The sequence below is a fragment of the Ptychodera flava genome, unplaced genomic scaffold, assembly GCF_041260155.1.
Source record: "Ptychodera flava strain L36383 unplaced genomic scaffold, AS_Pfla_20210202 Scaffold_78__1_contigs__length_561843_pilon, whole genome shotgun sequence".
Lineage (NCBI taxonomy): Eukaryota > Metazoa > Hemichordata > Enteropneusta > Ptychoderidae > Ptychodera > Ptychodera flava.
In genome coordinates, this window is record NW_027248400.1 from 5,203 (window position 1) to 77,291 (window position 72,089).

At 38.0% G+C, this 72,089-nt stretch overlaps 3 protein-coding genes and 1 long non-coding RNA gene across 4 annotated transcripts; 3 read left to right on the top strand and 1 right to left on the bottom strand.

Moving 5' to 3' along the window:
- The first annotated feature begins 17,144 nt into the window (after positions 1 to 17,144).
- LOC139128920 (uncharacterized) lies at positions 17,145 to 22,750 on the top strand. The gene is made up of 5 exons (XM_070694617.1): positions 17,145 to 17,407; positions 19,866 to 20,191; positions 20,800 to 20,972; positions 21,858 to 22,030; positions 22,650 to 22,750. Exons 1-5 carry the CDS (start codon positions 17,237 to 17,239, stop codon positions 22,740 to 22,742), a joined length of 936 nt encoding a protein of 311 aa, XP_070550718.1. The 5' UTR covers positions 17,145 to 17,236; the 3' UTR covers positions 22,743 to 22,750.
- On the top strand, positions 22,740 to 25,671 carry LOC139128921 (uncharacterized). Its single transcript, XM_070694618.1, has 3 exons — positions 22,740 to 22,854; positions 24,257 to 24,349; positions 25,285 to 25,671. Exons 1-3 carry the CDS (start codon positions 22,837 to 22,839, stop codon positions 25,669 to 25,671), a joined length of 498 nt encoding a protein of 165 aa, XP_070550719.1. The 5' UTR covers positions 22,740 to 22,836.
- LOC139128923 (uncharacterized) lies at positions 25,615 to 28,477 on the top strand. The gene is made up of 4 exons (XM_070694619.1): positions 25,615 to 25,913; positions 26,514 to 26,709; positions 27,307 to 27,507; positions 28,275 to 28,477. The coding sequence occupies exons 1-4, from the start codon at positions 25,905 to 25,907 to the stop codon at positions 28,385 to 28,387; spliced, it is 519 nt and encodes a 172-aa protein (XP_070550720.1). The 5' UTR covers positions 25,615 to 25,904; the 3' UTR covers positions 28,388 to 28,477.
- Positions 28,478 to 48,446: 19,969 nt separating this feature from the next.
- Positions 48,447 to 51,200, bottom strand: LOC139128925 (uncharacterized). Its single transcript, XR_011551453.1, has 3 exons — positions 50,494 to 51,200; positions 49,532 to 49,745; positions 48,447 to 49,387 (listed from the first exon to the last, which is right to left on the bottom strand). It is a non-coding gene; the product is annotated as an uncharacterized lncRNA (long non-coding RNA).
- Positions 51,201 to 72,089: the final 20,889 nt, after the last annotated feature.

Genomic DNA, 72,089 nt, shown 5'->3' on the forward strand with positions numbered 1-72,089 from the left:
ACGGTACTGCATTACAAGCAGAAATTTCCACTATAAATGCTTAATTTTTGTAAATCTGGACAAATGTCAAAAAGTCAGCTGTTGTCTGAGTATTGATCGAACGTGTTTGGTTTGATCCAAGAATCTCCTTATTTTACCATGTTAAAAAGGGGCCCTTGTCATTCAATCATATGATGTCTGAAAATCTTAACAAACTAAAAAAAATATTGCTTTTTGTCATAGAATGCAAGTTTCAAAAACATGTGCTACACCTTGAATGAAACAGATAGTGTTTACCTCAAATAGATGGTTATAGCCACTGTTTATTATACCAGCATTCAAAAACTACCCTCAGTGTAAAATGACATGCATCATCAGCAGTTCCACAGTGCACCCATGACTTCTTATATTCCCATTGAAATAACCACAGACAGTAGGGGGAAGATTTTTATGCAGATTTCCTCCTTAAAACACTGTGTTACACGAATATATCTAATTAACATTAGAACTTTCATCCTGTGGCCCACATACTTCTACAATCGTTTGTGCTGTAAACACAAATTTGTGCACTTTCAGAGACATGTCATACTGGCATCTGCACAGTTGCATTATTATTGGACAATAGCATGGAGAAAATTGTGTTAGAGACAACTGAGCAATGGATATACCACTAGTTTTTGACCGCTTCACTCCAGATTAGCACTTGTCATTGTTTGCGAATATATATTGGAAACTGGTCAATATATTGCATTATATCATACCAGCATATTGATGGCACAAATGTAGCTATCAGATTGGTTGAGAATGAAAAGAACCATGGTATATACGTGATATATCATGTTTGGCACCTGCATGAGCTTTCGGCAAGAGCAAAAATCCTTTTCTGACATCAGTGCAAGAATTCCAATATACTGTTGTAATATAATAGCAATAAATCACATCTAGCAATAGTAAACCACTCATTTTGACCAGTTCACTTCTTGTATACAATGGCTCTTCCTTGTGCAAATAGGTTGTGAACTGATCAAAATCTCATGGTATGCCGTCACTAGGTGTGCTATCCCTATGTAAAATAATGGATGTACGTTCTTGTACAATTACGTTCCTGAATGTATATGGAACACCACATTAGATCTTTGGTATGTATACCGCTAGTGTGGTGTGCCATACATTCATAAACATAAATCTACAAGAACGTACATAAAGTATTTTACATAGTGTTTATTGCTTAAATATATCCATTGCTTGGTGTGGCATATCGCCTATGGGACAAAAGCTGACAACAACTCACCGGTAATATGCAATCGTATGCGGGCAAGCAAGCTTGTCATCTTATCCTCATTTAGTAGTCTTGGGATTGCTGTTTTCTTCTGATCCATTCCATCCTGAATTATACACATTATTTCATCAGGTTCAAATCTTGCCTGTTCTCGGGTTGCATGATACACCTTTCTCTCTGTCCTATATACAATATCAACATTCTCAATACTAATCTATGATACTTTACAAAATCAACCTTCTGGGTAACAATGATGCTTTTCACTGCTATCAAAAGACACAGGTACAACTGTGAATACCAAAGCCAATACACATGCATGTATGCGTGCAGGTACGGGGTTAAAAAAACAAAAACTATTTTGCAAATGCATAGTATGGCAATTTATTAGTTAGTGAGGTTGTAGGGAGGCCAGCAGGTCGCCCAGGACATGCTGAATTGACACTCAATCACCAGTGACTTAGTCATGTTCAAAATTGAAAAACATCGTTAACGGGTAAGAAAATTGTGGAAAAAAATACATGAGGCTAAAAATTAAAAATGCAGCTATTCTCTCATATGTTTTTTATTTCTTTATATGAACTACTTACTTTTTGAATAAACTGCAAAATTGAGCTAGAAACGGTACCGGGAATGGCGATCTGAAACATGGCAGCACCTAATATTTACATCGCTGATTTTGAAACGCATTTTTGAAGGTGAGCCAATCAAAACATCCCTTACATCGAATACTCATTTGAAAGCCCAGATTTCGCTCTTTCTCGCGATAAAAGGTTCTTCACCAACATAGGGCAGTGTATATGAACAAATCTGAGACAAAAAATTGAGAGCGATTTTTCCGAGACCTAACCCGACCAACTCTCAGTGAAACGTCCTCTAGTACGCAGTTTATCATTATTTCTTTTGAATTTTTGCTAGAAAAATGAGAAATTTTGAACAGCTCACGTATTTATTGACGGAGATATTGACCATGCTTCACAGTAAGTGAGGCTACCCACAATTCTCCATGATCCGTTCACACGGAGATCACTCATTGAACTGGAGCAAATTTCTTCTGTACACAGAACAGCTCGGTCCATATATCAAAATTCTGGGACCATAGTTTTGATAATCATAATTCTCTAATTTCTCACGGTGAATAATGAGAAGATCAATCCCTTTTGCGCAGAGGAGATAGCAATTTTGTGATTTTGTCGACATAGATTTTTGACAGCCGTACACAATATTTTCAAGGAAACTAAGGGAATAAGTTGCATCTGTGTTGGCAAAAGAAAGGGTATTGATTTTTTAAATGTTTGTAACAAAGGAAATTTGCATGTCTGACAGGTGGTATGATGAGACCATCTTAGTTGCTGATAACTTTACCATGACAAGTATGCAATTTTTAGCACCTCCAACATCGACTTCTCATTCAATTTACTCCTGAATTTTAAAGATGATCAATAATTTTGGAACATAGTTTTAACAATAATCCTTAATTAAATTCTAAGTTTCAAATTGTTCAGAAACTGATAAAATTGAAGAAGCCTTTACCAAATAATGTCAAAACTCCACATGGCCCCAGTGGTGATGTTTTGAAAGCCTTTATTTGGATAAAATACTTTTTGTAGGTAGTTTTAATGCAGTAGAGCTATTCAAAAGTGTCATCAGCTCAAAAAGACCTTCAATTTGATATATCACTTATGCCATTTGAGCTCAATATTTTCATTTTGTCATTTCTCGTTAAGTGTAGTTCATCCGTTGCCATGGATAAATCCAATATGGCCACCATCGTAATCGCGTAATTTTAGGATACATTTGTGTGTGCCATTGAAATCTATCTCCATGCCAAATTTGGTACAAAAAGATGTTTTATTAACAAAGTTACAGCAAATTTACTGTAAATTTGAGCTAAAACTCCTTCATTTTTGTCCCATTGTTCCCATTATATGTATTGTCTTTCTACAGAAAGAGTAAAAGTGAATGTCTTAAAAAGCTATAAAATTGTAACCGTTCATCCAATTTCGAAAATTAAAAAAATGTTTAGCTTCTCTCATTGAAATCTAAAAAACTACATTAATTAAAATGCAGATTGAACATTTCAAAATTTCAGTTGGCCTCCCTAGAGGTTGTTATGTTGGTTATGTTTGGCATTTGTTTTGGTCAATGGCATACCAGTATCACACTCACAGTCATTCAATCAACTTATTTCAAACAAGCTAGTGCATTATGACGACATATAATACTAGAGTCAAGATAGAGTATTGTCCAAGGATAGAACTCTGAACACTTTGTCTCTCTTCATGATTGATTTAGCTCACATGCTTACAATGTTATCCATGAAACAATGAATAACTTGAATGGTATACAGCAAATAACTACAGTACACATACATTCTCTAGGAAATTGAATTCTGAAGTGGACTTGAACTCATTTCTTAATATAACAAAATTTACTTCAGAGATGGACAAATTTGACAGGAAGAATAGTGGCATTTGGTTTATTATAGTATGATGCAAAATAGATCAAGAAGAGCAGTTCATAAACAAAAAAAGCAAAGTACTGAAATTATCAAATTTAGCAGCTTTCAACAATATAATGAATGAAGGGACCCCTATCATACTGGTCTCCCCTGTTTCAAATCTATGTGTCTGCATTAGTGACGTACCTGAGAATTTTCCATTGAATTTCAGTCCTGAAAACAGCATATATCATCATAAACATTGGAACCAATTAACAATATTCACAAGGCAGGACACATTTACAGCACATAATATTATCATTCCATTAAAATTATCATACACAAAATACTTACTCAACTTGGACAAAATGTTTTTTCAGCAATTCCGAAATGATTTCTTTTTCTTGTTTTGTCTTAGCTCGGTTTCGGTCTTCTTTCAACTGTGCACATATGCTACACTCAACAAATTCTGAAGTCTGTGAATGAATATGAACGAGTGAAAACAAGATGGAAAACTTCAATTAGTGCCGTCATATTGAGTAAATGCAGAAAAATACCCTGCTCTGATATGTTCATTCATATTTTTTGTGTTGTAAGACTGTGACCCATACATCATGGCAAGTTAACAACATCATGGAGGTAGTAGTGGCCAGACTAATGCAATTGCATTGTGATCACATTTTGAATACTTATACATCAATCAAAACTACGAGGCCTTCCCTTCCCTTCGAATGATTCAGAAGTTGTGTTTGTGGTGGGGGGGGGGGGGGGGACAATGCAGGCCTGCACCTGGCCCTGCAGTTGCTAGTTGCATTACCCTGGTAATTTATTCTAAGTCATTTTGCAAACCTGCTCTATATACAAAAGTATTCATATGCTAATTTAAGTTATCGCTATTTGTTCACTCCAGTTGATCTCCATTTCAGTTCACTATCATTACATAAATTTAGATTATAAAGTGACTACCAAAGCCCCAACTAAGTTGGTGCCAACACGTTTAGTAAGGTTTGAATAGTCTAATGCATCGATACCACAAATTTAATTGTAATTTTACGACAGAAGCCTTTTCATTGTACTTCCCTCCATATGATTTAGTTCAGGACATTAAAGTATAAGCACAAGTCATAACAATGTGCAGCGACTAGTATGCATAATTTGTTATTGTGTAAACACCAAAACAATGCGGAAATTGTTTGCAAGCGATCAAATAGAGCAGTCACTTGTTGAATTTCTGCATTTAAAACGAGACTGTCATCAGCAATAATTTAGCAATACATGTATGTTGTAAGACCGTGGCTCACCTTAGGAATCTTAAATTCGGGTAAATGCTCGGCCCAAATTGTAGTGAAATATTCATAGCTTATGTTGTCCTCTGGTTTTATGTTATAGTCCTCTTCAAACTCTTTGCACATTCTCTGATAGAACATTTTCTTTGATGATGTTTTCGGCAGGTGAACTTCAGTTTTGTGCGGCATCCAATCACCAATTCGCTCGAACAGGAAGCGCATCCACGTCAACGCCATTGTCGTTTTGCTCTTCATTTTTATCTGATCGGCATTACCGTGTACTACGTTGATAACACCATCCTTGTACATGCGTACACAATTTTCGTACCGCTTCTGACTGATGTTGTGCATTTCACGCCATGCCTTTACGCAAACAGGCTTGCCGAGAATGCGGAAATCAGTCTCCGTGTGCTTTCGTTTCCCTTTCATACTGAGAACGGAATGTTGTCTAATGTTGTCGAGGATATATTGTTTCTGTTTCACTTCATTGCCAATGTCCTTAAATGTGAGTTCTACATCTTTTAATTCAGCGGGAGAAAAATCTTGTATGCATACGTTTTTGCAACATGTGACCTGGTACAAAATGGAATAGTTTCTGAGTGGCTGTGATAGACGGCGTCTCTTTGTTTGCCGTACTCTCATACTATCGTCACATGAATTTGAACTTGATGCATACTCACTGGGGTTCTCACTGTCACAATGTGTAGATAGTTCATTAGTGTGGCTTGTTTCCGTTTCTTGGTGAGTAGACAGTGATGATGAATCGCTGGACTCTGTTGGTTGATGAGAGGAAAGTATCGATGTGTCATCAACAAGATGACCTCTGCCGAAAGGTGCCTCGCCGCTTGAAAGCGTGTCGCTGAATGGATACCCAGTTCTGCATATGTGTAACATATTGCGATTGGTTCTTCTTTGGCTATCGGTTAGGAAATTGTTGGTATGGTGGTACCTTCCTGGTTTCTTCACGCGTGTCTATATACAGGAGCTAGTCAGCCGCGATTTATTTTTGGCTGGTTTTGATCCCCGTTTGGATCTGTAGCATACGTACGCGTATACCAGCGTGAAGGTATAGGTGTATTTGTATTTGATATTGGATGAAATTTGCATAAAATTACCATAATGTCATGTATGTAAACAGCAGTCCCCGCTCGATGTGGCATGGGATGAGAACTAGTAGTACACTCAGTGTGACATTTTTCGGACAGGGTAGTGAATTTTGCCCAAAGTCGTTTCATTAATGACCAGCAATACGAAGTCTTATTACCATACCTTTCGAAACTTTATTGTCGTTATCCTCAAACTCATTTGACACGACGGGAGTGGTATTTCGGGGTCAAAGTTGCCAAAGTTTTGACCCTATGTTGAAGGCGTAATAATCGGACTGCAATCCCAAAAATCGGACGTCGTGTTTGGAATGTGATTAGGAGCTAAGATTGATAATTTGAAACTTCAAACCACCGATTATTAATTTCGATGTGTTTAGAAAACTGTATATAAGAATATTTCATGATAAGTAGTTATGTTTAATACATGGACGACTCAACTATATTTCGACGTGTATAGCGCTTAGATATCGGACACGGGCTGTCTCTCTGTGTGTTGCTTTCGGCACCTTGTATCGTACGGTGTGGCTAACTTCGCTAAGTTTGTTCAGCGAGTATTACTTATAATTGTTTCCATTGCATATTTTGTTTGTATTAGAATCGCACAGGCATTATTTAATAAAAATAGCGAGTATATTTCATCGTATGGAATTATTTACCTGTCAAGGTTTTACGCAGTAAGTCACTTACTACGTTTACACAATTATGCTAAATATTGTCTGTCCGAAAACTTGTACACTTCTTACGTTCATTAAATGTACTTTTTTTCTCGAAACAACTGCGCAGTTTTTGTTAAAACTACATGCAATCGTAGCGAACAACGGAAAGAATATTTTCAAAATCATTATTCTCCCCCACGTTCAAAATTAAATGCTAAATCAGGACTTTATTCAAAATTTCAGTTACTTTGACCTGACGGCAGTATGTTGACAGTATCACTGACGCGGTGTCAGACGACAATTTGTGACCGCCGCTCGTAGTGAACTCAATAGCTTCTACCAAAAAAACTATCGAAAACGGGACAACAGTGTCACCTGACTTAATATGAGGTCACATGACCTGTAAAACGCTATCGATACGGAGCGAAGTGGGTGTAACTAACAGCATGTCACTAAATGTCCGAAAACTGAGGTCGTCCGAAAACTGTCACACTGAGTGTACGGCCCCCGAGGGACCGTGAAAGGGCAGCGCAACATTGATCGCGTCTCGGCGGAAAAAGTAAAAGATCGCACTATAGACACACCTTAACATGAAAATTTATCGATGGTCGGTGCCACTGGCTTTCGAATAAATGCAAGCGAGCCGCCAAACCATCACTGATATATTGCATCAGTGACGGTTTGGCGGTTCGCCTTCTGATCGGAAGCCTGTGGTCGGTGCCAACTTTGAACAGAAACAATTTCGCCAAATTCATCACTTCGCCTGCGGTAGACAATCTTTCTTTGTCCGGATAACCCAGTAACACAGTGAACGATGTGATATGCGGGGGGGGGGGGGGGGTGGTTAGAAGATTTACTCTGAAGCATCTTCCTGGCTGCGTCATCTTGATTTATTTCTGTCAACCGCATCTCTTTTTCATTTCGTTTCTCAGAAGATTTTTTCGCCCTCATGCGCATGCTGAAATGCCAATATTTCCTGTTCTTTCTGTCACAATGATTTTCTTTATATGCCATGACAAAACGAATAGAGAAATTTAATGCTGCACCAAATTTACATGGAAGTACAGGATAACAGCATCTGCTCCAGAATGCTGGAAAGTTTGAAAGAAAAAAGAAGCATCTTTTTACACGGTACAGCAAATCACAGATGTGCAGACGAGAAATCATCGAGGTCTCAATCTTTAAAGAACCACTACCAATTTTAGTGATAACGTTTGTTCCAGGTATAGTACAGGGTGCTGACACAGGAAATTATGAATAAAGTTCCATTTTGAGTGCTCTTATACAGTCTAGTTTTTTTAACGGACCCGAATTGTGTTAAGACTGAAATGATTTCCTGTACGCAGCTACTACTTGTACATTGTCAACAGAGGCAAGTCACCCCACAAAGCCAAATTTCCATGTTTTTTTTTAAAGAAAGGCAAATTAAAAGCAAAATGCGGCGTCTGTCTATGTATATGCTACCGAATTTCCGTAGTATATATTTCAAAAGTTTATGTGATACATTTGTTCAGATTGAGGCTCATTTTGGAATGTAGCTCTGTTACCAGGTGTATGCATGCTTTGACAGACAAAATGGATAATAAATTATGGTTGTCATCACGACGTACATAAGAAGTGGCCGTGGTCAATTTTATGGCAAACTCTGGCATCCTTGTCCAACAATGATAGAAACTGGAAAAGAGTAAACATTCATTATTGGGGCGATTTCCTGAACCTCTTTCATGTAAAATATACTTTTGTTGAGAAGTCGTGATAAGCCTGGCACATCATTGTGAAGAACAACAACGTACACACCCGATACCCAGTGCCGGCTATGTCGGGGTCAAGCTGAATTTAGTATTCAAGGTATAACAGGTGCGAGCTCTTGGATGAGAAACTGTATAGCATATATGAAGGGAACATTATTTTTTACAGTGAGGGTCAGTGGAAATGGGGGGGGGGAGGTGACTTTACATTCAATTATTGAAGGAGGCGCGTCAATTTCTACAAAAGTTTCTATAGGCCTAGAGTTGTGGCAAGAACACAAGAGAATTGACTAAAAAGAATGAAAAAACAATGCAAACATGGCTTTATTCTGCCTGAACAGATGGCAACAAGCAGAAATAGCCCTTGCTTTCACAAAATAAAATTATCAAGCTGACCTGCAAAAGTAAGTTTCATGCCATGTTCACTTTATAAATGTTATAAGCAAGATTGGAACTAATTCATGATAATTGGATCTTCATATCTTTCAAATTTATCAAAATTGTTAAGCTCTATAGCTCAATGTTGCAATTTTACACATTACTATAAAAATAAATGTGTAACTTAAAAAGGAAAGCAGATGAGATTACATTTGCATATTAAATCGACACTTCTTCACCATCCAATTATCCAAAAATTAGTTCCAATCGCGTTTATAACACTTTGAATAAATAATAATCTGAATTCGAGAATATCCTGCAAACTAATCATCGATTGTTTTCCAAACATTGAGCGAGTTTGAGAGCTCAACTGTTGACGAAGCCGTAATTCTATAATTCTATGATAGTACAGTGTTACTTTTAATATGGCCCTGAGCCCTCGAAGCCATCTCGAAAGCTTATGGATCCCAACATGCTCTCTGAATAAGGTCACTGGTCATTCAAGCTCCAGCATATAGGCACGACATTACTTTGTCTGTGCACAAACGAACAGCATCGGATATACATATATCCTAGAAGTGCTAAATTAAGAAAATATCGACACCATCGATAACACTTATAACATATCAATTTGATTTCGCTAGATACACATGTCCCTTCTGACATATGAAAAAAATAAAATTCGATAGTAGGCATATCTGATACTATCTGGTATCGTCTGCTGTATTGGACTAAAGATCAATAACGCCTGTGAAACATACGATGCTCCGATAATGTCGATAGGGTACGATATATAGTATCGATAAGTTTACCGGTGTGTCATTACAGACTCATGTCACCTATGACATGGTATGTCTATGTCGCCTATAAAAATATTGGACACTATTTGATACTGTATGACATTGTTATATTGTATAGTCGTGTATTCATTATTTATATTACACAAACTGTAAGCTTCTATTTAGACTTTTGAACACAAGGTGCCTATCGGAAAGCCATACTTAAACACATAAACACGAATGATACCATCAATATACTTTCAATTATTGCAGTACAGTAAAGTTTTACATCCACCAAAGCAAAATTCAAAGTGTTGAACTAGGAAACAACGTCAAAAGCTCGATGTCGGATGCTTTAATTTTTTCTGTTTTTGTTTTGTTTTGTTTTGTTTTGTTTTGTTTTAGGGGTAACCCAACAAAAAAACTTTTCTATCCGACAGAAACAATATCAAGATATCCTACTTTGGTTTGGTCAAAAGTAAGTGTCCTATAATAATAAATTGCTATATAATCAGGTGTTGGCCAGTGAAATTGCAAAGCTGGCGAAGTCGTTTCTCTGGCTGTAAAATTTCAAAGTTGCAAACAATTAATGATTGAAAGGGAAAAAAGTTGACTCTGACTCTTAGTCTTTTAGGGTAATATAAGATTTTACAAATGACCCAAGTCCGTTACGCTGGACAAACACGCACAGCCTGCTAGAAAGTGATCATGCATATACTGGTTTGTGTTATGATGTGTATAGGTCGGATACTCTCTTGCCAATGAGACTCTCGTACCCAAAATCGCAATATTTAAAGTTTCATATACAGCATTTTTGCGTCATTGAAAATGGTTTGACCTTTCGTAGAGTTCGCATACTTTCAGTAATCGGTCGCACTGTATGAGCCATGAGCCAGCTATCTTTAATTGTTCGATATTGGCATGAGAAGGAAATCGGGGGGAAAGAAAGCAATCAAGGGACAAAGTCGCCCATTTTTTCATGAATTTTGTTTGATACGAGATACGATATATATTGTTTGATATGTTGAAAGATACTGAATGAATGGGTGACCATGCATATATTCGATACCAGTTTTAGACACGAGATATGAAACCAACGGGAGAATTAACATGCCATGGTCAGAATCTTTGGTATATCCGAGAGCTAATTCTTTTACCAGCCGTATAGAGAGTTAGGTACGGAATTGTGTCTTTTCCTCGAAGCCATTTCTAAACTACGTGTATTCCCTATGGGGGCTAAACTAGCTAAAAACGATATACACAAAACCCCGATAATTATCGCTTTCTGAATAGCGTTCTAAGTTTAGAAATTAGCTGTAGTTTAGAAAGTCGGGCCTCTGATGAAAAACTTTTTCCAATGATATATCGGATAAAAACGATAATTATCGCTTTCTAAATAGCGTTCTAAGTTTAGAAATTAGCTGTAGTTTAGAAAATCGGTCCTGAGGTTGAAATTTTTTTTCCAAGGATGGATATATCGGATAAAAACGATAATTATCGCATTTTAAATAGCGTTTTAAGTTTAGAAATTAGCTATAGATTAGAAAGTCGGGCCTGGAGCGGAAAAGGTTTTCCAAGGATATATTGGATAAAAACGATAATTATCGCTTTCTAAATAGCGTTCTAAATTTAGAAAATAGCTGTATAGTTTAGAAAGTCGGGCCTTAGGTTGAAATTTTTTTTCCAAGGATATATCGGATAAAAACGAAAATTATCGCTTTTTAAATAGCGTTCTAAGTTTAGAAATTAGCTGAAGTTTGGAAAGTCGGAGTTTGAGTAGAAAAAGTTTTCCATGGATATATCGGATAAGAACGTTGGTACACCATTTCTATTGTCATCTGTATATTCCCAAGTGTTTCAAGGGAAAAAGTGTGAGTTTGTAGGAGCAGTCTTCAGTTTTCCCCAGAAGTAAATCTTAAAAGCAAAAGCTTAAATGTGACTTGTCCAATAGACCGACGAGATAGTACTTCCCATAAGTGATGCAAATTAATGCATTGGCCTCATCAAAAGTGTTGCCGGCCAGGCTGCCATCTCCCAGCTGCGTGCTCACAGTGAAATGTGCAGTGCTTGAGGTGAAGTCCCGCAAACACTTTCAAGATTATGTCGGAAAAAAGGTTGATTCACAGTTTCTGTGGTCATCTGTAAATTCCCGAGTGTTTTAAATTAAAAGTGTGAGCATGTAGGAGCTTTCTTGTAGAGCCTGGAAAATACTATTTCCCCCGGAAGTAAGTTTTAACATCCAAAGCTCAAATGTGACTTGTCCAATAGACAAAAAAGGAACCATACTGCTTCACCAAGGTGTGTTCCATAACGATCGCGTCAATTTGTGCTGATAATAAAGTAGTGATTCAAGTTAATGCTAATGAGGCATTGATAAGGCTGTTAGCATTAATTTGCACTGCAATGGACGCGATCATCGTGTAACAAAGATAATCTGAACCACGTCTTGTCTGTCTAAACTTAGAACGCTATTTAGAAAGCGATAATTATCATTTTTATCCGATTATCTTTGGAAAAATGTTTCCACTCGAGGCCCGACTTTCTAAACTTCAGCTTTTTTCTAATTTAGAATGCTATTTAGAAAGCAATAATTATCGTTTTTATCCGATATATCCTCGAAAACATTTTTTCACTCGAGGCCCGACTTTCTAAACTTCAGCTAATTTCTAAACTTAGAACGTTATTTAGAAAGCGATAATTATCATTTCTTGCTAAACTTTCTAAGTTTAGATTTAGATTTTGACAATTCTAATTTAGCTTTCTAAACTTCTAGCTAAACTTCTAAAAACGGTAGAAACACAATTTCGCACCTTAATGCGTCTAGATGTATTGTAAATTGTTGCATTGTTGAATAATTGTTCCTCAGCCACTGATCATGCAAAAATTTAAAAAAATCAAATAAAATTATCATTGTCATTAAAAAATATCATTGTCGAATGTCATTTTCAGACGGTCTTAATGCAAAACAAAACTTCTCTCAGTTTGTACTAGTGCAGACAGCGATTTTTCAAAATTTTCTATGGGAGAGGGGACATCTCTTGCTCTCCCCTAAAAACTTTTGAACGTTTTCCCCCAAATATCTCCCCCTGTACTTTGACACTATCCCCTGAGAGATATTCTACAGCTTGTGAAAACCCTGAGTAATTACACCTTTTCGCTCCTTTCGCGGTAAAGTCAATAGAGACCCTTCGATACTTTGATATTGATGTTATATGTACAGTGACAGACCGGGAAATTTTTCGAACTTAAATGGTGTTTTCATTTGAATAATGTTGCAATATCACCAGTCCTGAGTATCACTGTAAGGAAATATTAGGAAGCTGTGATCAACATTCAACAATTAAGTTTCATGGGGTTTGGGTGGAAGGTGGGGGGAGGTTGCGCGATAAACTTAAAGATTTCAGTTTTTGATCAGACTTTGAACTTTTTATGTCGCCTCTTATTAAACCCATAGTTGTTATCATGAAAGCTCAACACCCAAACATGCAATGCAAGATATACATCGTCTAGAATCGAAAATAGAAATTAATGACACTATCGTGTAGTCAAAACTACTACGGTTGACTAGTAGCGACACCTATGCAAAAGTTACATGAAATTCACCCGGTGCCATGGCGACGTCCTTTATCTCGAATATGAACAGGAAAAATATCAGAGACTAATTGATAATATCGTTTTTGTCAGGTTGAGTTCACAATCTGACTCGCCGAGATTTCTGACAATGTCATCCAAACTATCCAATGCTGTTGAATGTATATGATACCAAAGACAAAAAGAAAGAAATGTGTGACGATACGTCTAGCTGTGTATTTTATGACAACATTAGCTTTTGCCGACAATGTCACTCGACAATAATAACTTTCGAGCGACGTCTTATTTCCGAGAGACCCAACATCATAGTTGTCGGTGTTCGTTGCAGCTTTTAGCTTGTATGGGACGAGTAAAATTAAATATCATGGATGCCTTTTCTTTTTATGTTATCATAATTATTCTCCTCTAAAAGCAATCCTGTGAGTTTCCTAATCGTGATGTGACAAAATCCATGTTTACATTCTCACGGAACAGGCAGTTACGAGACATGATCGGTGTCGGAGAAGAAACAATGGGGATTAGATCCATACAGGTGTAAATGACAGTGAGAGATTATAGCCGCTGTAGAAAACCGCGTACCCTGGCAGGTTTTTAAAATGTCAAAGTTCACTTGCAATTGGCAGTTGTTTGGCCTCTTCTTGACGAATATTTTCCGAAGCTTAAAAATTTCTAGCTAAGATTCTGAAAGCACCCTTGAATCATAAAATCACCGAGTGAGCCAAAAGTACTAGTTATAAAAATGTATTTTAGCTTGAATAGCTAGACAACATTAGCTCTGCTATCACACAGTCCCTCTATCCACTGTGGCTATCGATAACATCTGACAATGGAGGTAAGAAGAGATCTGAAGTATGGTACAAGTGTCACCTTGTTGAGAGTCAGCCAAAGCATCCACTTTCGTAAACCAAAACAATACTGGACGATCGATGTTATTGATAGTACTGGAGTATTTTTCGGTGGGAAACTACCACAATGAACCAAAATACTGTGTAGTTTGAAAAGAATTGACGGTGCTCCCTATAATATCAGCTAATTTCAACCAGCCAAACTTGTAATAAAGTATCGTCAGGCTTGACGTAGAAGTTACCACACTGTACTGTCTATAGTATAGTGTTATATATTGACAATTTTAAATAATTACTTGTGCTAGTTTTGACATTCGACAAAATAGTGAGTGACATTCACAAAAATTAGATGAAATAATTGTGGTACCTGTCACGCAGCCAAAAAGCAATAGAATTTAGTTAATTCCATCTTTTTCCTTACTTGTTCAAAGTGTGAAACTAATTACGCATTGCATTTATCATGAACACGAGACATTCGCAAAGCGAGAAATGTATGGTTTAGTGTCGATAGCAAAAATAACGAAACAATCATATGGTATAAAAATATGAAAGATCGATAGTAGCATTGCTCATGGCAAAGTTACACTAAATTCAGCCGGTGACATGATCTCAAATATCTCAAAAATGAACTGTCAAAATATCCAAGACCATCGTATACCATTGTTGACGTGAAGACTTCACGAAAGAGATTACCTAAAATGTTGCACAAATGGTTTAGTGACGTATAGTATTTAAGTTTGACGCACGGTCCCTCTTTTGTGGAGGGACCGTGTTTGACGATATTTTATTACGGCAGTGTCGCTCGTCAAAAATGATTTTCGAGCGACGTCTGATTTCCAGGAGACCAAATTAGTATCCCCGCATTCATCACAACGATCGAACCAGTGTATCATATTTAGCGTTTGCCCCAACATGCGCGTCATGATATATTTATATATATCTTTCTCTTGCTGGAGACCAGTAAATTAAATGTATGTCATAGATGCTTATTCGTTTTATGTGACAGAATCCATGTTTACATTCTCACGGGCAATCAGACAGGAAGTTACAAGACATGATTGGCATCAGAGAAGAAACAATAGGGCGTAAATCCATACAGGTGTAAATGAGAGCGAGAGATTATAGCAGCATGCGTACCCTGGCAGAGTTTTAAATGTCAAAGTTCATTGTCAATCGGTTGATGTTTGACCTGTGCATGGCGATTTCTACAACCTTTACCAAACATGAAAATTTACATCGATTCTGAAAGCACCTTTGAATCGTGAGATTACTGAGCTAGTCAAAGTTGTGATAATTTATCGCCTAACTTCGAAACCTAGGCGTTACAGTTGATACTATTCGACGGTATCGGACTTTTTATACCAGCCATTGTCTGGAAGCAGTGACATTTGTAATGAAATATCATCTAGCTTGAAAAGTCTGATAGACTAAGAGATTTCGAAAATTTCGATAATTAGATATATGTCTGCGTGCGACCACAAAATATCTTTCAGCTCGAAAAGCTCGGGAACCAACTAAACTTGCAAAAAATGCGATCTAGCTTGGAAATTACAGTATATCAAACTAGCCTGTCGATAGTATGATGGTATAGCGTTTGCTCTGAAAACTTAGATGGTACTGGACGCTATACTGCTATATATTCATTGAGATATATGTCTCATGGTATATATCCAACATCATGTAATATCAACTCTTCTCGCTTGTGGCCTGTAATGTAATCCTGTACCTGGGCCTAGACAGGGTTCGTGGTCTCCGTCATCAATCGGTCAAAATAAACTGACTTTGCCTAGCCCACAGCGTCTTAGTGTCACATATTGAGTTTGTGGTCTTTTCCCCTCTTTGAATTAGACTTAATCGTTGGAATTTTTTACTTGACAAGAGTAGTGTGATGTCAAACTACCGAGAGCAAAGGTTGAATTTGAATACATTTATTCGTTTTTCTTGCACCCGTACATGGTTTTCTTGCTGCAGGTATTTCTGGTGGTACGGGCTTTGCGCCACATAGGCCAGGTTTGTTTTACATCATTCTAGGAAGTACAAGTACGTTTACCGGAAACAGTGTTGGCAATGCTGGTTCTAATTATCATTAATGTTGACAAGACGAGACAACCATATCGTATTGTTGAGGTACCAGTACCTTCATGGCCTACTTCAGATTTTATTGCAGGTCGATATTCATTTCAACAAATATACAGATTCTATCTATTTCCTGATTTCCATGTTTTTTATATTTTTATTACTAGCCTTCCATATACAGTAGTCATGTGACAATTCCCAGAGAGCTGTCGATTCGAATGACATACCTTGGGATTTCAAATCCTGACATCAGGCAAGGCTTATACCGTGAATGTCATGATTTTCGAAAAAGTGAGACAATTACAAACCCTGTAAATAAATTCGGTACAAATTTTCTGATATGTTCTATTCCGGGCTTCTATTCAAGGGAACAAAATGATACGTTCTTGCGTTGACAAAAAACTTACTTAAAACCTACCAAACTCCGGTCATGTGATCTAGCGCATTGTGTAGATCTGACACGCGATCGACACGCTCGCACAGCCAGGGCCGGGTCTAACATCGACCGTACGTGTGTATGGCGTTGATTTGTCTTATTTATACTTGAAATGAATTTCAAATTGTCTACATAGGAACAAAGAAATACTTTTACCGAAATATTTAAAACAACATGATATTTTATTGTAATTTCATATTACACATTCCTGTTTGTAAAATGGCGATTAAGAGAGGTTTATGGCTGTATCTTCGACATCCACCTGCAAACCACAGTAATCATTGATATATGCTATCGGGAAAATGCGCCAGTATGCAAGCAGATTGGTTGGTCACTGTCACACACGGACAACAAGATATCCAGCAATTAGTCTTGCTCAACGATTACAAGACGATGAATTTTCGTTAACGAGGTGTTAATCATTCTTGCATATGTAGCGTCGACTCCAGGTAGAGGTATCAGACTGCATGACGCCTGTACCTCCCTAAATTTGCATGCGGCACTGATCAACAGTTGCTATAAAAGCGGAATATTTTGACTATGAGCACAATCTGGACCAAGGTCCTTCAACAAGTGCTTTGCGTGTCAGGTTCCTGTCGTTCTTTCTGCGTGCTCTAAGCTTAGACTAAGGCCGAACAAGATGACTCGTGCTCGTGGTTGGTGGTTCGAGAAGTCAGACGACTCAATCTTCATCATATTCGATTATCGAGAAAACCCGTCAAGGCTCCGAAAGAAAGGAGGCTCGAGCGCTGTATACAGCAGTGTAGCGAAATTCAAGGCATACTCTGGTATCGGCGATGACGCAATCAAGGTAAGTTTAGTACTTGTGTTTGTTTTTTGTTTCATGTTTTATCAGGCTTTCGTTTGGCAATGCACTGTGATGTGTTGTTGGATTATTCCCTTCATGATATCTGCAGTTTTCGAAGTGCGCTGTGTTTTAAAATAAATTAAAGTAAAGTATTTCAACGGCGCCGTCGCTGATCCAAAGGAAGAATCTTTGGAGATGTCTTCCCTAGGAGAAGACTGGAGGCAAAAAATAATAATGCGCAGGAGACCCAGGGCCCGATCCAGGTATCTATCCACAGTCACATGTGATCTATTCAGCTGTCGGACTATGCGCCCATAGACGTGTGTACATATGCCTGAGAAATCTTTTTCTCAGGCATATGTACACACGTCTAACGTCTATACGGAGAGCATAATGGACGCAGAGCGGAATACATCACAGGTGACTGTGATCTATCGGCGGCAACCGTGCGAATTGCGGACAGGCTAGGCTAAAGGCGTCTGACTTATCCGGAATAACAGCATCGAATTGTTGTCAACTATTCATACATGATATACCGTGAGGGAAAAAAGTAAAAGAAAACACCCGGGGCCAAGGATCACTGTTACACAGTAGCCTAGATTGGTTTGCGACAACTGGCCACGTACCGGTTTACGGTATATATTGAAGGTCATTTTATAGGTCACTCCCGTGAGCATTTGCCGTTGCCCAAAGCATCGTCTCGCAAGGCATGGTCGCAAGGTGTTCATTCAACCAGCTGTGTTGAAGATGCTTCAAAAGTAATTGGTAAGATTTTTGTATCATAGAAAAGCACTCGGAATTCAATCCACTATGTCAACCTTCCAGTCGTTTCGACTGATTTAAACACATTCGTTCAGACACGAAATATCCTCTTAACCGAACCCTGGCGGTGACGACGCTGTGCTATGGGTAGCTGCAGTACAGTAGCTCGAGGTTTTGCCTGGGTATTTGGGTCGGACGGCAAAACCAGAGCTACAGATCTGGTTTTGCCGTCCGACCCAAATACCCAGGCAAAACCTCGAGCTACTGTACTGCAGCTATGCTATGGGTTGCTGCGAATCCGTAGCCTTTGCCACTCGGTTGTAGCTTGGTCATTGGAGTGGCTACACTCCCAAAAGAAGGCACACAGTCCATGTAGCCGACAATGAGATGCAAATGATATGCGGTTAAGGTCTCCTCAACTAATTTTCAGCTGGTTGTTCACTTTCTACTATTTTTATAGTATTTTATACAAAGGCACAGACTTATTCTACCTGCAACTTAAAACTGATAGTGACTTTGTAGCTCATTCTTGACTATTTTTCATAGTTTTTGGTGGCCGGTAACAGACACTTCGTGTTCGTGTCGGCTACATGGACGATCTAAACAAAAGAACATGTCAAGGAGTGGCAGGGCTGTTTTCGCAGCAATGCTATGGCATGACCGTTGTTCGACCCACAATCATTGTCAAAGACCCTCGAGTTTTTCTGGAAGGTCTATACCACAGTTACTTGAAATAATAGTACTAGTTGGCTGCAAGTCCGTTCTGCGGTAGCTTCGCGGCCCGTGCATGGATGTGTGTAGATACACGTCTGTTGGTCTGACGTGTACACGCCATTACTACATTAAAAATCAGTCAATACGTTTTCTTTTGCCAACACAGATGCAACTTATTCCCTTAGTTTCCTTGAAAATATGGTGTATGGCTGTCAAAAATCTATGTCGACAAAATTACAAAATTGCTATCTCCTCCGCAGAAAAGGGGTTATTTGTCTCATTATTCACAGTGAGAAATCAGAAAATTATGATTATGAGAACTATGTTGCGGGAATTTTGAAATTTGGACAGAGTTCTTCTGTGTACGGAAGAAATTTGCTTCAGTGAGTGATCTCCGTGTGTACAGATCATGGAGAATTGTGGGTAGCCTCACTTACTGTGCATCAGCCAAGTCAGTTAAAGCGGTATTGAGCCAAATCATGACGTATTTTCACCTGGTTGGCTTGGTCTATATAGCATCTTTAGTCCCAAAAAATCAAGTTTACAGTATTTATGTTTTCAACCACCTTCAAATGTACAGTATTTTTTTAAAATACACAATATATGGAATATGTTGTGTTTCATTAATTTTAACCATCTTGAGGTGATGGTGAAATATGGACTTGGCAGGAATAGGGTTAGACTGGCTTTTCACACCTTATTGTTTCAATGATACAGTTTATGATTTAGGCAAAGTTTTCTCTGACAGTGGAGATGGACATTGCCGAAAAATGAAGCAACTTGTTAAGTATTTCACTCTTGCAGCAAAGTATTTCATCAATTAATGCAAACTAATCACTTTGAGTAAAGTGATGAGGTCTGAATAGTGAGAATATTCATGATGTTTGGACCATGGTTTGTTAGCATTGATTGATAAATCAGTATATAAGTATTCTGCATTTGCCAAATACATCAACCATAATGATAATATTTGGGTTTTTTTCAGGTTTACTTTACTGACAAAAATGATCATCCATACAAGCTCCTACGTTCTTCCTTTGTGTGGAACAAGAATGACATGTGTCGCCAATTCAGAGATCTTAGAAGTCCACAGGAGTTCTGTGATCATTTTAATTCAGTCTTGTCCGGTAAGGAAGACACATCTTCACCTGCATCAAGTGTGAGTAACCTGACCAACGATTCCAGTGAAGATGACTCCGAGTCAGAGGATGAATCAGAAACAACAGAAAATATTAGTCATAGTTCCAGTAATGGCATAGAGTCTACACCAGATGATGATGATGATGATGTGATGAGTCCCGCAGCTAGTATGTAAGTACATCGACATCTGAGAGACTAAAACACAATTGATGAAAACAAAACCCATGACAATTCATTGATGAATTCTTTGGACCATACATATCATGAGTTTAACCATTTGAACTTCTAAATTTGTGTAATTTGATTCATGGTCATTCTACCCTTGAACTAGTGACCTTCTGTTACACTCCCTTTGCAGTGGAATCAAATGAAACATGGTTCACATTTCACAGAACTATGAAATCACAAGTTTTCTCAGGTACCAAATAGAGAAACCGCACATGTATGAATGCAAACATTCCAGTCCTTTGTAACCAAGCCTACAAAGAGATCTAACACAATGAGATTCACCAAGCTACTTTGGTACATATGAAGCAGCAAAGAGAATACAAGTTGCAACCAACAAAATACAGCAAAAGCTAGAGTACATATAATGCTCAAAGTCATATAAGACTGCAGTGCATGTAATACGGGTAGTCTGTCCAAAGATTTGTAATAACATAAAGCATTAATGTGAAGGGTAATGGTCCAAATCTCTGGAGACCTATTGCTGACATTGAAACCAATATGTTACTTTGAGTTGAATACAACATTTCTTTTTATTTTGGTGAATTACACAGGTCAAATACTCCCTTATCAAGAAGCACAAAGAAGAGAAAATTGACAGATGCTGCAAAACAATTAGTGCTACCGACACTTTCAAAGAAAAAGAAGGCAGAAAAACTGAACAAAGAAATGAGTGAGGAGGAGCTATCGATGAAAGAAAGCATCAGGGACTGCCACATTGGAACTGGTAAGCTTGACAAAGATCTCTATGTTTCCCTTATCTGTCGGAAAGACAACACTCTTTGAGGAAATCTAGTCATTATCAATTAGTGCAAAGAGGAATAATTGAGGTATTTGAAATAAAGTGCAGATAAATACTAAACAACACTGACCTTTTTGGTTAAGTACAAGAAAAGAGAAGCTCATGAAAGACTCGCTCATTCTTCAATGCGGTATGAAGAACAAAATGTCTAAATTATATATGTGTGTGCAGCTGACAAACATCACTAGTGTCAGTATGAAGCTCCTGGTTAACCTTATAAAAAGCGTATGGTTTGAAAGTGTTTACTGTTGATTATTTTAATTCTAAGGATTGGTTTAATTGAGTAATTCTTGCTGATTTTTGACAAAGAAATAAACTTGAATTGGTTATTAATTTAAGCTTTAGTGCTCATCATAAGGGGATTTCAGTAGGTGACTAATCCTGAGCTTTTTGACAAGTGTATTCATACATGTATATTATTGTCTGCACAAAAAGCATTTACACAACCCAAGGATATTCACATAAAGTTATGTGTACTTGCCAATCCTAAGTTGTTTCTCAAGTGGCATGATTGATGGTAGGAACAGTTGGTTTAATAAGAATTCTGTGGGTTAACAGTCCATCCATAGTTGACACACTTTCACCATCAAAACATGAACCAAATATTAGTGATATATCAAACTGTGATGTTCTATCAAAGACAAGTGCCATGTACTAGCAGATGATAACTGAAGTCTTTCTGTGCACATCTTTGGTATGGTGTGTCAGACTTTGATGAAAATATTTACATAAAAAAATTATTAGAAAATCTTATTTGTATATTATCCTGCTGTCTTCCCAATGACAATGTTATGTTTGTCTTTTCTCAAGGACCGTTTTTAATTGATATCAGCGCACTGGAACTAGGGAAGCAAGCAAGGGCTCCTGATGACAAATGGGTTGACAAATTGGAAGCAGCTATGGAGGATTACCTTGATGAGGCATATCAACCATTAATTGTTGTGTTGAAAAATGAATCAAAGGAGAACTTTAGGGAGTCCAATGTGAGTATCTTGGAACTGAACTTTACCTATGTTTGCTTGGCATGCATTGTGTCCTAACACTTTCCAGGCTGAGAATGTATCTAAACAACATCTGGGTCAATATATGGAAGGGTAATGTAATGAAAATACATTTCAACTTCTCCCTGTGAAATGTACATGACTTGCATGTGAGACAGAAGCAGTGTCATGCAACTCAATGCCTGTGAAATGAATGCATGCAAAATGTGCTATACACATTTAGCTGTATTTACAATATTTTATCTTTTGACATACGGCCTCTACTTAGCAAACACATTCACATTTATTCTGTGCCTTATCCTTCACCTAGTGTTTGAATATCAAAACATGCATCAATGATGTTAAAATTTATTAAATATACCACAGACTTTTTGGTTGATTTCCCTGTACTGTTTGAATAGCAATAATCACAACATTTCTAGATAGGGGAGACTACTTCTTTAGTTAGCGTAACAATTTCATGGTGACTTCTGATATGAAAGAGAAAATGTGTGTAATGATGGCATTCACAAAGTAGAGCTTTTTGATGTATGTAAAGTGAACAGTTATTGCAATGTTTAACTTGTCCTGTTTCAAAAACCTGTTCTCATTATTATTCTAGGTTAACGGCTACACATATGAGGTTATTGGAGGGCAGCATTCTTTCCTTGCTGTTAAACGCCTGAGTGAAAAATATGGAAATCGAAAGAACTGAAAAGTAGACTCGCTGTTGTCTATGCAGGACTGAGCGATGACAGAGGAAGTGGTTGGCCCATAGACATAATGCAACTGTTGAATTCCATCATTCGATGACTTTCAAAGAGAAGGTAGGATGAGTATCTTACACATCTGATGTACTGCACTGTTCCAAGTATAACCTCAGAGACACAAAACTGCTTTTTAAAAATCTTTTACTCACAGGTTCTCCACAAGCGGATTTTTATGGGTGGCCACCCCTCCGTTTTTGGAGCAATTTATTCTTATGTTAATAACTGCACATAAGAATACATTTCACAACAAAAGAATATGCAAATTATGCACTGTTATGTTAATTGGCCATCCATCTGTTTTTCTAAGCTGTGGAGAACACTGACTCATGTAACCAGATCTCAGAAAACAACAACATAGATGGGAAATTCTTGTATAGTGATTGTTAAAATCTATAAAGATGAAAAAAAGTAATTGTTGGAAACAAAAAAATGTTTAGAGGATGAAATGCAACATTGTGAATAAGAATAGAAATGAAAAATGCATTGTGACCTAAGAGTACCGGTATGTCTGTTCCATTGCACAAAGGGACAACAGAGTTTCACAAAATGATAATAAGGGACCATAAATAGCGCAGATGTTCCATTATGTTACCTTCATCAAGTTCATGGGAACTTTAATTTCACATTTTTTCACACCAGTTTCTTTGGTCTGAAAAGAAATTTTACCAGTTGATTTATGTATGTGTGCAGCAAAAGTAGGGGCTTATGCCAAGATCTACTTCATTTTAAACCTTCCACACAAAATTAGTGCAGTGGCTTATACACGAGCAGGGATTATACTTGGACAAGACAGTATTCAACTGTAACCATGCTTTGAAAATTGTACAGATTTGTTCATCATAAGCTGTGTAAGTTATAAAAAATAGCCTTCGTTCCTCAATACATATACATTCCCATAAGGCTGAAGTGCCTTACTTTTGATTGTCAACAAATTGGATTTGAAATTACTTAGCAAGAACAGAGTGTTGGGTGTAAAGAGTATGCAATATCTAAACAAGAAAAAAATTGTTGATACTGATAGAACAAAATATCTTTAGTTAGAACGTCAGACATTTTGGAGATTATTGTAAGTTGAAATGTGCATTGAAGCCTTAAAGGTACCATCTAATTATACAACAGCATTGATGACAGTACAATTTACATAATACATCTCCTGTTGAACTCATATAATTTTTAAGTAAAACTGGAGACATTAAAGGAGAGTTTTGAGTTTCCAACAGTTGTACAACATTTTAAGTTTATTATTGCAAGTAAAAACAAGGTCGTCAAACAAATACTAGTTGTCTTTTGGTAAGAAATTTGACAGTTTTATTTGTAGGACACTTTTGTCTGATAGACTGAACAAAACTTAATGAGTAATTCAGGTAATTGATTGTGCTCAATGATTTTTGTAAAATATGTATCTAGTATGTATTTTGTTGGATAAGATGTAATATGCCCTCTTGTTTATGGTCATTAGGTTCAAATGTGCCGGGATAGATACGAAGAAATGCCAGACGTAGAAGCAAAAGAAGAACAGTGGGAGAAATCGTGTGCAATGATACTTAAGGAGGTAAGTTTACTAATGACTGTATCAGTTGATACATAAACATTGATGTTATATATTAAAAATGTAAGACTAAAAACCTACACTGTGTAGGTTTTCAGTCTTACATGGACAAGCTGTGTATTACCAGAACATCACATGATAATCTCCAGCTTTTGTAATATCATATAGGACTCAGCCCTTGGTGTCGCGCCAGGGGTTAAAATTTTAATTTTATTTGTATTGATTCATCATTAGTAATAGTAAAGGATAAAATAGAATTAATCATTACTTGCTTTAAATGCCAATCTACCTACCGATGACAACAGTTCAAACACATACACAATATCAGACTCCCTGCAGGTATAGATTTTGTGTTTAATGAGTAAAAATGTTGGACATAAATTGGCAATTTTTACCATCATACCTACCTATTGTGTTTAACAAGGGATGTACTGTGCCATCATTACCATTGAGTAACTGCACTGCCTAACTTCCACTTGCAAGCCAAAAACTGACATTGTGGCTGAAAACTGGCAATTTTTGCATCAAGTTATTTACACAGAGGATGCTCTCTTAAATTCAATCCCAACATTCTTTACTTATGTTCATAGGTACAGCAGTTTTCTCTCTTTTTCTGTTTTTCTTTAGGCGTGATAGTAACAATATTTTATATCATTGACAAGATGGATTATGATACTAACTGGCTAATAATAGAGATATATTTTATTAATGGCATGTTATAAAGTTATACTTTGCACACTTCATATTTGTTTATTCACAAGTACTCAAAAAGCATGGCAGCACCCATGAATTTAATTGTGTACACTTCCGGTTAATCGCATAATATATTGTGAACCTGCATACATATTGTCAGTAAGCCGCTGGCACAATTATCGATGATGTTAAGTGTCATGCTCATGAAATTGATATGTTAATTACTAATTATTTTCTTGACACAGAAAGCCGACTCCCTCTTCATGAAGATATGCTGTGCTGTTGCGAAAATGAGACATTTTTCATTGATGATGCAAGTGTTCGCAATGTATGAAGAAGGTCGAACAAGATCTCAGAATCTCAAGCCTGCTGAACTGAGAGGATTGAAGAGGCCAGAAATTCCGTTCAGAAAATTAGGTGACTTTCTTCGGCTTAACAATAACGATCAGAAATGGCTGTTAGAAGAAATAATTTCAACAGAAATTTCTGTTACAGAGCTAGTAAAGGAATCGGCAGTACTGAGGAAATTAGACCTGGTACAGAGATTTTTCGTCATGATTACTGGCTGTGTTGAAGGGGGCTGGGAAGAGGCAAGGCAAAGATTTCCAAACGAAACAACAAGAAAAAACTAGAACAGTTTGTAAACCTATCGTACAGTCGTGGTGTACCTGCACAGTTTGAATCATTTTGCCAAAGAGCAGTAATTCTAGAAAAAAACAAGGAAGATGCGAGTAAAACTGCCGTATTTGCAACTGATGGCGCCTATGGATTCACAATCCACAATGCAGATGTGCTCGATCTGAATGCCTCTTCACTAAAACAGCAGTGTCCAGGATTCCGAGGAATTGACCTAACATTGGTTAATATGCCTTCAGTAAGTGTACTCTTATCATTGTTACTAACACGACCAACCAAAGCTGCTTCTTTTAATGTGTTTTGGTCATAGCCACGGAAATCAATAAGTATGGAGGTCCTTGCTTACCAATAGTATTTCCCCCCTGACATAGTTTTTCGCTTCCAAATTCCACAAATACACATGGTATAATCATCTGTTGTATAGGCTGGGAAACTCTTTGCCATGACTTTTACATCATATGGAGTCATTCAGAAGTGATTTTTTCTTCAGAAAATTCAAATTAATTTACTTTTACTTACTGGCTACACTGAAAAGTGTTAAGTTGAGATCTCAGTTTTTTACTGTCTCAGCCATGACTCTCAACGGCTATCTGAATTTTATGATAAGTTGTTTCATTCAATGTCATGGTTATAAAATTGTTATTGTTCATGGTTCATTGCTTGTTGGAATCCTTACGCCACCTAGCATGTCACTTTATATCTTATACTCATAAACATACACTGGGACTGTTTAGTCATGTGTTTCAATTATGTTCATGACTTAAATCATACTGTCTATGCTTAAATCTACCAGGATGTCAAATAGTGAATTAAAGCTGTCTCCAATTTTATTTTCAAGGAATGGTCAGCAAGTGATATCCAAAGACTGATGATTACCATCAAGGCAATAAATGTCGACTGCCAACAAAGTGCATTTAACATAGCTGTCATCTGCAGAGCTTCAGAGATGGGAGAGATTATGCAGGCATTTAAAAGAGACAAAAACTTTGTCTCTGTGCAACCTGTGTTCTGTCATGTACAAACTTGTAGCTCAAGTAAGTGCAATCACTGTTTTTACCCTATTGTTCTTTCTTCCCCCTCCCTCTCGTACACATAAAATAGACCAAATGATGTAGTTTAACGACCAACACACACACCCTTGTTGGTGCTTATTGACAAGTTTGATGCATGTTTTTTGGAAATATGTCAATTTTGTGTAAATATCAGATGAAGATAGATTGCTAAATACATTTAGCAAATGAAATTTATTTAATTAACCCTTTTCCTGCCAGACGATATTACCCCATCAGCCAACTCAGGGAAAAGCGATGTTGAGCCACAACAATACGTATTTCCACCAATTTGGCTTGGTCTGTTCCAACAGCTTTAGTCCATACAAATAATGTTTTCAGTATCTGTGATTTCAAGGTCTTCAAAAGTTCAATTTTGTTGTTAAAATGCACCGAATGTTACATATTGTGCTTCACTAGTTTTAACGATCTAGACCTGATGGGGAAATATGAACTTGGCAGGAAAAGGGTAATGTATTCTTGGCACTCTTTGTAATCGATATTTACAAACATAAAGTGTAAAAATGTTGAAGTTAGATTTAGGCTTGTAAAATAATAGATATTATTATTTCTACATTTCAGCCCGCAGATTTGGACTGATAGAGGCCGTACAGTGTATGGTGGTGGCTATGTACTGCTCACAAGACAAGAATCCAATTCAACATCCAACTGAAGAACGACACAATATGTGGTCCTGTGACACTCCACAAAGAACGTATGACCATGTGATTCAAACTTTCAGCCACAGAGGGGGATGGATACTTCACATATTCAGTGGATCTGGTAAATAAATTACTTTTAGTTCCATTTTCGTGCTTTCAAAAAAGAAGCAGATGCCAATGCAATTGTAGGACAAGGCAGACTACAAGAATCACACACAATTTTATTTTCCTTACTGCATCTGCATGTGCTGAGAAAGGTCTCTTTTGCAATGCTTCAAGTGCTGCAATAATTCAACTAATCTTTCTTCCAAGAAAAAAATATAGTTTTGCGTACATTGATAATTTAGGAAATGTATGTTTTTAATTTGGTCAAAATTACTTGATGTAAGATTTATTCCTTCATATTACTGAAATACAATATAGTATTATTACCCAACAATCCAACATAACATCAAAGCACCAAAAGCTGCAACTTTTGACATTATTGCTAATGAGTGTGCACATAAATATTTTCGACCTCTGTTCATGCCTTAACACTTATTATAATTGTGAACAAATTCAATTTAAACAAGTGCAACTCTTGCCATGGGGGCTGATTAATGGAGTGCAGCACCCACGTAAAAATTATTTTGCTCACGTTTCGACATTCTGTCATGAGCAGAGGTTGATAATATCGGTATGTGTATGGATACCCAACAGTATGTCTATTTACATGCACTAATTGTACCTTGCATGCAACATTATGAAAATATTGTGAAAAGTTGCAGCTTATAGGACTTTTAATGAATTTGTTGATAAGACAATATGAATTCACTCATCTTTCCACAACACTTATCTTTTAATTTTCTTCAAATTTAATGGACTAATAAAAATTTGTTTCATTCACAGGTAATGGAATGATATCATCCTTGAAGAATGGCAGACACTGCATCGTCGCTGATCATTCATCGGACCAATTAGCTATCCTCTGTGACAATGTCTCACAGTTTGTGTGGTTCTGAAGAGCTATGAGAATCTTTGTGAAGCAAGGCAATCTCTGGGTATAGTATTATTGATAAGGGACTTTTAAAGGCAGACAATCCATGTAGCTTTGTTTTACTGCCACTTGTGTACCATCTTAACCAATGAGTCAGGGAATGTTTGAATGGCTTTCATTGGCTGACACTGTACACTACTTCATTTGATTTATCCAAATTTTCAATTTAAGGCAAATTAATTTATGTTTAATTTTTAATTTGGCCTTTAAAATGAGTAAATTATTAAAAGAGTCAATCCTCGGCACCAAAAGATACATCAGCACTAAAAGGACAAATACAACAAAAAAATGTACACAAAGATTGAAAAAATGAAAATTCCTCAAAACAGCATAGCAGAGTTTGACTTTTACAAAGGAGCCACTAGTGTCATAGGGTGATGGTCATTTTACATATGCCCTGACTAAAGAATTCAAATCGATTACTGACAATTGTACCAATTAGCTTTCAACAAGTGAATTAGAATTGGACCAATGCCATAGATTAGTGTGTCAACCAGTGAAGGACAAATGAAATATGCCCTGACTTCTGAATTAGAATTGGGCCAATGTCAAAGCCAGCCAAAGAAAGGTCATTTTAAATTTGCCCTGACTTTAAAACAAGAACCAGACTAATGTCCTAGTTTGGAGTGTCTACAAGTGGAGGTCATTTTCAAGATGCCCTGACTTCAGAATTGCAATTATACCAATGTCAAAGTTAATTGTGTCAATCGGTGAAGGTCATGTTTGATATGCCCTGACTTTAGAATTAGAATTTGGCCAAAGCTAGACTGTGAAGGACATTCTAAATTTGCCCTGACTTTAAAATTACAATTAGACCAATGTCCTTGTTTGGAGTGTCTACCAGTGGAGGTCATTTTCAAGATGCCTTGACTTCAAGTATAGACTTCTGACCAATGTTAGTTAAAAGTTTCTACCAGTGGAGGTCATTTTAAATGTGCCCTGACGTAAGAATTGCAATTGGACCAATGTCAAAATTTGATGTGTCAACAGTAAAGGACATTTGAAATATGCCCTGACTTTAGATTTGCAATTGGACCAGCCAGTGGAGGTCATTTTCAAGATGCCCTGAATTCAGGTAGACTTTTAACCAATGTCACAGATCAGTTTGTCAACCAGTGAGGGTCATTTGAAATGTGCCCTGACTTAATTGGACCAATGTCAAAGCCAGCCAATGGAGGTTGTTTTAAAGATACCCTGACTTTAAAATTACAATTACTGTACACCAATATCCCAGCTAGGAGTGTCTACAAGTAAAGGTCATTTTAAATATGCCCTGACTTTACAATTGCAATTGGACCAATGTCAAAAGACCAATGTCAATTTAGCATGTCAACCAGTGAAGGACATTTTTTATTATCCCCGACTTCATGATTACAATTGGACCAATTTCAAAGTTTAGTGTGTCTACCAGTAAATGTCATTTTAAATATGCCTGACTTTAGAATTGCAATTTTACTTGCGTCAAAGTTTATTGTGTCAACCAGTGAAGGTCATTTAAAATTGACCCTGACTTCAGATACAGACGTCTGACCAATGTCATAGTTTAGATTGTCTTCCAGTGATGGTCATTTTAAATATGCCCTGACTTTAGAATTGCAATTTTACTTGTGTCAAAGTTTATTGTGTCAACCAGTGAAGGTCATTTAAAATTGACCCTGACTTCAGATACAGACGTCTGACCAATGTCATAGTTTAGATTGTCTTCCAGTGACGGTCATTTTAAATATGCCCTGACTTTAGAATTGCAATTTTACTTGTGTTAAATTTTATTGTGTCAACCAGTGAAGGTCATTTTAAATTGACCCTGACTTCAGATACAGATGTCTGACCAATGTCCTAGTTTAGATTGTCTTCCAGTGATGGTCATTTTAAATATGCCCTGACTTTAGAATTGCAATTGGACCAATGTCAAAGTTTATTGTGTCAACCAGTGAAGGTCATTTTAAATTGACCCTGACTTCAGATACAGATGTCTGACCAATGTCCTAGTCTAGATTGTCTTCCAGTGTCGGTCATTTTAAATATGCCCTGACTTTAGAATTGCAATTTTACTTGTGTCAAAGTTTATTGTGTCAACCAGTGAAGGTCATTTTAAATTGACCCTGACTTCAGATACAGATGTCTGACCAATGTCCTAGTTTAGATTGTCTTCCAGTGATGGTCATTTTAAATATGCCCTGACTTTAGAATTGCAATTGGACCAATGTCAAAGTTTATTGTTTCAACCAGTGAAGGTCATTTTAAATTGACCCTGACTTCAGATACAGATGTCTGACCAATGTCCTAATTTAGATTGTCTTCCAGTGATGGTCATTTGAAATATGCCCTGACTTTAGAATTGCAATTGGACCAATGTCAAAGTTTATTGTGTCAACCAGTGAAGGTCATTTTAAATTGACCCTGACTTCAGATACAGATGTCTGACCAATGTCCTAATTTAGATTGTCTTCCAGTGACGGTCATTTTAAATATGCCCTGACTTTAGAATTGCAATTGGACCAATGTCAAAGTTTATTGTTTCAACCAGTGAAGGTCATTTTAAATTGACCCTGACTTCAGATACAGATGTCTGACCAATGTCCTAGTTTAGATTGTCTTCCAGTGACGGTCATTTTAAATATGCCCTGACTTTAGAATTACAATTTTACTTGTGTCAAAGTTTATTGTGTCAACCAGTGAAGGTCATTTTAAATTGACCCTGACTTCAGATACAGATGTCTGACCAATGTCCTAGTTTAGATTGTCTTCCAGTGACGGTCATTTTAAATATGCCCTGACTTTAGAATTACAATTTTACTTGTGTCAAAGTTTATTGTGTCAACCAGTGAAGGTCATTTTAAATTGACCCTGACTTCAGATACAGATGTATGACCAATGTCCTAGTTTAGATTGTCTTCCAGTGACGGTCATTTTAAATATGCCCTGACTTTAGAATTACAATTTTACTTGTGTCAAAGTTTATTGTGTCAACCAGTGATGGTCATTTTAAATTGACCCTGACTTCAGATACAAATGTCTGACCAATGTTGTAGTTTAGATTGTCTTCCAGTGATGGCCATTTCAAATATGCCCTGACTTTAGAATTGAAATTGGACCAATGTCAAAGTTTATTGTTTCAACCAGTGAAGGTCATTTTAAATTGACCCTGACTTCAGATACAGATGTCTGACCAATGTCCTAGTCTAGATTGTCTAGCAGTGAGGGTCATTTTAAATATGCCCTGCCTTCAGAATAAGAATTTCAAAGCCAGCCAGTAAAGGACATTCTAAATTTGCCTTGATTTTAAAATAACAATTAAAACAATGTCCTAGTTTGGCGTGTCTACAAGTGGAGGTTATTTTCAAGATGCCCTGACTCCAGGTATAGGCGCCTGACCAATAGTGTAGTTTGAAGTTTTTACAAGTGAGGGTCATTTTCAATATGCCCTGACTTCAGAATTGCAATTGTACCAATGTCAAAGTTTAGTGTTTCACCAGTGCAGGTCATGTTTGATATGCCCTGACTGCAGATACAGATGTCTGACCAATGTCCTACATTGTAGTTAAAAGTTTCTACCAGTGAGGATCATTTGAAATATGCCCTGACTTTAGAATTGTACTTAGATTGTTTCAGTTAGCAAAAATTACTGATTGTTTACTTGATTGTGTGAAATAACTTTGAAGAATTGAGTTTTCACAGTAATTAATAGAGTTTGACTCATTTTGATGTACTTCTGTGAAAAATATGCTGTTGTAAGTTCCTTTTCCTGACAGAATTTAGTCATTCATGGTTATGCATGGATATTCTTCTATTTTTACACCTGGTCAATATTCAGTTTTAATTTACACTGTAAAATTTACATTTTTTACTGTCAGTAATGTAATGTGTTGTACCATATTGGAAAAATGTCATGTGTGATGAAATTTTGTGTGTAGGAAAAATAAAGATTGTTAGCAATTCTGCAAGAATTACCTTGTCAATTATTCTTCAGTGACAGTGTGAATGTGAATCGTGGAATTTTTAGATTTTGTGGGGAGCGAAATTACAAACTGACATTATAACAGCATTTTGACGCATGAAAGAAAGTCAAACAATTCAATATATTTTGATGAAAAATATCAGGTTATCTGTAGTCTACTGACAAAAACTAAAAATATGCTGTCATTTTAAATCTTCACTAGTAATGATTCTGAAAATTTGCGTTTTTTTAAGGAAAATTCAAAATTTTTCCACATTTAGCATGTCATTTTGAACTGATTAAAGCATTTTTTGTATTTTGTTGCAAATCCAATTATCCCAAAATAGTTCCAATCGTGTTACCAAGTACAGGTTATTTAATGCCAATATGCATCTTTATATCGTAATAACATAAGAAAGCATTAACAAATCATTGTTTAAAATTTTATTATGACATTTGTGTTTCGTGTACAACATTTCTGTAGCGTCCGTGACACTGCGTCGACCATATAAAACAATGTGCACTGTGGTGATACTAATGACGTTTGCTTCACCAAATTTAGGAAGATATGCCCCATACCATAACCTTTCAACATATTATTTAACTGGACAGTTATCATGAACTTGAAATTTTGACCTAAGTGACACACTCTAGCGCACCCTGATTGTGACTGACCCGTATGTATCAGGGTTCGAAATTTATTTTTTTGTTTGGTGGTCAAGTTTGACCACCACATTCAAATTTTGGTGGTCAATTGCAAAATTTGGTGGTCAAAATAATTAGTCATATCAGTTGACAGAGTTTTATTCTTGTGGAGGTTCGGGTCCATGGGGTGAATAGTGGGCTGTACATGCTGTTTTGGAACCATTTCACCATGCTGCTACACATGTTAAGTTGGTTTACATGTATATTGGATGCCCAGTAAATCCACTGGCAAATTATCAGTCATTTACAGATCAACTTGACTAGTGCATGACTGACTGACTGGTTATATGCAAAGGACTTGAGTTACAGATTTTATGTTTTGACAGAATTATAAACTGAGTAATAAAGAAATGACAATTACTACTGATAACATGAAAATTATTGCAATTTTTGGACTATTATGAAGTTTTGTAAGAGTTTTGTTACATAGATCTGTGTCACTTTAAAGGCGCCCTTCTCAATCCCAGGTTCTCGAATTAGCAAATGTGTCAATAACTCATTAACAGTTTGTCATTCTTTTGTTTTCCATTGAATATTTTATCAGGTACATGATATTTATATTAGATAAATCTGATAATTGAGTTGGGGCTTTAATGACTAGACGAAATTTGCAAGGAGATGTTATTCAACATTTGCAGACTTTATCACAATAATCATAGCAGTAAACAGTAAAACAAAGAGAGACATTGTCTATCCAAAGGAACACTCCAAAGTTGAGTAGTGGAGTGGGGTTGAAGGACTGACATTGAACCACAATGGAGGGACTGTGATTGAACAGACAAGACGTGTACTACATAACTGCTAAAACATCTATCTCTGAGGACAAAATATTGTTTCTGGATACTCCTAGCAATAAACTGTGAGAGGCATGTAAGATTCACAGCTCTGCAGTGTACTATTGTGACCTCCAAAAACTTGGTGGTCAAGATTGACCACCGAAAATAGAATCTGGTGGTCCAAATGAGATAATTGGTGGTCTTTTGACGCATGACCACCGGGTATTTCGAACCCTGTGTATGTTTCTGTACACTCATGCACACATCTGTGAAAGTCAAAAAATTATTCTGACAAATTTCTCAAAAAATTGCTAAAGGCTGCTGTTGGAGAAACTTGAAAAAAATCGGAAAATAGATGCTTTTTAATTGACGTCACGAGGTCAGGTCACGAGGTCATCCGCCATCTTGTGGGGCAAACCGCGACGCTCAGTGAATCAACAACGTGTGTGTGGGTCTTTTGTGTACCTTCTCGTAGTCGATGCCGAACGCGAACATTTTGCGTAGTGGTCGGCAGCTATAATGGATCTGTCGGCCTGAAGCCCAACTATCCTATCATACAGTTAAAAAATTATCGATTACCCAGATGAAAGAACAAAATTTTTGTCCATGAAAAGGCGGAAAAGTTGGATCTGTGCTATCGGTCGGAGGGACTGGACGCCATCGAAGTATTCCAAACAAATCAGCAGCTCGGACCATTTTCTGACAGGTATTATTGCTCTTCCTATTTTATATCAACAATAACCTGCACAAATGTGAACATTTTTAATGGTGACTCGATTATTTGACCGATCGCTCAGCAATTAATACTGCTTTGCATCAGTGCATACATTTCCGCTAGCATGATACGAATCAACTTTCCTGCCATTTTGCATTTGCCGTTCAGCATTCTTTGATGTGACGTACTCCGTCGGGACATCAGCGACGTGCACACATTTCTCTCTGTCGTTTTGCTTTAATTCTACACGAAAGCTTGCTTGCAGCTTGCCATTTACTCGGTTAATGATATAGGATAATACCAGTTGGCTTTGAATTTCATACTCCGATAAACGTCCATGGCCTGGCTTTGGGAAGTATACTGCTTTGCATAATAAATCGTCTTATCAGTTCACCGATTCTCATATATGGCTAAAAGTCCTGAACTGTAACTTACAGAAGTTCCTATTGCATTTCATTAAGTTTTGTAACCAAAAAATTGGTCGGTACTTAGAATTGCATGAAATTTTTTCATTTTCGTAACTGAACAGTGTACCAGGTGAACACTAAGTGTACCTTCCTTTCTTTCCTAATAAGAGAAACCATTTATGTTGTATGATGAAAGACACCCAAACTGCCACCCTCTTTATACCTTTGGAAACCATCTGGACTTAAAATCATGTTGGGTCTATCATTTGGGCAAAAGAAAAGTGAATCATTAGGAATGCTTTGCCATTTGATGAAGTACACAGTGATGGCATGATAAAATTGCATTGTTTATTCTTTCTACCTAATGTCTGTTTGTCATTGTCAAGATTGTAATATACTACATGTACTATGTAGTATATGTCCTGTTAAAGTTTATTGACTTATTATACTGCAAGAAAATGTCCAGAAGAGTGAATCTATTTAATTGCAGGTTGTGTTTTGAATACAGTAGTACTTCATATCAGAATGGATTTAAGTCAAGTATGGGTGTGATGTTTGCTATCACATGCGATATGTCTGCCACAGCAATAGTTTACTATTTCATGTTCTGTTAAAGAAAGTGTTCACTTTGTTTTCATCTTTTTGAATAGCTATATCAGACCTATTCAACCCCAATTTCCTCTAAATAAGTGTGAAATCACCATTGGTGAATTGGTTTTGATTTATTCATAAAGCATCTTCACCAGCAAAGGGTGTTCCTTAAGGCAGAGTCTCTCCCTCAAAACAGTCATTGGTGGAACATGTACAATAGTTTACATAATTGGTTTTGTGTTTTTTCTGTTTCCTTTCAGATATGACAGAGCGATGAACAGACAAAATAAGAAGACTGAACTGGAAGAATGTTCATTTGAAATAGAAACCTCTCTCTGTTTCTATTTCTAATCATACACCAGAATTGTTTGAGATAGAGGAAGCCTGTCTCTATTTCTTTTTCTAATCATACACCAGAATTGTTTGAGATAGAGAAGCCTGTCTCTATTTTCAATTTCTAATCATACACCAGAATTGTTTGAGATAGAGGAAGCCTGTCTCTACTTCTTTTTCTAATCATACACCAGAATTGTTTGAGATAGAGGAAGCCTGTCTCTATTTCTTTTTCTAATCATACACCAGAATTGTTTGAGATAGAGAAGCCTGTCTCTATTTTCAATTTCAAATCACATACCAATTTGAGGTGGTATATGTCCGACTCTGTGCTCTGACTCTGTGCTGCAGGTGAGATTGTAGTCATACAATGTTGGAGAAGACTGTCTCTGTTTTGCATTTCAAATCTCATAGTATACCATAATTGTGTGGTAAGGAATGTCCGTCTCTGTTTTGCATTTCTAATCACATACCTTAATTGTTGTGGTTCGGATTAGGCTGTCTGATATACACTCTTATCAGAAGTAAGTGAGAATTAGAATTAAGGGATTACCACTGGCTCAGGACACATGAAGACATAAATTCTGTATTACTTATCACATTCAATACAATTCTGAAAGGAAAAAACACATCCATATTTTACATTGTCAGGAACATTGGTAATTTATTTCACAATAACATTCAAGTTTCAGACTGCCAAACAAGACTCAGTCAATTTAAGAGGTTACAACTTTTAATGTAGGCAGTGACTACAACAAATTGAAAGTTACTGTTCACTGACCATGAGAAATATTTACAAATTGACCTTAGTACTCTGAAATATTTATTTGACATAATTCAAGAAATAGTCTTTATTGAAAGAAAATCATACTGGTACAGAAAAACAACATAATTTTCAGGGGTACATGTATTCATTGAACCTTGAACATTACAAAAATCAAACTATATTGCACTTTGTTTTAAAGCTACATCAGTGCAAAGTGTATGTCTTCTAAGCTTTCAAGCTGAAGTACAATAAAGAAAAGTTTTTACCAGTTTCGTTATTACAGTTGCATGGTATGACATCTATATTGTAATATAAATTTTGAATATGACATACAGTATTGCTCATCTTTTGAACTGTTGATGACGATAGCAAAGTGTACTACTCCATTGTTAACAAGAAAAAGATACTTGTGCTGACCAATACATGTGACAGAACTGAATGATTGTCACTGCTTGCAACAACAATATTGAAGCGTTCACAATGTAACCAAGACCCGTATCAGCTGGACTCAGAGACATAGATTTTCCTATGCAATGTGGCAATGATTTGACACATATATTGTTTCAAGCCATAATAATATAGCTGAATGTGAAAGACCACTTCAATACTAAAAGTGTGATAATGATTTGACACCAAGCCATAATAATATGGTATAAGAATGTTGTAAAGATCTGACCAACATAAGCATTTTTATTACATGGCTATATATGAAAGACCATCTGAATACAAAGAGTGTGGCAATTTATGTGAGCTGCAGAAGTAAATTTCATGAGAATGGATGTGAAAGACCATTGCAATGCAAGGAGTGTGAAATATTGTGAAAACATGAAGGAAAGTCATGAAAATACACAGGAAATGCAGTGTCAGAATCAACTTTAATAATAATAAATTGTTTTTACCAACACATTTGAAAATAAATAATTTCTGGCTTGATTAGAAAAGTCCAAGTATTATGGAGTCTGTGTCATGTGATTGTACGTGAGGCAGTTCATATTCATTAATTACAGCATGCATAGAATGTGGTGGAAGGTTATCTTCAGTCATATTGAAGTATAAAATATGAAAGACTGTCCACATGCAAGGAATATGAAAAAATGATTTTAATTTTAAGATCGGACAGGAGAAGCAAGACATACTGTCTATGTTTTGAAAGACTGTTGTATGCAAAAAGTATGGAAAGATGTTATGCAAAGTCATCACACCCATCCACAAGTATATTTACATGAACTAAAATTTGGTTTGATAAAAATCATGAAACTAATGCAAAATGGTAAAGCTAAAAATTTGACAGCTTGAACAAAGGAAGTTTTCAACATTTTTGGCAATACCAGTTACCGTTTGATGCTCTCATATCTTTAACACATCTGAAGTGCAACCACTCGTATGGACAATTCTGGTTATCACAGCCTATTACAGCACCATCATCTGGTCTGTACGGAGTTTGACAATTCTATTTTCATCGTCATCATTACAGAATTAGTGGATTATGATGTTCCCCCTCCATTACTGGGCCCACACTGAAATTCTGAATCAACCAATGTAACCTTCTTAGATGGCTCAACAATTTTCAAAGAAAAATTGTGATGACTGAACTATATTCTGACAAAATTAATGATCTATACTGATTCTCTCAATATGAAAATCAACTTTTGTCCACACAATAAAATCACAAAATTATCTTTCACATACAAGTAGCTGACACTGTACTTGATAGTAATAATTATGTGACCTTTTCAACCTCAAATTTGTCTCATGGGTTTCCAGGCAAGACTTATGGTCAAGCTTTTTATCTCTACTGTAATATAGACATTTGATTTCAATACACACCTCACCACAACAATCACATATGGCAATTCCATCAGGAGAGGCCCCTATTAAATGAAATTTTGGATTGATAACAAAGCCACTATCCCTCATGATAAAGTTTTCATGACTTCATGTATTCAACATATGTTTCTCTGGCTTCACTCTCATGCTTACAACCCTAACGGGTTGCCTTTGTACTGAAGGAATTGACACTGGGATAACAGATACATTAGTAGTAAGTATTTATTCCCATCTGGGATAAATAAGAATATTTACACCCATTTTATTCATTTTATCTAAAGGGAGTGAAGGAAAAATTCACCATCCATGTAGCTATGAAGTGACCCTGACCTATATATTAACTCACGCGCAACAGCTGGCGCAGCAGATAGTGCATTGTCCTGAACTAAGCAGGGAAATTCCCTGCTGAGTCAGGTCATTCACATTCCAAATGGAACTTGCGCAATGCACTAGCTATGACTCACTGGGGACACACCCCCACTATCAAAACGGAACGACATTCTATTCTCGGATCATTTGTTAGATAGATTCTGACTGAGATGTACCGGAGCCGGTCTGCTCTTACAAAGGCAACCGTTCCGTAAGGAGTTCTGGAGGTGCGGGTCTCGTCTTCTGGATGTTCCCTTTTCACTATGTTTCTACGGAATGGGAACAACACTTATGATACCTATCGGAACGAGATTTTAGTCCCTCCCCTACAGTAACCGTTCCGATCTTGAACACTGTTGCGCAATACCCCTATCGGGACGTTTCCAGCAGGGGCTTTCCAGGAATTTCGCAATACCGCTTTCGCAATACCGGGCTTCGAATGTTGCTTAGCAACTTGTGATGTCATGTTCAATGTCTGTCATTCTACAGTTTTCAGAAAAATTTTCTGTGGAATTTTTTCTGAACGACTCTAGTTAACTAAATTTCATAACCATTCAATCCATAATGTCTTAGGTATCTTTCCAGAGGAGGACTAAATCCTTCTTGTTTTTGTATTTCTAGTGCCTGTTTGAAAATGCTCTGAATAAGTTCTGACCCGTTTTCTGTTGTTGCACCTTTTTCTTGTATTTGTGTAAGCAGCTGTTTATATTGAACGTAATAATGTTTATATTTCTCTCTTCTTTTTGATACTCCCGTTTTCCCTTGTATTACATCAATAACAACACCAGGTATAGGAGTTAAGGCTAACAGTACCGGAACTGTTGGAATTGCCGCTATTACAGCAGAGCTTACAAGAATTCCCTTAGTAATATTAAGAGCCATATCAATTCGACCCATTAATTTATAACTTCGTCGATATGCAGCGCTGGTTCTTTCGATATAGTCGGCCAATTGTTCAACGCTTTCAACAACTGAGATGTGCATTTTTTTACTGTATATGTAAGGGGTGATAAAAAATAATTGTAGTAATATAGAAAGACAATATGGCAGAAGGAGGAGAAGAAAATATACCACTCCAGGATTTCGATGATGCAAATTTTAATGATGATGATGACGCTACTGCTGAAACATTCTTTATAGACGATGATAATGCCCTTGCAGAAGCTGATCCTTTCCTTGCTAGCTCAAGCGCGCGGAGCCCGCAGGTAGATCCTTCGACTAGATATAGAGTAACAATTGAAATACAAATGGCTGAACAATTCTTAGATGAGAATAATATTACCGATGAAGCAGCACGAATTGAATTGATTACTAATGCAAAGATTAGGGACGGAAAGCTGTATTATAAAAACCTCAGGCTATCAAAAACTACAGGACGTGGATTTAGATCGCTCAAGACATTAAAAAAAGAAGCGGGAGGATATGAATTTGTAACTAAAGTATACAGTAAGACGGAGGATATCACAGAGCCCGAATTTGTTAGTTCAACATTGTATTCTGAAGATGTGAAAAACGATAAAATACCGGTTGAGAAGATGACGCCAGAAGACATGGGTATATACAAAGATGAACTGACATTCTTACGGCAAGATGCTTCTGGTAATGCAGACAAAATACAAGCTTTTGAAAATAAAATTGAACAATGGAACAATCTAAACCCAGAATATAGAGCTATTAATGATGAATTAAAGATTGCGAATATGCGTCTTGGTGAGCTTAACAATGAAAAAGTTAAAATAAGGCTAGAGAAAAGAGAAGTTGAAAAACAGTTAAAGGAAATTCCTGAAGATCACACCCAAGGAAAAGAAAAAGCCGAGAAACTACTAGCTGAACTCATAACAAGAGAAGCTAAAATTGACAATCGAATTGAATACGAAAATGGTAAGATTAGCGGGGCACGTGAAAGTCTGGCTACGACTAGGTCTCTTCGTGATGTAATTTCCGATCCAGAATTGTCACTCAGGCTGAAGCTGACAGAGTTATTTAAACGAAATGGTATTACAATAGCTGCAATACTGACTGCCCTTGGAATGACAATATCAACAATTGCCCTGGCTGTGACTAAAGGAGGACGAGGAGGGGGAGGGGGAGCAGGAGCAAACACAGGAGGTTCAGGTCCACCCAAAGTATATACAAAAGCGAAAGAAATTGTAAAGCAATTTGGCGAATGGTTAAAAACCTTGGCCGCAAAAAGTGCTGCTGCAATACCCGGTCTAATCGGTTCCCTCGTCAGTTTTCTTTTAAAAACAGCGGGATCGGTTGTTGGATTTGTTGGAGAACAGCTATGGATATTTTTGACTGGATTAACATTAGTCATTATAAATAAAATTATGTATTAATATATGGCCCACCTACGGAATCGACATGTTTGGTGAAAAGAATATTGCAAAGTTTCTTTCTAAAAATAAAGACCTGTTTGGTTTCTCTGTCGAATTGGAATGGTGCAAACTTCGGCGGGTAAATCGACATATCCTTCGAGCAAATCCAGGTGTCCGACTCAAAGATGATAATCTGTATCATAACATTTTAGCTTTCGTGAAGGAATGTCAAAAGACTAACTTCTTTAAGCGACTAGAATTCATAAACGTCTTTCAGGAGATTGACAATGATGAAATGGAAGTCCAACATTTACAAGAATATTGGGTTCTTCGATTGATTCGCGACACAGGCAATCGATTTATCTTTCAGGCAGACGGAAATATTTATGTAAAGATGTGATTTTTTCTTCAAAGTCATTATATACACGAAGTGAAACTTAAGATGTGATTAATTTTCTTTTTAACTGTAATTTTCTTTTTTTCTTCACTACTATATACATTACACGAAAAATGGGGTACGATAGAACATTATTACCGACTTTCACCAACCGAATATCGAAGGGAACGAAGTCAGAAAGAACTCATCATGTGATTGCCCATAATCCAAGTGAGGCAGATCCAGGCCAGACACTTATCATACGATGTCCAAAGTTAGAAAGCGGAGTAGTACTAGTTCCTAACACTTTCGACCTGGTTTTTGATCTCGAAGTAACGGGAGATGAATATAACCGAGTAGTACAAAATGTTGCAAAAAATTTGGTGGAGCGTATGGTTCTCACATTTGAGGGTCAGGCACTTTTCAATTTGAATAAATATAACCTTATTGAATGTTATCGCGATCTCTTCAAACATAAAAAGGAGAGAACGAACATGACACTGTATGGAATTCAGAACGAAAATCTGAGAAAATTGAGAAGTGGCGCGACCGATGCAGATGCCGCCGTCGTGGACGATAAGTTACTTTTTGACACATATAAAACAAAATATGCTATTCGTCTCACTCACCCCCTCATAACAGGTCATGGAGTTGCATATCCAAAAGAGTTAGGGAGTCATATCGAATGGGAAATTACGTTGGCACCCGCCTCCCAATTACTTGTCAGTAATCAGGTTGTTACAGCCAATTATAAATTAAAAAACATTCAAATGGAATACGAAACAATTTCTGATTCCGTACTCGCGAGAGATACTGCTGGTTATTACAACAGTGGGAAAAGTTTTCTCTACGAGCATATACATTATTTTAGAACAATCCCATTCAAAGAATCGGACACGGTTATCAATGAAAATATAAATGTACCACGACGTAGCATTAGAGGTATCTTATTACTCTTCACTAAAATCAGAATCAGTCAGAACTGAACAGTGAACTTTTCTTTAACCCATCCATTGAATCTGTGTCTGTATCAATCGAAGGTATTGCAAATAAAGTATACGCTCAGAAGATGATACCAAGACAATTTTGGAAAGAAACACGACGGTATTTTGCTGAAGATAAAGATTGGTGTGAAATTGATATAGATGAAGTCGATTATTTGAAGAATAAATTTTGTTTGTTTATTGATCTGCGTAGTTTTAAAGATATTGAGTTTCATGGAAATGGTCTTAAAGTAATGAACACAAAGGATGGAATACAGCTTGAGATCCTGAAGAAAGATGCCTCGTGGGGTGGCGACGACGCTCACAATGATAATATATTTGCCCACGTTTATGTTATCAGTGATGCCCTGCTCGACATTAAGAATACTAAATTAGATTCTTTACAATTTTAAACCGTAACGTAGGTCATTCCTATCGGATCTGTTTCTGCCAACCATTCGCCCGTGTCCAGATCGCATAACTGCACACGCTTGATATCATTTGGCGCCATCATAATTTTACTACGCTTTTCACTACGGATTTCTCCAGCCTTTTTCCGTACAAACTGTACAAATTGTGCCGGCTCCGGCCGCTTTTCACTACGGATTTCTCCAGCCTTTTTCCGTACAAACTGTACAAATTGTGCTGGCTCCTGCTTCTTCCCAGTTTCAAACAGATCTTTATAATCTTCAAAGTTCAAATGTTTTCTAACACAAACATCTTTTATCCCTTTATTTTTTTTCGTCTCGGAAGTTGGAGTTCGAAAAGCATACACTTTCGAGCGTATGCCGATAAAATCAAGAATAGGTACACCATTCAACTCATCTTTAAATTTACCTATCACCTTTTTATTAATCTTTGGAACTCCCATCTCATCTTTCATCCCACTAGTATCGTAGATCGACTCCTTACCATTCTTTTCCACATCTTCCCGAACTATATCATTGAAAGTTACGTCCGGGTCCGGGATCGGCACACTGTAAACAAAACTGTCAGTATCCATGTAGGCTAATCGTATTCCAGGGAACCGTACCCGAAAGTAATTGTAATGCGTCTCATACATAAGCAGCTTAGAAAGTTCCAGTACTGCCGCACCAATGAAAACTGGCTTTTTATATTCATATTGATCCCTTTTCAGTTCCAGGAGAGCACTGTCGCAGGAATCGCCATCCTTTTTGGAAGTTATGAAAGTCATATGTTTCGTCTTTGGATCATACTTCTTAATCTTTTTACAGCCACTATCCGTACCGTTCCGGTCCGAAACAAATTTAAAGTCTCTGTACTTTCGAACATCCTCTATCGTCTTACCGAACATTGCATTATTCATCAGCTTATAGAAATTCTTTTCAAAATCTGTCGTCCCCTTTGTCCTCATTTCAGTGTTAAAGTCAATATATTGTTTGAGACACGGAGTCTCATCGAAAGCAAGCACCCGATAAATCTTTTTCAGTCGCATCCCCATCCGAAGATAGAATTCCAGCAACTTGTAGTGTAAGATGTATCTCTCTCTGTCCATAAGACTTGTAATCAGTCGACTGCCCTGCCTCGGAAATTCGTAGTGATGCGGTGCTAATGGCAAATCGCTGTGTTCTTTATGTAATTCGACCGGATATTCTAAGTCTACTTCTAGAAAACTTGGTGGAAAGGTGGCGCCAGGTCCCCACGCTCCGCCGGCTCCGCCTCGGGCATACCATTCGTCCCACTCTTCCCTCGTCATCCAATGAAGTCCGCCCGTTGGCATTGGTTGACTCATTGCCCATCCGTAAAGATTATTAGCATCGAGATATTTTATTTCGGTTAACGGCTTCTCTGGATCGTAATTCCCACCAGCTTCACTAGCATAAGCTGGATGATTTGTCTGTAAATAATGAATATTACACTGACTGATGCCGCCTCTAATTCCCCTTTGAATGAAAGTCATCTGCTCAGCATCTTGAATGAGTTTAAACTTATTACCTGTGTAAAGTAACATAGCATCCCATGTCAAGCCGGGCGCTGACATGTAATGGGCCGGATCTAACTTATATGCTTCTAAACATGTGTCACGGAAATTTTCGAATATATTTGCAAGAAGTAGAACGTCAGTCTCACAATAGAATTCCATATAATCACGAATCGTCTTACATTCAACTTCGTTCCATACTCGCAATGCATGTTCGTAATCAGACTCAGAAATCCCCTCTTCCGTCAATTCGCTATAAAATTTGTCCCTCTCCGGGAGCTCCTCCTCTACCAGTCTGTCAACCGAGTCTAAATATTCGTATGGGAAGAAACCTTTCGCCCTTTGAATGTCCGGGTATGAAAGTGGTACTACCGTCCATCCGTGGTCCGGCACAGTCGTTGCCAACTTCGCGAGCGACCCCATCATCAACTGAGCACTGTCCATAAACTTTATAGAAAAGAAACGTTTCTTTATCTCCCTCTTCCGATTCGGCCACTCTCCACCGACAACAACTGAGGCACTAAAAATAAATGTTTTCGAGAGACCCATAATTCCTCCATTGCTCGTCTTAGCTATGATTTTAGGCTCTGGTCCGGGACCATCATCTATTTCATGTAATTCTTTCAAAATAAAAGAACCATCGTATCCCTTGAGGTTGTGAAAGTAGATAGGAATGGTTCTCGACGGCCGGCATCCCTCGCAAAAAAAAGTCGCCCCCTCCTTCACTACTCGGTATCCTGCCGGCTCTCCACATGCAATACAGACTGGATTGTCGTAATTAGAAGGATCTTTCATCGGTTTTATTTTCCAATAATACGATTTCGAATAATTCTCAGCCCGTTCTTTCATATCCTTCAGAAAGTCTGTAACACAGGAGAGCCCCGTGAATGTTCTTTTACCATAAACTTTTGGCCGCCCTTCGCCCCACCGTTCCACCATAACATACGAAAGACAAATTGGAATGTGTCGGCCGGTCCCCTTCTCAATAATTGCCTCAGTATCTGCATAGACGACGTAGGGGGACACCACCTTCTTCCGATGTCCTTCGAATTGACATACTTCCTTAGGAAAAACTGGCTGGGCGGCGTCTGTTCCACAGTATACCTGATGTTTTTCTAATTCTTCTGTTGACTTAAAACCTCTTTTACAAACCAGACAAATACACTTACTTCTGTGCTTATTCTTACGATTAGTATGAGAATTAAGAAGACGATTTAACGAAGTAATTGGCACGAAGTGACCCCCGTTCCCACCAACTATCAGTAATATATTTGCTACCCGATCCGCTCCGCCGGGTCCCTCGGCTCCGCTATATAACACAGTTATGTCGGACGGGGCGGGATCGGACTCATAGATCTGAAACACTTGAAGTTTCGTGCCTGGATTTTGCTGCTCGAAGCGCCTGAATACAGTCAGATCGGCGGGCGTGGGAAATGGTACCTCATCCCAACAGTAGTCAGCAATAAATTTGTCAAACGTATTCCATTTTCTCCTTACCTGACCACATTTCTTTTTGCGAAACTCGGGATCGCTCAACTTTATACTTGCTACGACGGCATACTGAAAACAATTCTCGGCCCCCACCGGTAGAATAAGTTCGCTAACACAATGCTTATTTTTTAACCATCCGGGAAGTTGGACTGCGCCAGCCCCGGCACCGAGTAAAACTTCTACTAGAATTACTTCAAAATTAAGTATCTCCTCGAGAACGAGGCCAGAACCCTCAACAGCTTCAATTGTATCAAGCATACGATCGTAGCGTTTTACTAATTGTTCTTTCACATCCGACCCACCTACATCTTTTGTGTATGTATCTTTTAATTTAACAGGCAATGTACGATTTTGTGTATTACCGTTTTTCGGATCCGATAATTTGACTTCCATTTCGGTATAAACAGAGTACATCTTTCGCGCCAGGGTCATACCTTCAATATCCACCAGCTCCCCGATATCCTCGACTCGCTTGACTTCAGGAAATTCTTTTCGTAAAACTGCTCCCTTGAATGCTGTATGTAATCGATGGGCCATAATAATCTTTATGATATATACTATCCTAAAATTTTTAAAATGAAAAAATAATTATTCTATGATAGGTCATCAAAATCCACTATAATATTTTTGTCAGCATTTATTTGTTTATATATCTCGCCTAATCTTTCTAAGTCGACTAGTTCTTCCGCATCTTGAATTTCTGGTTTATTAGGCGCAGCACAAAATAACCTCTCAACAGTGAAAGAAAGGGCACGCTTACTTAAGCGCGGTTTAAATGCTAAGAATTCTATCTTACTACCTTTCCTGATATTACGAGGTATAATAGCAGGATTTTCTCGGACTGGCAATGGGCTCACTGTTTTAAAAGCACAGTCAATTTCTTGAACCATATCAATACATGTAGCGAAATCGTGAGCTCCTCTTTTAAACCGAAATTTAAAATACGCAACTGGCTGCGCCCCGCTCCCTCGCTTCTGATACACTTTAGATGGATTGTAAAATCCAGTAGTATTCTTGGAGTGAGCGGCCAGGCTTGCAGCATAACTTTTAGCAGTGCTTGCATCGAAACTTTCACCTAGGGTACGGAATATTATTAAATCAGTAAACTTTTGAAGACTCGGTTGCCAACGGACACACATTTCATCGCATGTAGCAGGATCTTTAGAACCGTACTTAGGTCCGATGGGGAAAACCACTTCTAGCTCACTGTCTACGTATATGAAAGGATCTACCAAAGATTCCTCAAATATGAGTTTGCCGTCACTGATTCGAATTTTTCCGGTTTCAAGTATTTTTATTGCAGTTGAAATAGAAAGGATTGTCATTGTCTTATCGTATATATCTTAATAAAAAATAATTTAAAAAAAAAATTTCTATGATATAGTATCCCCAAAATGTCATACATATTCATAAATGGACCAATTGGAAGTGGTAAGAGTTACGATGCAGTAAATTTGGCGGAGACTCACGTACCAGAATTTGACACTAGTTTTTCCAGCAACATTGCCGACTTTTATAATGGGCGCCACGTTTCGATTGCTGATTTTCAGAATCAGTTTATAGAACATACTCTTAGTTTACAATGTCAGGCTAGGGTCCCTTCGGAACGCTACATTATTTGTGACTCTTCCATAATTCAACATCTAACTTTTTCTCGAATCCGAGGCGTGGCAGTGGAAGAAAAAAAGATTGTTTCTAGAGCATTTGACCATTTACATAGTTTCATTATCATATTCAAAGATATGCCTTGGGATTATTGCAGGCGGAATGTGTTGACTCGAGCCAGGTCGTACGAAATAACCGCCTTAGAAGAACTAGAAGAGATTCACAACAAGTTCAAACAGACTTTCTTAGAAATTTGCCACGACTACAGGCTTCCATGTTTGGTAATTCATCAATCTCTTACCCCCCTCCTTCTCAAGAATATACTTAATCCAACAATTGATACCGAGACAGTCGGACCAGTACCCTTACCAAAATTCGCCCTACATTTTGCCTACTTTATGTAGCCCGTGAAGTGTACATATATTCTCAAAACTATGTATTATCTTTGTACAGAATCAGTAAAGAAAAAAGATACATGTTTTACACATAGAGTGTACCTATATAGTACACAGAATCCAATGTGATGCTACTTAAAGCTATCCAATATTGGAACGCTTTTGTATACGTAGAGCGTACTTAATCTTAGGGAACCTCCGTGAAAAAAGTATGCATGGAGTGTACTTGTTGTGGAGGGGTAAAAAAGTGTACACAGGGCGTACTTGATTTCGTCGAGCATAAACAAGTACACATAATGTATATGCTAGTCATCCATTATCACATCGACTGCGGGGGTGGGGGGTGGGGTGGGGGGTGTGTGATCGATAGGGGTTACTCATTCATGCAGTATTGATAAGTTACCTTAGTCTCTTGATGTTGATTGTCAACAGCAACACTCACCTCATTTTCCTGTCTCTTATTCAAAGCACACACTGAAACAATCATATTGCTTAATTAACAACAGTGATCATACTTTAATAACAGTGTGAAAGATATAAACAACAACAATGCATATTTTGAAAGATGACGTTACCATTACTGTTGTGTGTGTTCAAATATTTGTGTCCAAAATTCTAACTCTTGTATTTTTAGAAAATTTGTGACGAGCAATTTAGGATATTGTAAGTGACAGACTAACTTATAAACCAATACATTTAAATATTTGCCATTAATTTTAGCACTTATCGGCACTTGTGTAATAAAAAAAATCTTCAAATAAGCATTAATATTTCAAACAGCAGAGTTAAAAATATCATTATAAATGACAATTTCACCAAAAAACTTGAAAGTACAAAATGGTGGCGAAAAATCAGTATGACACTGTTGAAGCTGGAGCAAGAAATAAAATTCTTGTGTTCAATTCTGAATCAGCAGTTTGAAACAAAGAGGTAAAATACAGTTTCTCAGAAGTTTGTTTTATCGGCATGAGTACTGTATTTTGACAACATTATCAAAGTACTGTCGGAAGTGAAAAGGTTTTACAAAATATCCAAACTTGCATTGTTCAGCATGTTGACAAATAGTAAAATTGCTTAATGTACTGTCCTGAGTGATGTCACACTTCATTATAAGGTAAATGTACATATCTTTTCTGTAAAATAGTGAAATGTGAAAACAGCAGTCCAGTAAAAATGATTGCACAGTTTGAGATGGTTTGTTCTAAGGATAGGTTTCACTGTACTTGCATTGTGAAAAATGTAATGATGAAATGTTCTCTGAGTATGAAGTCTCTGTTGTGTTGAAACAAGTTTGACAGATTCATGGAATGCTTCACTCACTGTTAGTTATATCAGTCAATATCAGTATCCATTTGTACACCAGAATGCTCAGGAAATGTATTGCCATGGATACTGCCATCTCCATCGTCACTTCTGCTTCCATCAGTATCTGTTAATCAATAGTTAGATAACAATAGTCAGCATGGACTTCATGTGAGCAAAAATACAAAATACGTTAATTTCACATAAAGTTACACTCATTGCACTATGTGAGGTGCTTGTAGGGAAAGAGAAAGGAATATATGAAACTTACCAATAATTGCAGAAACAGTATTAGGATCAATACTTTCACGACAGTTAGCTCCCTTCAAGTTTTTTTCCAACCAGATCCTTTGTTTTGTAGAAGCATTGCAGCAGGAAGAGTGCTGCCTTGGTCCCAGACTCTTTCAGTGTATTCCTTTATTCCTTGCATTGTTCATCTGCTGTTCATAAGTAAATACTCTTGAACCAGGTATAACTGCCAGCATCTTCATTGTAAGAAATATTGAATGCAATAAAAATAAATTAGTATGTGACCTTGTTTATTACAATATTTGTGTAATCAAAGTACTTGACAACTTTCACAAAAATGCAGTTTCTAAAAAATATAAAACACATTCACTATGAAGAACTTCATCAGTAAACCTGTACTGCTCAGAATGGCACAGGCAGGTAAAATGTTTGCTACCAAATAGAAAAACAAGTTGTCTTTAAAAGCAATTACAGTACAGTATTTGCAGTGTACTCTTTCATAAATTTCACATTTATTAATATAAGTTGATTTAACGAAAATATGATGATGGAGCTGCATGGTCCATTGATAACATGTTTTCTGGGTCTGTCATGCTGTGGCCATGCAATCCACCGGAATCGTCACAAATGATTGGTTGAAGATGCACGTGATATGGGCTAGCTCGGAATTAACGGACAATCACTGATACCGTGGAATTTGAATGGTCTGTTATTACGTAACCTTCCTTACATTGTGGAGACAATGATACAAATTTTCTAACTTATAATCATGGTTCAGTGCGGATATTATACCTCAATGTCTTTCAAAAATGTATGGGAATTAGGTCTGATCATAGTTAAGATACAAAGATTGTCGGGTTTTGACCGGTATTGTGTATCCATGAACCAAGGTCAAATGCATATGCCTACCAGTGCATACGATGAATAACGATGACTCGAAATATTGCACGACTGAAACCATAAAACTTCATATTGAATACTTACCATGGTCACCAAAGTGAGTAGATACTTTCTTGCCTCTTGATTTTCCCATTGTTAGACGATTTATAGTTCGCTAGAATGAGTTTTTGCGGACGATACGGTTACACTGCTCTCAGCTGCTGTTGATTGAAATCCAGTCTCCAAATCTACCCGCTCCGGGACAATTTGCGCGTGCGCAGTACCGCCAGAATTAAAACATTGCGTGTCATTGGTTAGATTCGTAATGCAGTGATAAGGTCTTTAGATAATTTCAAACTAAGTGAATCACCTGTTTTTATAGTTTAAACTAACAAATGAACAAAAATTATCCCTCAAATTGGTTCCCAAGCGAAAACTATTATGACAGTTGGATGTTGAACGAAGTGACACTGACCCTTGACCTTTGTGAGAGCCAACGGCAATGCGTGTTGCATACGGTACCATTCATCATACAAACATGGCGGACGCAGTAAACAACAAGGAACAATATCGTCGATCAACTACAAGAAAAACGATCACTGTTTTACCTTTGCCATTTGAAAAGCCCACATAAAGGATTACAACGAATGACAAGATGGCGATGGAACAGCAACGATGACATAGTGTTTCGCAAGCTCAGAAGCAGCCACCGGTGACAACGTGTCTCTTCATATCGAAGCTTCAATATGGTTCAGAAACAGCTGGTGATCGTACGCGTTGTACGCGTGTCACAGTGCAGTGATACGCCTTCGTCGTCACCTCGAAACGGCATTTGCAGCGATGTGCATACCGAAATTCCAGCTAACGAAATGATTACCAGTTATTACGAGTTTATGATGGTATAACAGCCAACTGACATTGACAACAACTCTGAACTAGATGATTGCGAGAGTGAAGTGGTCGGAGAGGCAAATGCAGAACCGGAAGTACTGGTGACTTTAGTCATACCGATAGTGGAACAGCTTTCAACGCCATTGATTCTCACGTAAGTAGTCCAATATTTTGATATGTTGCATATTCTTTTGCGTGATTGAAAATAACTATTCACATCCTAAATTCTTTAAATCATTGCTCAGTCACCCCTCACTTTTAATACTTTCCCATCTACTTTCCATACACTGTGTTTTCTCAGCAAAAATTAAAAAGGTATTGAACTGTAGATGCGTGTGTTATTTGCCCTAAATTATTTATGCTCGGACAGCATAGTTTGTTTCTAAATGCGTGAATGGACTGAATTTGATAGAGCCAATTGCAAAAATCAACCATCTACTGCACAGAGTATTGATCGACATAATTCCATAGGTTGGTTTTTACATGACATACAGGCTTCTTTAAAACCATGTTGCTTTGTCAGTATGTAGCTCAAAATTACATAACCAATGATTGAAGATTTTCAATTTAGACATTGTTATTTGCCAATGTACAGAATGTAGAAATAGGAAAATCTGCCTTGCAGTAGACTAAACAAAGGACACAATTTAAGAGAAGTCATATTTTGTTTAATAGTGTTATTGTAAAGCTTATTGAATTACACAATTGTACATGCATATTAAAATATATACAACTATTGCATACAGTGAACATAGGATACTATTGGGGGGGGGGGGCATTTATAATAATATGAAGCTTTGCAGAACATGCAGTATATAGATTTATTAGTATTTATTGCTTTATATTCTTTATTGTAGAGGAGAAGGCAAACATAGTGGTCTGCAATATTTAAAGGTCTGGTGAAATGGTCCCGTTCGTGTGACTGAATATTTTCCAGGGGGTCAATACTATTACACTCGCAACAGAATTGCAACCTAAAAGTACGCGCAAGTGTTAATTTTTTTGATATTTCTATGCGCGGCTTTCATGGGGTCATTTGCGACACTCAGGTCACGCCCATAGGGGGGATATTAGTTGGCCGTCTGTGACGTCACAGGTGTGTTCATTTACATTGAATAGCGGTCCAACGCTGCCTTATCTCTGCCCGGTATCCGTTAACAAAACAGGCTCCAGTGTTCGCGCTGCCCATTTGCCACGTTCCCCAATGCGAATCGAAATCCGAAGTGGCGAAAAAAAATCGATCGTAATTCGCCACAGCGGCGAAACTGATTTTGTTTAAAAAATATGGTAAAATAAAGAAAAAACGTTGGTTTTTTAGTATTTGTTTAATCTGCGCTTCTCTCTCGGCGATTCGCAAAAACTGTGTCTACTTCCGTATTATGCGTTCTTTCCGTCGTACGTATTTGCAATCGAGCCAAGTCTCGCGAGAGATTTGACGTCATTTAGTCTAGTGTACAGCATGCATAAATGGCTCTCGCGAGAATTTAAACTTAGACACACGCAATCGAGCCCTTGCGATAAATTTGACGTCATTTTGTCTAGTGTACAGTGGGCATAGGAACGCTCGCTCGCGAGAATTGAAACTTTTGCTATACATAGCAGACATACGCATTTTAATTGAGGCAACAAGGATCGGTGTTGCAGTTGATTTACATTGCGGTCTCGATGTTCTGTGTTGTGCATTTTAATCACAGTCTTCAACATTCCATTTTGCGGCCGATTTGCATTGCGGTCCTCGTGGCCCGGTATTCCCCGTTGTTCTTCAATTGCCGTCCCAACGACGCGTTCCGTGTTGCTGTCGATTTGTATCATGAAGGACTCTACCTCCATGATTTGTATCGCGATCTCTACGTTCCGTATTGTTGTTCGTTTTAATGGTAGTCTATTCAGTGTTGCTGTTCATGCAGCTGATTTGTAGTTATAGTGCATTTTAATCACGGTCCCATTTACGTTTTAAGTTACTGTCGATTTGCATTGCGTTCCCGACGTTCCATGTTGAAGACAAGTGCCTTTTAATGGCAGTCACATCGTTCAGTGTTGGTGTTCATGCTGTTGATTTGCATTGCGGTCCCAACCTTCTGTGTAGCGAGTAGCGAGGCAGGCTCAGCCGAGGGACCGTGGCCGATCGTACGAACCAGCAGAGACAAGCACATTATGGTTCAAACACTCAACACTTGACAGGAACTTGAAAAAGTTTACAGTTGAGCCGTTCATGTTCTTGCCGCTGTCACAGCCACCAAAAGAACAACGTTCTCCCATAGTGAAGGAGGACACTGTCCTGATCATGTAAGCGGAAACCCTAGAAGTTACCCCCCGTGGGGAGCTTACAGAGGTGTGAAATACTTTACTTCCCGTTATGAGATACGGCGTCGGGCAAACTTCGGAAAGCCGAAAAAAGTCGACTGGAGAGGCTCGGGGGACACGCCCACATTGCATTTTTCTTTTGCCATATTTCATAATCACGCGCGCTAAACGAAAAAAGAAATGAATGTAACTGTTTTATAGACCATCAACTGTATTTCTGTGATTTGCAACATGGGCATTTCACCAGACCTTTAAGACACTACAGAATCATACCAAACACATACAAGATGTTCTGGACGAAAAGCTGTACAAGAAGCATCTTCAAGCAGATGGATTCTTCATCCAAACTGATGATGAAAAGAAAAACCAGGAGCTACATGTCTCTTTTCAAATCAACTTTGATGGTGTAGCACTTTTCTGTTCATAAAAATTCAGTGTTTGGCCTGTTTACATTGTTGTGAATGATCTCCCTCAAGAAAGGTACGGAATGCTACTGAATTTACAGGTAATATCCTAAGTACAGGCTATTTCTGCTTGACCATGTTACTTACAAATTTTTTCATTGTGTACAACAAGTATGAAGGTAAAGTGCATACTTTATTGTCCCAATCCAGTTTCTGTTCAGATGTGTGTGTTTGCAAAAGGGTAGAACATCTTGCTGTCATAAATCAATTTGAAGAGATGAAAGAAAAAATTGTAACTGACAGTCTTTTCACTGTTCCGTTCCACATATTTAACTTTTACATAAAGAAAAACAAGCAGTTGTGGCCATCCCTGTAAGCCAAATTTTATGAGGTAATGGTTTCTGTTGCTACACTCAACAAAGATTGTAACTTTGTTTGTCACGTTCCTAATACATTGAAAAAGACTGATTTGGACCATGCAATGTGCCTGATTTAAAATTAAATAAAGATGAATTTACTGTATATTAAATATTTTGTAGATGCAGTTTTATTTAATATCAGTGTTTCATCTAGGATGGCATCAACAGGGAGGGGTCCCCCTTTACCAGAAAATTTAGGGGGGATTTCACCAGTTCATGCATGTGTTTTACCTGTATCTCTAAGGTGTGACTGGCGCCATTTCATGGGGGCAGGTCCCCCCTTGACAAATTACTGGGGGGTGCCAACATGTCAGCTGAGGGGAATCCCCCTGTCCCCCTCTCTAGATGAAACACTGTAAAAAATCATGCATGATTGCAAACAATGATATAGTTTTTGAAGTGCAGTTCTTGTGTAAGAAGAACACAAACTTAGAACACTTTGTCATCATGCTATTTCATAGTTATGCGAAGGCAAGTTGTGTCAGCTCTATATGTAGTCTCCTGGATGAAATGGTTGAGCATTAAAGAACATGTGAATACCACAAGTTGGCACAAGCAATGTGTGAAATAGATTTGCTGTCTCAATCTGTGGCAATTTCACTCCCTGATTTCAGAAGTCAGTTAGCCATCCAGTCGGAGTGTACACTTGAAGCGTACCCACACTATCCATATATCTGACTTAGACTCTGCTGTAAATTTTCTTCGCAATTTCTGACTCAGACTGCAGTTATCTGCTTAGAGTGCACAGTTAAGTTTAGACTCTGTAATGATGAACTCTGGCAAAGACCATGGCTATTGCAAAGTTATGTAGGTTTCGCATAGCCTTGGAACTGTTGACAATTCTAACCTTACACTCTCATGAAGATTTGCAGCACAATTGTAGGGACTGAGCGTACTCGGACACTACAAACTATTTCTTGGGGCAGCTTCGTTCAAATTTTTTCTTACCTGAGGCATGTGCAGTAGGATTCAAGTATATGCATTTACTACAAATTTTTCCAAAATGATACTGTTCACAGGGTCTGAGTATACATTACATCGACTTTCCAGTATGTTTTTGTGGTAAGGGTAGATTTCCCACAAGCTTTTGACTTTGGAATTGCATGGAGCGGCGGCAGCCAAGGATTTTTAATAGACGGTTTCAGCAAGGAGGAACTTGAAAAAGCGTACTATCCACCTAATCAAGAACAACTAGAACAACCTAGAGTCTCACTCAAGAACCTACACAAACTTCTTAATGCTTGTGAAACAGTGCATGCTTACGTTGCTTCTTTTGACTTACGGGCACTTGATATGATGAAAAGGGGGGACTTTGAAGTTACTTGTCTATGGCTAATGACAGTTGTGAACATTATACTTCAACCAGAACTTATAGATAAAGCTGAAAAGGGGGGACTCGAAAGAACGGACTGTGGCAACATGAGAAGTCGCTTTGAAGATCTTGCAAACTTAACATGTTCAGGAACCGAGGTACCACCTCATCCACATACTGCCGAAAAAGATGCAGTAAGTGAACATTACTTACGACAGTACATGATAAATACTTGGCCAGGTGGTTGGAAGAATAACGGTAAACTGACACTTTCTGCTTTCAAGAAATTAAGACTTCCTCCATGGTACTTATTGAATAACTTTCGTAAATACTTACGTTAGTACTTACGTAGTACTTACGTAGTACTTACGTTAGTACTTGACAAGTACCAGCACAGGAACTTGGTCGAGTACTTACGAAGTTCTAATAACATTTTCCTCCGGCTCCCAACTATTGAAACTTTCTGGATAACCTTTCCATTTTATCAGATAGTATTTCTTTCCTCTAATTTTTTTCGTCTTCAAAATTCGTTCTACTCTGTACAGCTCGTCGGCACCAGCACGTTCCGAAAGGGCGCTCTGAAGTTCATCGGAGTAGAAAGTGCCAAGTATTTCCTCTCCATTCAGATCTTTTATTTTGTAAACTGGCGGCGTTCCCAAGCCAGCTGCGTACACAACTTTTGAAACCACGAAAATCTCCTCTGTCCAATTTGGTAAATATCCTTTCTTGAAAGTGGTCTTGTATTTTGTAATTCGGACCCGTTCTCCCGGCTTGAATTCAGGGTCAACTCCCATGGCTGCCAACTCAGGGTAAAGTGTATAAAATGCCTGCCAATCGTTCTCCTCTGTTACGTCGACGGGTTTCATTTTGATACTTCCGTGAACGGTGTTGTTGTAATTCTCGAGAAGTTCTGGTAGAATGGGGAGCCAGGAACGTGTCTGTTTATATGTAAAGTATTTCCACATCATCGTCTTGAGGGTCCGATTAAAACATTCAACGACGCTAGCTTTTTATCACTGTAGGTGTGAAACCAGTGAATTCCCGACTCCTCCAACCACCCCTGCATTTTTCGGTTCGTAAATTCCCGCCCCTCATCTGTCTGAAGTTTGTCGGGCCTTCTCCCGGATTTCTTAATCACGTCTTGTAGCGCCTGTAACGTGTGTTCAGCCGTTTTTGACTGTATCGGCCTAGCCCATGCGTATTTACTGAGCACATCGATTACTGTTAGCATGTATCGAATGTTATGATTCTCTTTTGCGAATGCTGCAGGGAATTCCACAAGGTCTGCTTGCCAAAAATTGTCTATCGATGTTACGAAAACGCGCCGGCCACCACGAGTACGAGGTACCGGTTTATGTAGATTATAAGTTAGCTGAGTTTTTAACCACTCCTGCACCTCTTTCTTAGTAACTGACAGGAGTCCGCTGGCATGTGCTGCGTCATATAATTTTTGTACACCTCCAAATCCAGTTTTCGGGTTGTAATATAATTCTCTAAGAGTTCCTTCGGGATTTCCTTCAGTCGAACCTTCCGGCGAAGCCATGATTAGCTATATTATACGAAAAATTGTATGTCGTACGGATGCCGTAAATGAAATACTAGTTTACTGAATGGCCTACTTTTCAATTGTCTGACCAGGTCCGTGACCTCCCGTTCTGACACCTCCATTCCATATTCTTTAATAATAGTTTTGTTGTCTGTCTTGCTCGGTGTGTAAAATAGTACTAACATCTGTATGTTTTCCCTAAATGGTTTACTAATACTAGTATATTGTTGAGTCAGAACCCAGACAGATAATCCGTCGTGTCTCGCGCTGAAACCAAGTTTGACTAAAACGTCACTGCGCTTCTTCATATCTTTGGACGAGGCGCAGTCGTCGAGGATTATTAAAGTGTTCGTGCCGGCCCATTCGTCCCGCACAAAGGCTAGTGTATCATCCACAGCATCGAGTCCGACCGGAAACACAAACACGTGGTCATCTGTGAAAATGAATCTTTTATTATACGTTTTATTGTTCATGAATGTTGGACAAATGAAAACTACGTAGTCAAATTTCCTTAAGTACGGGCCGGTGAGGAGATCCATTACAAATTCTGTTTTGCCAGAACCCGTCGGTCCAGTTACAATCATGTTGAATGGTACAGTTGCATACATCGGATCTATATACTGTACACAATAGTAATGAATATTGCTAAAGATAACAAACCAATTTTGCCGAATTCGTGAATAGGGTCTGCGCCGGTCACGGCTGCTGCCTTCGGAATCTGACTCGTATCATTGTTAGTCGCTCCCCTTCGGAACGCTCCGGGCTCGTCCTGCCACTTCACAGGATCCTCCCCACCTTCCATCTCATGTATAGCACTTTCTCGAACTTCCGTGTTTATATCACCGTTCACCCCGAACACCATAGATTCTGTTGCGTATTGCAATTCATTATTATAACCCGAGATTGCCGGGCCCGAAAGAATGACCATCTCAGACGGCAAGAGAAGTAAATTGGGTGAAACTGCCATATCAAGTTTGACACCAGTATTCATTATTGTGTCTTGATATCGCCTATAACTGATTACTTTGTCAGTATTACGAATTTCATCTTCGAGGAGAACGCCGAATTCTTTTCTTACTTGCACTGCACTGCCAGTATCACCTACTATGGTACTGCGAATATTTGCTTGTGCGCCGAGTATGCAATATACGTAGGCTTCAAGGCTTTCGTTGAGGCGGGCTAGGCCAGCCTTTGTCAATCCTGAGTCTCCCTTCAGAGGAATGAAACTATTATATTGTCCCTCTGTTCCATCATTTCGGAAGAAATAGTAGTGTGGTCGGTCTTTGTCGGACAGTACATGTTTTTTCTTTCCAAAAATTGTATGTGTATAGAAAACGCCTCCATCGTCAGAGAGGAAAAAGTCATGACCGTTGTATATCGCTTTTGGCTGTCGAACAGGCCCACGATTAGTGTAATATTCATAACCATAACCAAGACCCTTATTTTGACCTTTTCGATAACGAAAGTCGGACTTCGTTGGATTTATATTTCCAAATTCTGTACATAGAAGTTCATATTGGACGAGATTGTACGGATTGTCGCCCGCTTTGAAGGTGGGGTCGTCTGGAAGTGCAACACCCATTTCATGAAGGATCCTACGTATTGTAAAATATACATGAAAACGGCAGAATGATCGTATTTGCAGAGGAAATTTCTTATCAAAGAGATGGGCGAATGATATACCACAACCAGTCGTGCTACACCATACAGCGAAATTCAGTTGCTGGTCCCAATATTTCATATGCGGGCTGCCAAGCCAGACATTACTTTCTTTTGCTGTTCTATGAGTGATTACATTATCTTTGAACACATCCCGAGGATGGAAAGTAAATTTATCTGTCGGCGTTAATATATTTTCTAAGTCCATGAGAACACGTTTTATGTCGTTTGGATTGGAAGGAATATCAGAATGCTGTACTGTGGGTACGCTCGTCTTATTCAATTGAAAAGCAACTGGGAATAGGTCTGTACTCATTATTTGTGTTTCTGTATACATATAGATTTAAATGGAGGAGAATTTTCCCGGAATCCCTGTTGGAATCATACTAACATTCCAGACTATGTTAATACTTTATTTCGGATTCAGGTTTAAACGAATTTTTTATTTTTTACTAAGAATAGATAACATACTGCAAACAATGGAGAATTTAATAAAGACATCTGTAGCGGCAAATACACGTTCCGAAGGGGCTTCGGAACTACCTTCGGACGCTCAATCCATAAAAGAGACGAAACGTGAAAAAATACTCTGTGTCATCGCAAGTGGTCAAAGAAGTTATTTTTTGGTAAGGAGTTTACAGTTAGAGAAGTGGAAAGGTGGAACGATGAATCCATAACACGAGTCTTTAAAGTCTATGAAGCGAAAAACAGTTCTCTTATAAGTGATACCATCACTCAAAGTTTCATAGATCTAGGAGCCCGTGCAATAAGTCAGGTAGTTTCCAATCGATGATCGAGATAACTATGCCACTGATCTTAAAAAGGATTTTATTCTAAACAGTGAAATAAAACGATTATCAGGACGGATAGCTACACGTGGGGGCCCGTGATTGCTCTAATTTCCACCGGTTTAATTACGGGTAAACATTTAAATTTTAAAAAAATCGGGCTTAATATAATACCCGAAATAAATGGATTCAACTTCGCAAGCACCGACTCAGCAAACGGAAATGACGACGACCCCCACACCGCAAACGGAAACGACGACCTTCCCGCCTCCGGCTACGCCACAGCGCAACATAGAGAAAATTACGTTACCGACGAAGCATCCAGGGAGAGTTGCTGCGGGCAGGCGACTAGCGGAATGGAACAGGCAAAACAAGGAGAAGAAACGCCAAGCAATGATTAATGAGGGGGGGATAGCGATGCGGTAGCGAGTCCCTTTCGAGACCGTTCCGATAGGGTACCGCCTACAACGAAAGAACAGGGTGATAGCTCACGCGATAGCTGGTATAATAAATGTTATCTTGTTTTAGGAATTGTGGGAGTTTCATTGACTGCATTAGGACTATATTGGGGGCGTGCTCGGCATATTTGTTCCCTCCGGAAAGATCCTCCCCAGAAAGCGAAAAAAACAGAGCACGTAGCAGCTCCCTCCGGAACAGTTCCGACAGGGGTTCCGAGGGGAGGGGAGGGGAGGGGGAGGGAACCCAGCTCCTCTACATTGCATGAGATGGAGTAATACATAATTTTATTATGACTAATGTTTCCAATGACGAAACATATAACTTCCGAAGAGGATGGCGATTCCTGCGACAGTGTCCTACTAAACCTGTTCTCCCCCATATTTTTTTATTTTTATTTTTATATACTAGTCAGCAATCATGGATACTAAAACAGTTGTAAACACAATGTACGATGGTATTGTAATCGCAGGACTTGCGATGGGATATCTTATGATCTCCAGCAAATTTCTGAAAATGGATATGGGCGATCCAAGTCGACCAAATTTAATTCGATTGGCAAAATTAGGCGGTGCGACTGCTGCCGCGGTTGCAACCAAAGATCTCCTTGAACAGAAAAATATTATTCCTGCAGAACCTTATACTTTGTAATGTATATACAGTAAGTATGATTATTTGGATCGACAGCAAAACAGGCAAACCGGTTACTGTTAATTTTGACCCTTGCATTGACATGACACAGTTTACGAAGATAAGACTTTTACAGTGTTCACTCTTTAATTCATGGTATAACATAACGAGGTCAAATATGATATTAAAATATCAAGAAAATGGACAACCGAAGAAGACTAAATCAATACGTCTAGGTAACTACAATATTGATACACTAAATAAAGAAATCGGGTTGCAGCCGAAAATCAAATTTGAAAAACATCTTCCAACAAACCGCGTTCTTCTAACTTTGGCTAAAGATGTTAAAGTATTTTTAATGCTACTGGTAGCTTGCTAACCTCGTCGGTTTTTCAGAAAAAAATGAGGACAACCCCGTGGAAAAAAGTACTATGAGTCCGAAGACAGCAGATTTCTTAACAGTCACTAAATACATAGTTCATTCAGATGTCGTCGACGTTACTGGAAATTATGTTTCATTTGGTTCAGGTGAATACATACAGGGGAAAGTATCGGACTGTTTACAAATACTTCCCATCCAGGATACAAAAGAAATAAGTGAAAAGGTCACCTATGATTTTAAAAACGGAGCACTTTCCATGCCATTGAGAAAAGGTTCAGACCATATGAGTTCAATGCGTATCTGGATAACAGATCAGGATGGAAACATGATCAATTTCAATAACTGGCCAACTAGCTTTTGTATTGAATTATTGTAGCCCTACCGGAAGATAAACCATCCCACGACCAATCCTCCAGCAATATAAATCATCTCATATTTCTTTTGCTCAGGACTGGGCTGATAATAATCTGAGAATTGAACTGTCCCTTCGGAACCCCTGTCGGAACCGTTCCGAAAGGGGCTTGACGTAGAGTTGCTTTGCACCGCTTCTGCTTCTTCCAGGATTTCTGCATCTGTATCTCTTAACTCTGCCGCAGCATGCGCGTCCTTTGCCTGATTTTCTCTTTCCCAGTCAGCCTGTAATAATCTTTTTTCTGACCAGACGTTGCGATCATGTTCAAATTTTTCTAATGCTTTATCATGTCGAACTTTCTCTTCAATAAGAGCATCACCATTCCCAGAAAGCTTTTGTCCGATAATATTTCCTCCTGTGAATGCTGTTGCATTTAATACAGCACCGAGAACTGTCATTCCTATAGCTGAAGCCATGGTTGTGTATATTACAAGGTATTATTTTAATTTTCACTGTATATAGGTCCCGTATGTCTGGTCCAAGTAACTTCGGTCTAGGTGCAATTCACGTACAAAATCTTGAGCTTGAAGATTTAAGTGATGTTAAAGTTAACAATAATACTAAGATAGCTACTAATCATAATAAGGATTACGTCCTTCGTTACAAGGACCGCGAAAAATATTTCGTTTTAGCCACTGCCGCAGTACAAAGTCACGAACATGCTGTTGAATTTTCCGAACTTACAGACATTGATGAAACTGTAATTGACGCCACAAAGGCTTCAAATGATCCAACTCCTTTTGCTCTGACGTGGGATGGGGATAGTAAGAAATTCAGACCTTATAATGTACCACGTAACATCTTAGATATATTGGATAGTGAAATTGCAGGTGGAGTTACTGAACTGCCAGGAACTCCAAATGTTATTTATTTCGATAGCAATGTTAACAAGTACAAGTTGCTAGATTTTCGTCGTTGGCTTACTCCTAAGAATCCATACATTGCACTTCTTGGTATACCGATTCACCTCAAGATCAAACCTCTTTCAACAATAATGTCTTCAGATAATACACTGCGAAGGTGGATAAATAATGGGGAGAATTATTGCTCATACAATGCTAGCGGAGTTCCAGTTAGATTATTTTGGGACACAACTCTGAAGAAAACGGGGTCTGAAAAGTGTGGGGGAGGGGACAGCTGAATTAACTTTACAGACTATGAATCAACAGATGACGATAATATGAAAATAATTGAGCATGGTACAGTTGTTATCAAATGCATAAAATTGGGTACAGGAGACGAGTTTGATGATTTAGTTGGAAATATTGCTTTAAAAACAGATTCAAGAACGAGTTGCACTATTTTCATAACTATTGATAAAAATCGAAAAGATTTAGATATTTTTACTCATACCGTTCCGACAGGGGAAGAAAGTAGTTCCGACAACATTTCATTTGTTAAAAAAGATACAACTACTTACACTTTAGATATCAGTACCATTTATCTAAAACGTCTCATATTGTTTGAAGTAATGGTCTTCCGACATATTTTAAGTTCAGAGGAAAATTCTAAAATTTTATCTATCGGGTGAACAAGTTAACTAGAGTCGTTCAGAAAATTTTTCTGAAAACTGTAGAATAAGACAGACCTGTAACATGACATCACAAGTTGCTAAGCAACTGGAACGGTATTGCGAAAGTCCTGGAAAGCCCCTGCTGGAAACATCCCGATAGGGGTATTGCGCAACAGTGTTCAAGATCGGAACGGTTACTGTAGGGGAGGGACTTAAATCTCGTTCCGGATAGGTATCATAAGTGTTGTTCCCGTTCCGTAGAAACATAGTGAAAAGGGAACATCCAGAAGACGAGACCCGCACCTCCAGAACTCCTTACGGAACGGTTGCCTTTGTAAGAGCAGACCGGCTCCGGTACATCTCAGTCAGAATCTATCTAACAAATGATCCGAGAATAGAATGTCGTTCCGTTTTGATAGTGGGGGTGTGTCCCCAGTGAGTCATAGCGCATTGCGCAAGTCTCATTCAGGACCTGACTCAGCAGGGAATTTCCCTGCTTAGTTCAGGACAATGCACTGCTGCGCCAGCTGTTGCGCGTGAGTTAATATATAGGTCAGGGTCACTTCATAGCTACATGGATGGTGAATTTTTCCTTCACTCCCTTTAGATAAAATGAATAAAATGGGTGTAAATATTCTTATTTATCCCAGTTGGGAATAAATACTTACTACTTACATTTGATTAAACTCTGAGAGGGGTTGGTAGGTGAAGTGTGGCAGACTGTCTTTACTCTTGATGCAGTTACCCTACCAGTTTGAAATCGGTGCCATTCCCTACTTCTTGCCTGGTCACGTGTGCACTCCTCAACATTTTTGGCTTCCTCTTCACTGACAGTTACAGTGTCCAATAAATAATCACAGTGCTTCCGTAGGTCATCTTTATTCACGCTGACAAAATTATCATTGCGAAGTTCTGACAAAACTAAAGGAAAACGTCTTGTCTAACGTGTTGGGGCTGTAATGTCCAGCATATTTTGGTACCAAAGACAGGACGACAGACTTCGTGTTGGAGTTGTGCAAGCCCTGGTAAAACTTGTTGACTTTGTCAGGGGTGGATGATGGTATTTCCGGAAAACTTCTTCTCGGTGTCGGTGTACTTGTGTCTCCGGCAACGGCTGCGTCAAGCTTTCTTTTCTTGGTCTTGACGGACATGAAGTCGATGTCTCGTACCCTTTTCCTGCTGACTTTGTTAACATCGGTGGGCAGCAACCTGTACGCCTTTTTCGGTGACGCGGCTTCTAGACTTCTGTAACTTCACAGCGGCTTCGAATCGATGGCAAACATAAGGGCACCGACATGACTAAAAGTCTCACCAAGACCAGCCATACAAGTACAATGTCCGGCGAGAATTTTCCCTCCCTTCTCAGCAATAATCCAAGGCTGCAGCTGTGCTTCGTTCATACGTTGTGAATGACATACGTCACCTTGGATGTTAGTATTTTAATAGTAGGCAGTTGCCGTTAACATTTGCATGTCTGATGTTGCTCAGTACATTCCATGACCCGGGAATGTCATGGACATTGTCTGATACCCTGATGACACAAATAGAGTCCTTTGTCTGTAATTTGTATGGACAAAGCCGATGCAGTAATGTGAATGAAGCAAGATACAACTGCTTTCGTCTTGTCCTACAAAGTGATGGTGCCCTCCCTCCAAACAAAGATAGTTTGAAATTGCATACACAGCGTGCAAACTACCAAATAGCAATCTACAGGCTATGTTTGCAGGCCAAAATGGATGCACCAAGCCCACATGGACATGGATGGATAGTGCAAGACTCAGAGTTATCAATCCAGTGGATGACACTTCCCGCCGCACCAGATTCTATCATAAAGTTTGTAAGCTGTAAATGCAAGAAGTCTGGATGCTCGTCAAGATGTTCGTGTAGAGAAGTGGAATTGCTTTGCACTGAGCTGTGTCAGTGTGTTTCTTGTACAAACACAACAAACATTGATGAAAGTGAACTAGCAGATGAAGAGAATGATAGCTCCTCAGACATAGAAAGTGACATTGAATAAACTAACTGTATGGAAGACATCAACAAAATCAAACATTCAATCATAGTGATCACAATGCGGATAATACTAGTACTCACTGATTACAACAGAGAATTAGGGACACTTGTGTCTTTCAAATGAAGGAGATTTCAAATTGAAATGTATTTCCACTGATTGTTTCATCAGACAAAAATCATAAGGAATAAAAAACCAGAGTGAAGACAAACAAGTGTGGTCATTTCTCCCTCATAAATTGTGAAACTTCCATGATCCAGGCAATTTTTACCATATACTCTCAAAGAGTGGAGTACATCATGGCCAAGATTACGATATGTATAGACCCTAGCGATTTTTCCATATTTGGTAAAAATTAATTTACAGGAGGTAATTTGCCATATGAAATTAACACCAACCATTGTTTTTCAAGAAGGAACAACACAACAAATCTCACCTTCTCATGTCGGATCAGTAACAGTTTCAACTAAATCATAGGAAATGCCCTTTTGACATATCTTCTATTTTAGTGAGAAAAGTTTGAAAAATTGCAGTTTTGGTAAAAAAACTAAAAGTTAGACATTTTCAAGAAATACATGTGGATCTGATGTCAGAAAATTGGAGATGAAAAGGTAATAGTCGCGCCAGCGGCTTACTGACTACGCATGCGCTTATTCATAATATACTATGCGAGTAACCGGAAGTGTACCCTTCTCTCGTGGGGCGCCACCATGTTTTTTTTTGAGTACTCGTAAATAAACAAATACGAAACATATTATTATATAACATGCCATTTATAAAATATACCTCTTTTATTAGCCAGTAAATGTTATTATGCACCTTGTCGCTGATACAGAATATCGTTAATATAGATAAAGCGAGAAAACAGTTGCGCATATGAACGGTGGTATACGCAAAGAATGCTGGGATTGAATTTTAGAAAAGCGCCCCCAGTGTCAATAATTAAATTCAAAAATTGCCAGTTTTTAGACGGAACGCTATAGTTTTCAGCTTGCAAGTGGAAGTTGGGCAGTGCGGTTACCATTGCAATGATAATGATTGCATGATACGTTCCTTGTTTAACGCAATAGGCTGTTATCAATGTGAAACTTGCCAATTTTTTATCCAAAATTTTTACACGCTACAGAAAATCTATACCTGCCCTGCTGCAGGGTTTGACGTCGTGTACTAGACTTGGTTCAAGTCTGTGATTTGTGAATGTTTGAGTGGAGTGAACGCAATGATTTGTATTCTGCTTTCATGTGAAAAGGGCTAGTGAGTGGATGCAATGAGTAGGGTGAACGCGATGAGTGGAGTGAACGCTATACAGGGAGTTTCACCCGGAATCACAGACTTGGCTTTCTTGCACGATCTGCGTTGCTATAAATTATTCATGAGATGACGTTTTCTTTACTCATATATTATTCATAAGATGACATCACTAAATTTTACACATTGGGAGGAGTTACCAATTGACCCAAACGAGACATGCATAAAACTCACATGGCGTTGTTGACAAAATGTCGAGTGCGATCACTCCCACAAAAGTCAGCACAACCTCTGTTGTATCACCGAAAACGCGTGAAAATATCTGTGTTTGTATGTGGGGCCCATGTCGCAAAATGCGAAAATCGTCGCCGATTATTCAAGGATGGAAAAAGACACCGTCCTTACAGTTGTAGCCTGTTCTCTTACGTGCCCAAAGCGATGGAAATCAAAACAATGTGGGGCGACTTCGTATGTCAGTGATTTTCCGCTGCCGGTTGGTGCGCAGACGAACACATCTTTTCCCTCAATGTAACTCTCAACAAGCTTTCTTTGGTAATCTCGCATGATTAGTCGACCGATCAGTTGTAAAACGCGGTTGATGTACGAACTTGATGCCATTATTCGCCCAGATATAAAACGTACTCGATGTCTAGCTTTGCACGGAGATGACAACAAACTTTTTAATGCATGCAGAGGTTTATTAGCATGCGTTCTTCTTATTGGCCAGAATAACGGCGGGGGGCTGTCAATCATTTTGTATTTGCTCTACGTCACTGTGTACACAGTCCGTCTCACCGCCTGTACTTTGCAAGAAGTCCAAGTCGGTGAATCCGGCAGAAACTAACTCACTACTGCGCAGACTCAAACGTGACGCATTCAATAGCTGGGAAAACCTGGCGTGAGCTGCCAAATTCCGGATAGGTTTGTATGAAATAGGAGAGACACAAGAGAAACTATTATAAATCATTTTATTTTTTAAAATTCACCGACTTGAACCAAGTCTAGTCGTGTACGTACTTGAACTGCTTTCATCAGAGGGAAACTGGGCATACCGGTAGTTGTCATATAAACGTTTATGAAGTAACAATTACAGTTTATCATGAATCAATACAAATAACATTGCCAATCTTTAATAACCCCTGGCGCGACACAAAGGGCTGAGCCCTATATAATATTAGTTTCATTTTTTTGAACAGAAAATAAACCAACAAACACATCGCCTCTTTTTCCCCTAAAAACATGAAAACGTATGTTTTTTGTAAAAAATGGCTTTTTTATGTTTTTTCGATGTAATAATGGTTGTTTTGATTGTTTCTTGTCACTAAGCTTTGTACACAATGATAACTATCATGAACATAGTAACAACATACATATCTTAATTTTTACTGCAAATTATAAAAAAAACGAGCTTTTTGGTCAAAAATCTATCAAATCTTGCAATTGAAAATTGTGATTTCCATACAAGCATGTTGTAAACTGTCTTTTCACGTAATATCAATTTACACAAACTACTGCTTTAAAAAAATCAACTTCTAGAGCCTTTTATAAGTCTCGGCCCACAGACTAATTAGATTGCCCAGAATTAGATATGACTCTTACATACAGTCTGCACGATAACCCGGCATTTGAGGTGTGGCCGGTACCAGCGATTTGATTGGGTGTTGGAGGGTGATTGGCATGTGTGACATTATGTTAGAAACCATTTTCTTTAATGGGTGGGTTCAATCGCTAGGGTAAAAATAAAAATTTTTTTTTTTCATCATATGAAGATATTTTACAATAATTTGATATTGTTCGTAATTTATTCAATTAAAATAATTATTTTCTTGATGATTTGAAGACGTTGACAACCTCAGTATGCACGAGTTCTATGACAGTTAAATTTCCCACCCTCCGCATAAATGGTTGACACTTCGACGAGAGTTGACCGCTGTCGATGCTACAACATCAAAACATTAGAACAAGAAACTCACATGGTTCTTAAAGTTACTGATCAAATTTAAAGCTAATGATGTTTCTAGAGTAGAAATAAAGATAGGTACAAACCGTACAAAAATGGCTTTGTTTGAACGAACCTACATTGAAAGGTCTAAATGTAGCGATCACATGAACATCCCGACCGGTCCAACTACCCGTCGACTGCCGTACTGTCAAGATTCGATGTCTAAAACACCAAAGAGCTGCTGTTTAGCCCCTGCTGATGTGTACCAGCCCTGAAAGAGTACTACCACATTTATAGAAAGCTACAAAATATGCGTCTCTTTTTACTCACAATTACTGAATCCTGTCTCAAAACTGTCATCCATATAATTTCCTGACGGGCAGTGTCACAGAGTGTGTGAATACCGGATACGATCATCGTTGCATGGACATACCACAGATGATCGTTGACACTCGCTGGAAAAACGACGGCTGGGACTATTATTTTGTTTGGTTTTACATAGTGTAATGGGCTCAGGTACAGAGATATCGACTGATTACAGATATTGGAAGGTAAATTGCCTGTAGGGCAGTGACGGGCAGCAGTATGACCCTTTGATCGAACGTACACTTGCAACACTGCCTGCGATCGCAGACCAGCTGTGAGATCGACAGAAATTTTAGTTGTTGGGATTTTTTCAACAAATACGGGCTACCACAAGTTTACCTCTGAATGCAGTTGTAATTAGCAACCTCTATTACATTACATTAATACAGAAAATGTGCTCATACGCTGACGAGTTATTCCGTATTGTGCAAGTTTTGTGCATTTCGAGTGGCTCGCCGGTGAAGCTATGAATGAGCGAGCACGCACGAGTGAGTAATACACGACAGTCATTATGCAGGACCTCATTATGTCTAGCCTCTAAACCAATAGGCGCAGCTTTGAGATGTCATGTGATACTATTCATGAGCATTTGTTTACAACATATGCGATTTTCCCGCCACGTCATTAGCCTGTGTTTTCTTGATTATCTACGCCTATTTTACCTTATTAAGTATCCCTTACGAAAGATCAAAATTTGCCACAAGTTTGCATTCCTTACTTGTTACAAACTTGATACAAATTCTGACATCCAAACAAGCACCAATCTTGCTAGTCAGTTATATACACTTTGATTCAAACATAGGCTAAGTTTGCAGCAAGTATGTGTGGAGAGTGTGATGAACATTGCACCAAGTTTGTACAGAGAATGTAGAGGTCATTTTGTTTTTGTTTGTATTGAGTGTGCACCAAGCTTGGAGATGCGAGGGGGGGGGGGGGTTCAATATCTGGGGCATGGTATCTGTTGCCTTAGCAACAGCAGACCTACTGTTGCCCTGGTAACATTTCAGGGGATTTAGATGATTGTAATTCCTGACCGCGTCTTTTTCAAAGTAATGCTGACATAACATGTGGTACATGACATCATCGTGCTGCTTCTCCCCATTGTATTGTATACAAATGATTCTTTCTAAACTGGCTTATAAATGTACACTCTTTAGATATGTTTACCTTGTGAGCAGCACATTCTAAAATTCACCTTCAAGTCATGTATCCAGATGCTAGGTTTGAACATCTATGAAAAAGTTGAGAGGATATTACTACATCCAACACGCACTCACCCTATGACACATTCAACTATACTACACTGTAAAAAGAAAAAAACTTCTCAGACAATAAATTTGTTAACTAAAAAACACAATATATTACTGTAGAATACAGTATCTCTACTGTAATAAACATACAATCTTTGTACTTTATACATAAAATGAGCTGTAAAATATATTCTTTTTGGCATATATGTACAGTACACTATAATTCAAAATATTCCCTGACAATGGAATTTACATTGAAAAATGGTAAATTCTGTCTCTTTAAAGAAGATCATACAATTTTTTTCAACGTGTACCAAATAGAAACTGAATAGTGAAAAAATATTATGTTAAAGTCTCATAGATAGTTAACTATGAAAAACTTATTCAAAACATTTTGTAATTTTTGTGACATATGACGAATAAAATTCACTTTAAACATTTCAAAATACCTTTCCGATGGAATGTACATGGAAAACATGAGAGTTTTAAGTTAATGTTGTATTATTTACATGTTCAAATCAAAACGCAAAATCATGGAAAAACAATGTCCATAGCTACAAAAAAAAATAAAAACTTCCATGGAGTATGTGATGACCTTGACTTAACAGCGATATTTGAACAGACACTTACAGTCCAACTTCAAAAAGCAAACAACTAAACACAACCAAATTCCACATCACTTGGATGATAGATTAGTTCCGCCGAGTCCAAACATATTTCTTCCACCATAAGATACCGACAACTGTGACGAAAGTAACTCTGCCATGTCCGATTTGTCCAATGCACAGCATGCATGCAGTGGAGTTTCTATCATAAGTCCCAATGCAATGATCGATACGGACAGTCTCACTTCTTGTCATCATGATGTTCTCAAAGAACAGTGGTTGGTTTGAAATAGTCCTCTGTGGCATGGAAAGTGTCAAAGCAGCGAACTCTAGCTTGAAACTTAACTGAAATCCCGCGGAATTGTCCAAGGCCATTTGAGTGTATAACGGACATCCATGATCTACTGAATGTGTTTAACTTACATGAACTCTCGGTGTCGAATGCAGGCAATGTCCTTCAATTTCAAACAACAATTGTACTCCCAAATCTCTTCTTTGTTCCCTTAATCGTCCGATGATAGAAATAATCTAAAATTTCTCCCCAAAACGGCGGGTAAAAAACGTTGTAATTTGACTGCTGAAGCAATGCATGACTTTCTCAGTGGTACTGGAATTCAAATGCTGGTGTTGGCAAAATTAGCCGATCAGATGTCTCTTTTCACGACATGTGATCTTGTAAGGTTGAAGTTCGAATACATAATTATCTGTGTGACCTGTGACCTCGATGCTTATCTGAAATGTCAGTTTCTCGAGAAATGGGAGAGTATATTACTTTTTGACCAACTTTTATCCACTTGAAATCAATCATTTGAAGACATTTGGTGTCAGCTGGGATCCATGGTCTTTGGACATGTGTAATAATGCAAGTAACGATCATGATTTATAGCCGTGGCAATGACTTTTCCCTGCTCTGAGCATACTGGTATGACAGTGTGAATGTGTTTTGGCGGACACATGACAGGTATACTTTCAGTGGTTACGACTAGTAAACGGAACAAAAAAGTCTTTAACTGGAATTCGAGTACCATTTTGGATCCTAATCATTTAAAATATGTCCAAGGAAACTGTTTGAAAAAATGGCAGCTGAACTAAGTTTTAGTTGACTTTTGATGTTTTTCATTCACGATGTTGCAACAGTTTGATCATGGATTTAGCTATACCTCCATGGTTTGATAAATTTGTACATTCCACGCGTAACCTAATTCATATGTGTTTAACAACCGAGAGTATTTAAAATTTTGAATTTAAAAAATAATTAATTTGTCATTTTGTAAAATGAACACAGGGTAGTAGTTCGATCATTGTTTCAGTTCTGTGATAAAACAGTGCCACGTGGGACAGCTAAAAAAATCTGAAGTTCGCACCAAACTTGATATGTATTTCACATATATCTACAAGCTTGGTACAAAGTTCACAACTACCATGGTGAAAATCCCATAGTGTGTACCAAACTAGTACAAACTTGGTGCATATTTCACATGTTCAATTAAAGTGTGTATCAAATTTGTAACATATATGTACTAATATGTAGCAAGTTTTGATCTTTCGTACGGGATAGCTGAT

Excerpts from the sequence above, each read along its gene's own strand:
- LOC139128920 (XM_070694617.1), top strand. The coding sequence starts at position 17,237 with ATGACTCGTGCTCGTGGTTGGTGGTTCGAGAAGTCAGACGACTCAATC. Across the intron at positions 17,408-19,865 it reads TCGGCGATGACGCAATCAAG|GTTTACTTTACTGACAAAAA; the intron begins GTAAGTTTAGTA and ends GGTTTTTTTCAG. Across the intron at positions 20,973-21,857 it reads GGACTGCCACATTGGAACTG|GACCGTTTTTAATTGATATC; the intron begins GTAAGCTTGACA and ends TCTTTTCTCAAG.
- LOC139128921 (XM_070694618.1), top strand. Across the intron at positions 24,350-25,284 it reads GTGCAATGATACTTAAGGAG|AAAGCCGACTCCCTCTTCAT; the intron begins GTAAGTTTACTA and ends TTCTTGACACAG.
- LOC139128923 (XM_070694619.1), top strand. Across the intron at positions 26,710-27,306 it reads TGTACAAACTTGTAGCTCAA|CCCGCAGATTTGGACTGATA; the intron begins GTAAGTGCAATC and ends TCTACATTTCAG. Across the intron at positions 27,508-28,274 it reads TCACATATTCAGTGGATCTG|GTAATGGAATGATATCATCC; the intron begins GTAAATAAATTA and ends TTTCATTCACAG.